This window comes from Balaenoptera musculus, chromosome 1, assembly GCF_009873245.2.
Source record: "Balaenoptera musculus isolate JJ_BM4_2016_0621 chromosome 1, mBalMus1.pri.v3, whole genome shotgun sequence".
NCBI classification, from domain to species: Eukaryota; Metazoa; Chordata; class Mammalia; order Artiodactyla; family Balaenopteridae; genus Balaenoptera; species Balaenoptera musculus.
In genome coordinates, this window is record NC_045785.1 from 109,044,813 (window position 1) to 109,102,236 (window position 57,424).

General features: G+C 44.2%; 3 protein-coding genes across 12 annotated transcripts; 2 read left to right on the forward strand and 1 right to left on the reverse strand.

Annotated features, from left to right (window-relative positions):
- The first annotated feature begins 3,841 nt into the window (after positions 1-3,841).
- CTXND2 (cortexin domain containing 2) lies at positions 3,842-4,009 on the forward strand. Its single transcript, XM_036847751.1, has one exon. The coding sequence runs from the start codon at positions 3,842-3,844 to the stop codon at positions 4,007-4,009; it is 168 nt and encodes a 55-aa protein (XP_036703646.1).
- A 9,148-nt stretch (positions 4,010-13,157) lies between these two features.
- SETDB1 (SET domain bifurcated histone lysine methyltransferase 1) lies at positions 13,158-43,763 on the forward strand. Of its 9 annotated transcripts, none has more exons than XM_036856804.1 (22): positions 13,158-13,277; positions 14,412-14,682; positions 15,378-15,529; positions 26,576-26,610; positions 27,557-27,656; positions 28,417-28,542; positions 28,710-28,911; positions 29,592-29,665; positions 30,602-30,792; positions 31,581-31,710; positions 32,390-32,555; positions 32,639-32,797; positions 33,430-34,053; positions 34,510-34,626; positions 38,975-39,144; positions 39,708-40,336; positions 41,145-41,173; positions 41,287-41,419; positions 41,694-41,859; positions 42,206-42,417; positions 42,665-42,753; positions 42,943-43,060. In XM_036856804.1, the coding sequence occupies exons 2-22, from the start codon at positions 14,423-14,425 to the stop codon at positions 43,058-43,060; spliced, it is 3,882 nt and encodes a 1,293-aa protein (XP_036712699.1). In that variant the 5' UTR covers positions 13,158-13,277; positions 14,412-14,422. The 9 variants fall into 9 exon arrangements, with proteins under 9 accessions (XP_036712699.1, XP_036712683.1, XP_036712731.1 ...); XM_036856788.1 differs by lacking the exon at positions 13,158-13,277 and adding an exon at positions 13,333-13,491 and having other exon boundaries at positions 42,943-43,763; XM_036856836.1 differs by lacking the exon at positions 13,158-13,277 and adding an exon at positions 13,333-13,491 and having other exon boundaries at positions 32,642-32,797; positions 42,943-43,582.
- Positions 43,712-52,458, reverse strand: CERS2 (ceramide synthase 2). Of its 2 annotated transcripts, XM_036856863.1 has the most exons (11): positions 52,345-52,458; positions 47,459-47,632; positions 46,913-47,030; positions 46,602-46,720; positions 46,315-46,372; positions 46,159-46,209; positions 45,830-45,922; positions 45,516-45,644; positions 45,183-45,289; positions 44,892-45,045; positions 43,712-44,712 (listed from the first exon to the last, which is right to left on the reverse strand). In XM_036856863.1, exons 2-11 carry the CDS (start codon positions 47,629-47,631, stop codon positions 44,572-44,574), a joined length of 1,143 nt encoding a protein of 380 aa, XP_036712758.1. In that variant the 5' UTR covers position 47,632; positions 52,345-52,458; the 3' UTR covers positions 43,712-44,571. The 2 variants fall into 2 exon arrangements, with proteins under 2 accessions (XP_036712758.1, XP_036712767.1); XM_036856872.1 differs by lacking the exon at positions 46,159-46,209 and having other exon boundaries at positions 44,523-44,712.
- Positions 52,459-57,424: the final 4,966 nt, after the last annotated feature.

Genomic DNA, 57,424 nt, shown 5'->3' on the forward strand with positions numbered 1-57,424 from the left:
GCAACAGCAGTGTCCAGTGGTGGTAGTATCCAGTGCCGACAGTGCCCTAACCAGACTTTTCCTGTGCTGACCTTGGCTGTGGTTCTCAATGCCTGGCCTCTCTTGGTTTCTGCTTGTTTTATAGGACCAGTTCTCCTTCTGCTTGATTCTGGAAGTCACCTGATCTCTTTATAATAAATACCCTTTTTTGCTTAAGTAAAGGAAACCCTGTTTCTACCGCTTGCAAACAAAAATCCTGACTGATATAAAAGTGTTCTTTCTTCCTCTGGAATTGATGAAGAGGAGATAATATGAAAGGGGAATATGTGAGGTCTGGATTTTCTGGAGCCATTCTTGTTACAACAGGAAAGCCAGCCTTGGTATAAAATCAACATAGAAGAAAGGTAGACATAAAAAGGCAGAACCCTGATAACGCCTTGAATCTCTGGATCCAACCACACCTAAAGTTATCCTTACTCTGGACTTCAGTCTTATAAGTCAATAAATTTCATGTATTATTTAATCTCACTTAAGTGGACTTTTCTGTGTCTTGCAACCAAACACATCCTACCTGATACCTTTCCATTCTGCCTTTGAAAAGGAATCCCTCGTTTGATTCTGCAATCGGCTTTTAGCTGCTATTCTTTCTTTCCTAGTTGAACTCCTCATAAACTATTTAAAATCGTGGTGTCTTCATTTCCTCACTGCCCTTTCCTGCTTAATCCACTGAAGTCTGGATTCCTTCTTTACCACTCAGCTAACACTATCCTTTTACATCAGCAACAGTCTTCTCCTTCCTTAATTCAATGCCACATTCTCAAAGTCATTCATTCATTCAATGAGCATCTTTACATGCTCACTTTTGCAAAGTGTAGTGTTACGGTCATTCATTGAACAGATACTTATTGAACATCTAATGTATGCCAGACTTTTAGATAAAAAAACAAATTATATAGGGTCTTTAGTCTCATGTAGGATTACTATTTTATGAGACTAGACAGAAACTAACGATAATAAACTATAGTGAATGTTACTAGAATATCTCCCTAGGAAATTAACATTTAAGCTAAGGCCTAAAAGTTGAATATAGAAGGATGGGAGTAATGCAAAGATAATGTTAATAGAAAAGGCATGGAGGCAAACGAGGATCATGCAAAACTCATGGAACTGTGAGAAGCCCAGCACTGCTGGGTAAAAAAGTACAAAGAAGAGAGAGGCAAGAAACAAGATGAGACCAAATCGTGGACAGCCTTGAAACCCCATCAAGAAGTTTGAAGACAGTGGGAAGCTGCTGAAGGATTTTAATCAGAAGACTGATTGATTTACATTTGTTAAAGATTGCTTTGTGGTTTGGAGGAGAATAAGAGTGTTTTCAGGAGATCAGAGAGTATTTGCAGGTGTCTGGCATTTGGTGGCCTAGAGCACAGGGGTGGCCATAGGGATAAAGAAAAGGGAATTGATCTGAGACATATTTGGAAAGTAGGCCCAAAAGGATATTAACAGAGGTAGAGCGTGATAAGCCACTGAAATGTGGAACGCAAAAATACACATGACCCTGCCCTGAAAGAGCACTGTAGAAAGGATAAGGCACATAAAGAATGTAATACGTACATAAATGAGATACATATCTTAAAGACGGTACAAATATCTACCAATCTTCCCCCATTTTCCAGCTACCAGACTAGTTTTTCTCTCATCTTCAGTTTAGGAACACTTCCTTACAATTCTCTGCCAGGGTACAACTCTGCCCATTATGAACGCAATTCTTGATATTCTTTCACAGAGCAATTTAGTTCCTCACCATCCCAATTAATCTTTTATAAAACAATATTTTAGCTTTCTCTATGTGTCACCAAAAGTCCCATTAAACCAGTTTTCACAACAAATCTATCGGCATTTTTTCTCTCTAGGCTTGGATAATGTTCAGGGCTCTTTCTCTCATGATGTGCTTTTCATGAGCTCACTAGGGTTATCTAACTGCAGATCCCTCCAGGTCAATGTTTCTCCTCTGACTGGTCTTTACAATGCTGAATCCGAGTTTACCTCCAGCCATTTTCTATTAAGGTAACCATCATCTTAGCAGGAAGCTCTGTTGGGCTAGATCCTCTTTTATGTGACCCCCAGGCTGGTCCCTCTCTGTGGTCCATATCTGGTCCTCAAGAAAAAAAAAATTCCCCTTGATCAATTCAATCTCAACACTGCCTTCTTCTCTACTGCCACAGGCTTCTTCAGCCAACCTCTTTTCTTTCTTTCTTTTTTCAAATTTTGTTTTACTATGGTAAGAACACCTAACATGAGATATACCTTCTTAACAAATTTTTAAGTGTATGATACATTATCATTAACTACACGTACAATGTCATACAGCAGATCTCTAGAGTTTATCCATCTTGCTTCACTGAAACTTTATGCCTCTTGATTAGTAATTCCCCATGACTAATGATGTTGAGCATTTTTTCATGTACTTATCGGCCATTTGTATATCTTCCTTACAGAAATATCTGTTCACATCCTTTGCCCAATTTTTAATTGGGTTGTCTTATTATTTAGTTGTAAGAATACTTTAGATATTCTAGATACAAATCTCTTATCAGATATAAGATTTGCGAACATTTTCTTCCATTGTGTGGGTTTTTTCACTTTCGTGATAGTGTCTTTTGAAGCTCAAAAGTTTTAAATTTTGAAGAAGTCCAATTTATCTATTTTTTTTCTTTTGTTGCCTGTGATTTTGATGTCATATCTAAAAATTCTTTGCCAAATCCAAAGTTATGAAAATTTACTCCTTTCTTTTCTTCTGAGTTTTATAGTTTTAGTTCTTACATTTGGGTCTTTGATCTATTTTGAGTTAATATTTATATATGGTGTGAAGAAAGGATCCAACTTCATTCTTTTGCATATGGCTATTCAGTTGTCCAAGCACCATTTGTTTTCTTTCCTCATTGAATGGTATTGGCACCCTTCTCAAAAATCAGTTGACAATACATATATGAGTTTATTTCTGTACTCTCAATTCTATTCCATTGATCTATATGTCTATCCTTATGCCAATACAACACTATCTCAATAACTGTAGCTTTATGGTGAGTTTTGAAATTGAGAAGAGGGAGTCCTCTGACTTTGTTCTTTTCAGTATTGTTTTGGTGGATTAAGCTGTCTTTTGTTTTTTGTTTTTTGGGGTTTTTTTGCTGCACCACATGGCATGTAGGATCTTAGTTCCCTGACCAGGGATTGAACCCACACCACGTGCATTGGAAGCTCAGGTTCTTAACCCCTGGACCACCAGGGAAGTCCGATTAAGTTTTAATAACTGAACCTGATCACTTCTGCAACATACCTGATTTTTAATTAAGACATGGGAATGACAGCACAAACATAGTGATTAGAAAAAATAAAACAATTTTATGTTCATACCTAATAAGTTAAGACTCTACAAGAAATTACCTAGAGTAAGTACTCAGAATTTGAATAAATATTAGAGAACGATTTGGACTTCACACAGAATTGGGGTGTTCAAGACAATTTTACCTGGATTTAACAGAGCAAGGAAGCCCCAGTTGATTTCTGAGATACACATAATTGCTCATGTTTTGCCTTGGAGTATTTCTTCCGATCTTGCATGTGTGTATTTCTTGAAGGTCACCTATACTAATGTTATCAGTTTCACAAGTGCCTCAAATAAATCTTGCTAATTTTTTTTTTGAAAACCCTCTGGTTTCAACATAGCATTATTAAGAAAATACATATATACATATACAAACCAGTAAACTTGTTTTATCCTTTTTTGCCTAGGAATATGACAAATCTGAAGACATTCCTGAGGAAGTAGCTACAGCTGGACAAGGGTAAAGAAGTGTGTGTTCTCATGGATGATTCAAGCCTGTCCAGCAGTGTTGATGTAGACAAAGGCTTTGCCATTGCCTTTGTTCTTCTTCTTTTTTTGTTCCTAATGGTGATGATTTTTCGGTGTGCCAAGTTGGTGAAGAATCCCTATAAGGTCAGCTCTACAACCACAGAACCATGTCTGAGCTGAACTATGAAAAAGCCTGGTAGACCTCCCTTCACAGGAGATTTGAAATCTTTTATACAGACATTTATGAAACAGACTTTTTATTATTTCACCTCCCTATTTCTCAGCCTTCTCACTCTTGCATTCCACAATAGGCACATGAGGTTAAGTTGAGAATAATAACAAGGATGAAACACAAGCCAGTCTGTGTTGTTCCTATTCAGGAAAATAGTTACCAAAGTGGGACAGAGACAGGTTGAACTTATTGATTAAAATAAGGCCATGGGTTTCAATCCTCCAGTATCTAATATTCTTAAGATAAGAAAGTTGGCCATAATTTTATGAGGTAATGTAATATAATATCATGATGCTTGGTAAGGTGCATCTAAAACTAGAAGCCCTCCTAGAGGTGGCCCTAGGAAGTCCCTTTAGTTATGCAAATATAAGGCCAGCAGGAACCTTATAAGATAAGAGTCTTACAGGACCTTTTTAGTGTGTGAGGTTTTATAAAAGGTGATGCCCTGGGGCTTCCCTGGTGGCACAGTGGTTGAGAATCTGCCTGCCAGTGCAGGGGTCGCGGGTTCAAGCCCTGGTCCGGGAAGATCCCACGTGCCGTGGAACAACTAAGCCATGCGCCACAACTACTGAGCCCGCGCACCTAGAGCCCGCGAGCCACAGCTACTGAAGCCCATGCGCCTAGACTCCGAGCTCCTCAACAAGAGAAGCCACCGCAATGAAAAGACCACGCACCATAACGGAGAGTAGCCCCCACTCGCTGCAACTAGAGAAAGCCCGTGCGCAGCAACGAAGACCCAACGCAGCCAAAAAAAAAAAAAAAAAAAAGCTGATGCCCTTCTCAAGCAGGCAGAGCTCTGTGGTAGAGGGGAACAAATTTGCCTTGGGTGAGCCCCTTAATCTCCCTCAGCCTACATTTCCTCATTTGCTCATTTATAAAATAACATCTAGTGGGTTGAAAAGAGGCCCTCAAAATGATATGTCCATGTCCTTACCCCTGAAATCTATGAATGTGACCTTATTTGGATAAAGGGTCTTTGCAGATGGAAAGTTAAGGATCTCAAGATGAACTCAACCTGGATTAGTGGGGTGAGCCCTAAATCCAATGACAAGTGTCTTTATAAAAGACAGAAGAGAAGACACAGAGAGAGAGAGAGAGAGATGAAAAGGTCATGTGAAGATGAGAGCAGAGATTGGAGTTCTGCAACCACAGCTAAAGAATCCTTGGTGGGAGCCATCAGAAGCTGGAAGAGGCAAGGAAGTATTCTCCCCAGAGCCTTTGGAGGGAGTGCAGCCCTGCCAACACCTTGATTTTGGACTTCCAGGCTCCAGAACTCTGAGACAAAATTCTATTGTTTTAAGCCACCTAGTTTGTGATAATTTGTTACGGCAGTCACAGGAAGTTAATATATAATACATGATGATGATGATGATGATGAGTGTCACAATCAGCATCCCAGGGACCTTTTAAGAGAAAAGAGAAGGAAATCATAATGCCTACTCTCCAAAGTCTGAAGTTACGGAAATTTGGTAGAGTGAACTAGGGCTAACCGGCAGGAAAGTCTATAAGACAATTCACTAGAAGGAAAGGAGGCATCTAGGCCACTGACCAAGGCTCAACACAGGTTTGGCTGAAGAGAATTGGTTCTAGCACAGTAAGTAATAGAGACTAAAGCTCTCAAGTCCAGCCAGGCTGGCCAAATGTTCTAGGCAACAGTGACCTCGCACAGGAATGTGAACTAAGAGAGTCATAACCTTGGAATCTAAGTGTGGGGCATCACTTGGGCTGTGCAGGGACTTGTACCAGCATGCAGTCACTTCAGAGGAGACTTGTATCCTTGGGACCATGCTGAACCAGGCTTTAGCAGCAATATGAAATGGTATGGAGACATAACTCTAGCCATGCACTGTTAGCAGAGACTTGATAATTGTCTGTGTTCCTGATTCCTGGAAGCAGGGCTGCCCCCCTGCTTGGCCTGAGTAAATGCTCAGGATTATTTGAAAATGGAGGCAGGGAAACTGGAGCCTTCCACTGGAGATACTAGACTTTGCCTTCACCAGAACAGATGGTGCTGTATTGGTTAAATTGGAGAAAGAGAGAAAGAGATGATTGTACCCTTATTGGATGAAAAGAAATTCAGGGCAAGGTGCAGGTCAGGGTAAAATGAAAGCAGATTAAGATTGAAGCAGTACTTGAGGGTTACATGTGTTCCCCTCCAGAAGCTCAGAAATTAACCTTTTCTCTGCCTTCTAAAATAAAATGCAAGACAAACACATGGTTAATGAGAGCATCCATATATAGTCACTAGAGAGTGACAGGTTTGACTGTTATCCTACTTTCTCCAGTAACCTATCCAAGGGGGAAAAAAAAATGCATCAGTCAGAAGAAATGGATCATATGTGGAAGCAGAAAAAGAGGAGCAACCCAAGGCAAACTCACACAGGGCCAGTGTGAATGCTGTTCAGGAAAGAAGGCAATTAGCCATTGGACAGCTGAGTATTTCTAGGCTCAGTAGCCAGATAGTCCTTGGTGTGGACATTCAGGGAGCTGCAGCCCACAGACCTTGGGTCTGTCTGGTTTTATTGCCCACATTACCTCTGTTAATCTGGTGTCCTTAAACATTCCTTTCACTTACCTTAAACTGGCGGCTTAGAAATCCAGTGGGTCTGCAAAGAAGTTTTATTGGGCCAGACCCCCTCCAGTGTAATCTACAAAGTGTGTGTGGTTGTGTGTTGGGTTTTATATTTGCTTTTTGAGTTGACATTTTAAAATTATTATTGTAAAAGTAACAAATGCACATAATAAAAAAATTTTTTTTCAATCGTTACCTAAGGATAAAAATGCAGAAAGTTCCTAGACATTGCCTTGTTTCCCAATCCTTCTTTCTAGAGGTAACTGCAATTAAAGTAGTTTGTTTTTGCATATATGTGTATCTTTCCAGACATTCTTCTTTTCTTTTTATTTTTAAAGTAATATTTTTGAATAAACTATCTATTTTCATGTTTCAAAAATCAAAAGGTATAAAATGGTGTACTGTAAAAACTCTTACTCTCACTCTTGTCCCCCACCCTTCCATTTGCCCTCTTCAGAGACAACCAGTGTTAATTTCTTAGGTATCCATCCAGTGATATTTTATGTATATGTATAAAAATGTATATTTTTACTATTATTTAACAACTAATAGCGTGGTGTATACCATGTTCTGCACTTGTTTTTCTCATTTAATAAAGTATCTTAAAGATCACTTCATATTAATACACAAAGAGATTCCTTAGCCTTTTTTTAAAAACACAGCTGAAAAGTATGCCCCTGTTTCGGTGTGCCATAGTTTGTTTAACCAACCCTTGCTGATGAAAATTTATTTTGTTTCTAAATATTTTGTTATTTCAAACAATGTTGCAGAAGATAATTTAGCACTGTATGTCATTTCAAAGGTATGTATTTTAATTCCTAGAATTTGAATGCTGATTCAGAGTATTGCAGAATTTACAAAATTTTTGAATTAGTTGTCAATATTCAAAACTCAGAAGCTTTCATTAAAAAAAAATATGGGTTTTTAAGTTCACTTGAAAAATTGGAGATCTGGCAGCATTGTATGTGTCACACAGGACAAAAATTAGCTAGAGCTAAATATCATCAACTGCTCCCTGTAGGTGAGACACGTATTTCCCAGGTGACCACAGTCCTCACTCACCCCATTTTGCTCCTTTACAATACTTTCCTGATGCCTGAAACCCTCTGAGTTTTTAATCCCTATGTTCCTTTGTTTTGATTCTGAGATCACACAGTAACCTTCAGATTATGATCTAATTTCCCCCAAGTCTGTCTCCAAGGAAAGGATCATTTGGCATTCCAAGGTTCTGGCCCCCATACTATGATTTCTCATGATCAAGTACTAAGTAGCATATGGTTGTGATTTTTCAACATATCACAATAGATTACAGGAGTGAATATGCTGAGCACACCAACATGAGCATTCCAATTGGTGTATCAGTTATTTATTACTTCATATTATTAAGCTGACAATAAACTGTCTACTTCAATAATTTGTAAATTTTAATAATGTGAGTCATTTATATCAGGGCCTCATCATCTCTGACAAGAGTTAGTCTTCAATACTTAACAAAAATGAAGCCAGAGCTTGGCTCCCTAAATATTGCCCTGGAAAGGATTATACAGCTCAAACCTGCCTTTCCTATAGTGCTTCTCAAATTTTAGTGAGCAAACAAATTACTTGGAGGTCTTATTAAAATTCAGATTCTGATTCAGTACATCCGGAGTGGGGCCAGAGATTTAGGTTCTCTAGCAGGCTCCATGATTGCATGTTTAGCAACAAGTCCTTAGAAGACACTTCCCTGAGTCCCACTGCTGATCTACTGAACTGATCACTTCACCTCCTCAGGGCAATGAAGAAATCAGACTGGAATGTGATGCTCCAAATAGCCCCTGTTTCTCTTCAACATCCCCATTCCTCATTTCCACCCCCAGCCCACCCACACACACATCAGAAAGCTGAAGGAATCTAACTAATAGAAACATAATCAGGGCAGAGCAAAGATTTCCCTTTAATCATCACACATTACAGAGCACCGCATGTACGGGGCAATAGGTCAGTTGCTAGGGGAAACAAAGATGATTAAGATAGGAACTCAGCCTTGAGATGATCTCAAACCAGCAGAGGAAACACACATACACAGATAACAGACAAGTGGAAAGGAACTAAGGTAACAGAAGAACAGAGGCAAGAGTTAATTCTGCAGGGGGTAAATGATGGTCTAGAACAATGATTTTTTTTTTTTTTTTTTTTTTTTTGGCTGTGTTGGGGCTTTGTTGCTGTGCATGGGCTTTCTCTAATTGCAGTGATCAGGGCGTGCTCTTCCTTGTGGTGCGTGCACTTTTCATTGCGGTGGCTTCTCTTGTTGCAGAGTATGGGCTCCAGGCACGCGGGCTTCAGTAGTTGTGGCTCGCAGGCTCAGTAGTTGTGGCATGCAGGCTCTAGAGCGCAGGCTCAGTAGTTGCGGGGCAGGGGCTTAGTTGCTCTGCGGCATGTGGGATCTTCCCAGACCAGGGATTGAACCCGTGTCTCCTGCATTGGCAGGCAGATTCTTAACCACTGTGCCACCAGGGAAGTCCCTAGAACAATGATTCTTAAACTCTGGTCCCAGTACCAATGGCATGGGCATCAACTGGGAAAATCTTAGACATGCAAATTCTCAGACTCCACCCAGACCTACTCCAAGTGTGGTGTGGGGACAGCAATCTGTGGTTTAACAAGCCCTCCGGGTGATTCTGATACATGCTAAAGTTTGACAACTGCTGGTCTATGAAAACTTCACAGAGAAGACATTTGAATTGGACCTTAGAGAATTAATATTTCACCAACAGAAAGGGAAGAGTCATTCCAGGATATAGATCACAGTAAACAAAAGTATGAAGATATATAAGTGAAATGCATAAACTTGTTGGGTAAATAGCACATAATCAGGAGTGTGAAAGGAGAAATGGGAAACACGGCCTGAGAGGTAAATTGGGGCCAAATTATGAAGAGCCTCAAATTTTATACTGTAAAGTTTAAACATAAAGAAAACAGTTTTAAAGCAGAGGAGTGACATGATCAGAGCTACTGATAGAACTGATCTACAATAAGGCCTATCAATTAGGAGACTATTTTGTCCTGGCAAGAAATAAGATCTAGGGGACTTCCCTGGTGGTCCAGTGGTTAAGACTCTAGGCTTTCAATGCAAGGGGCGCGGGTTCAATCCCTGGTTGGGGAACTAAGATCCCACATGCTGCGTGGTGTGTCCAAAAAAAAATAGAAAGAAAGAAGAACAAAATAAAGGCAGTAGAATAGGAAAAGAAAGGAGGAAAAGATATAAAAAGCATTCATAAGCTAGGATAAACAAGCTGTATTGTATAAAGGTTTAAAACCACAAGCTGTAAGGCCAAACTGCCGTGCTCTGACACTTTTTAACTTTGTGGCTTTGGGAAATTTATTTAATTCTGTGCCTCAGTTTTCTCATCCATAAAAAAAGAGACAATAATATATACAATGGAATGTTATTCACCCATAAAAATGGATGAAATCTTGCCATTTGAGACAATATGAATGGACCTGAGGGCATAATGCTAAGTGAAGTAATTCAGACAGAGAAAGATAAATGCTGTATAATCTCATTTATATGTGGAATCATAAAAAAAAAAAAGACCACCAAAACCAATTTGTACAGAGAACAAATTGATGGTTTCCAGACATGGTGGGGGTCAGGGGTGGGGGGGGTTAGGTGAAATGGGTGAAGGGAGTTGAAAGGTACAAACTTCTAGTTATAAAATAAAGAAGTCATGGTGATGTAATATACAGCATGGCTACTATAGTTAATAATACTGTATTGCATATTTGAAAGTTGTTAAGAAAAAAAATCATAAAATTTCTCATCACAAGAAAAAATTATGTATGGTAGCATGTTAACTAGAATTATTGTGGTGATCATTTTGCAATATACACAAATATCAAAAAATTATTTGATACACCTGGAACTAACATAACGTTGTAAGTCAATTATACCTCAGTTTTAAAAATTTAATTTAAAAAAAGGAGACAATAATAATAGTTCCTACCTCATAGGATTATTATGAGCATTAAATTAATGACTGTAAAGTGCTTAGAACAGTGCCTGGTATGAAGTAAACACTCAATAGATATCGTGTGTGTGTGTGTGTGTGTGTGTGTGTGTTTTATAAGGAGTAATATGTCTAAAATTTCTAGCTCAGGTTAGAAAATAATACGATCATGAGGGGAGTCTGGAATATTCTGAATTTCAAATATCTAGAGGAGACATTTATTTCTCTGTACCTCAATTCCTGGTGTCTTAACAATTAGAAATAGGCACTTAGCGTGGTCCCAGGAAACTGGTGGGCAGGTGATATGAGCATAGGTGAAAGTGTGGTTACCAGGAGAGGATTTTAAAAACTCTGATGATCCTGGCTGCTCAGGGCCTATTTCCAGTCTTACAGAGCAGGTTCTGGGGACTTCCCTGGTGGTCCAGTTGTTAACACTCCAGGCTTCCAATGCTGGGGGCACGGGTTCTATCCCTAGTTGGGAAACTAAGATCCCACATGCATGCGGCACGGCCAAAAAAAAAAAAGGAAGGAGGTTCTGTTTTATACTTTTTAAATGAAGTTAGATGCAGTTAGTGTAAATATAGCTGAACAAATTAAAGCAATAATGAGAGTCTGTGGTAGTCAATAGTGCTGATTCATCAAATACATCTGCTTCTCCCTCCTTCCAGAGATGAGACGTGACTGTTCTTCCTGGCCCCCTTGTGTTTGGGTAGGGCCTTATGACTCATTCAAGCCAATGAGTTGAAAATTAAAGTGTCCTGAGTCACTGTAATTGCCAACGTGAGACCCTCTAGTGTTCTCTCCTTTTGGCAGGACAGCTCATCAGCCTGGGTTTCTGAGTAGCTATCATGAGCAGAGCTCCACTGTCAACTTTCTAGAGATGATTATGCGGTGTGAGCAAGTAATATGTGTTTTTGTTTTAAGCTTTTGGAGTTGTTTCTGCACGTAGCATAGTCTATCCTGATACACATACTATTTAAACACATATCAAATTCTTAAAAACTAAACAGTTACCAGGGACTTCCCTGGTGACGCAGTGGATAGGACTCCGTGCTCCCAATGCAGGGAGCCTGGGTTCAATCTCTGGTCAGGGAGCTAGATCCCACATGCATGCAGCAACTAAGAGTTCGCATGCCACAACTAAGGAGCCCACCTGCTGCAACTAAGACCTGGTGCAACCAAATAAATATATTTTTTTAATTTATTTATTTATTTTTGGCTGTGTTGGGTCTTCGTTTCTGTGCGAGGGCTTCCTCTAGTTGCGGCGAGTGGGGGCCACTCTTCATCGCGGTGCGTGGACCTCTCACCGTCGCGGCCTCTCTTGTTGCGGAGCACAGGCTCCAGACACACAGGCTCAGTAGTTGTGGCTCACGGGCCCAGTTGCTCCGCGGCATGTGGGATCCTCCCAGACCAGGGCTCGAACCCGTGTACCCTGCATTGGCAGGCAGGTTCCCAACCACTGCGCCACCAGGGAAGCCCCTAAATAAATTTTTTTTTAAATTATTTATTTATTTATTTATTTATTTATGGCTGTGTTGGGTCTTCGTTTCTGTGCGAGGGCTTTCTCTAGTTGCTGCAAGTGAGGGCCACTCTTCATCGCGGCGTGCGGGCCTCTCACTATCGCGGCCTCTCTTGTTGCGGAGCACAGGCTCCAGATGCGCAGGCTCAGTAATTGTGGCTCACGGGCCTAGTTGCTCCACAGCATGTGGGATCTTCCCAGACCAGGGCTCGAACCCGTGTCCCCTGCATTGGCAGGCAGACTCTCAACCACTGCGCCACCAGGGAAGCCCCCTAAATAAATATTTTTAATAAATAGTTAACAAATAGTCCTAATGAGGGTGTGGGGGAAGAGATACTTTCACAGATTTGCTAGTGGAAGTAAAAATTGTTTCAACCTTTTGAAAAGTAATTTGACAGCAGATCCTAATAAAAATGGGAGAAAGTACATTATTTTTTTACTCAGATTCCATTTTGGGGAATCTCTTTCACAGAAATTAAAGTACTACTGCAAACGGATGTTAATGTTTATTGTTGAGTTATTTGTAGTGCCTAAAAATTGAAAACAATCTAAATTCCTAAATATGGTTTAGCCATATTATGAAATATTATGCAACTGTTAAAAAGACAACTTTTATCCTTTTTATTGACTTCATGTGATGTCCACATGTTAAATGAAAACAAAACATAACAAAAAAATCCACATGTTTGACCTTGTACACCCAAGCCTAGAAAAGTAAGCTGTTTTATCTCAAAGGAGCAAGGGATGGTTAAGTGATGGGGTGGAGAGGAAATTTTCATATTTTTCTTATTACATCTTAATATTCGACTTGTTACAATTTGTACAACTTACGTAATAAAACAAACTCAAGTAAAAGTGAGAAACAATTCTAAACCTAAGAGTGTTTGCCAACTGAGCCTTCACACAATAAACTTAGTATTGCTGCCACCAGTTGGGGGTGGTGGAAGAGGCGGAGCTTCTGTAATATACTCTAGGCCACGCCCACTTTACCCGGCCAGCCGTTTCTCACGTGTGCCCTGGAAGGCTCTGCCTCGACGCATGCGTACTCGCCTGAGTTTGCCCAGCCTTTGAGGGGCGCCCTGCACCTTTGGGTTTGACCCCGTCAGGCTACCGTCGCGACAACCGGAACGGCACCTCAGGTTTGCTTCCGGCGTCTTTTTTTTTTTTTTTTTTTTTTTTTTTTGCTTCCCCTTCCCTCCCTCACGCTTCTTCCCCTCCCCCTGCTCCCTTTTCCCTTTGGTTTCGTTCTTTCCTACCGAGGCCGACCCCTGAGTCGTGAGTCTGGGCTCTGGTTGGTGAGAAAGAGCCATCATAGCTGGAAGCTGGGAGGTGTGGGAAATACTGTTAATTGAGGTATTTGGAGACCAAGGGCTTGTATGGAATGTTTTGTTTGTGGTAGGAGGTCGGGCGAGGGTGGGAAGGAGGTCTTCCCCGGGAGACTAGCGGGGGCGGGGTTGAGCTGGCTTTGCGGGTGGGTGGGACGCACCCCTAAAATGGATAGCGCGGGGGTGGGGCGGTGTGTGGGCCAAAGAAAAATGGAGGCAGTGAGAACTGGCGCTGGGGTCGCACGGCGTTACGCCTTCAGTTTTGCTTTAACCGTTTGATCGAAAAAGCAGTTAACACCAATGTGAGTTGTATGTGGGAGTATTTGAATTGTCGATTTTAGGTAGCCACGTTTTTATTCCCAAATTGCTTTATTTCCTTTTACTTTGGGGAAACCTCTTTGCTGCAAGCTTTTGTGTCCTTAAGTATTATAGACTTTTCAAACAGGAAATTTCCACACAAAAGCAAAGTAATGTAAGGGGAAAAGTAATTAAAGAGAAAACAACGAATTAGGGAGTTGTAGACCAAACCCTCCCCTCCAGGTGGGGAGTATTTGTTCAAATTAGGCAGAGCGTGCAAACAAAGATTTATCTCATTAGTCAGTTAAAGAACACAGACCACAGAAATATCTTCCTCAATAAATTGGTTCTCTTCAGTTTCCTAAAACATTATTTTCGGTAGCTCCCTGTTGCATAATATATGTCTTCCGTGCCCTCTCAAACTTTTACATTTTATTCAGGCCGATAGTCTATAGCCTACAGGAGATGAGAACTCTACAAAATCTCAGCTTCAGATACTGGAGAATGGGGAAAGAGAACATAGAATTAAACCTAACTACGTATATTTGAGTAACAAGTAGCGGAGTAGGAATGAGTTTTATTAGGGGACTGAAATTCTCTATTGCAGTCATAATAACTCCAAAAGTAATTCTAGTTTCCTGCTCCATGTAGAGGACAACAGTATGTCCTCCCTCCCTGGGTGCATTGGTTTGGATGCAGCAACAGCTGCAGTGGAGTCTGAAGAGATTGCAGAGCTGCAACAAGCAGTGGTTGAGGAGCTGGGTATCTCTATGGAGGAACTTCGGCAGTTCATTGATGACGAACTGGAAAAGATGGACTGTATACAGCAGCGCAAGAAGCAGCTAGCAGAGTTGGAGACGTGGGTAATACAGAAGGAATCCGAGGTGGCCCATGTTGACCAGCTCTTTGATGATGCATCCAGGTAAGAACCACGTAGGAAATAGGAGGAAATCTACCTATTGGCAGACATTTTTAAAGTAGTATAATCGTTCATGACATTGTGCACTTTGTACTTTAGAAGGTACAGATATGTAGAACCTTACTCTTCCTCAAGGGTTAAGGACCATAATCTGACCTCACAACCACCCATATAATATAATATTCATCTATCAGAGGCTAATATGCTCAACAGTAGGGGAGTCCAAGTCTTGACTCCCTTCCCCTTCTTTATACTTCACTCTACTTCAGAGCAATTGTTTTGTTTTCTTAGTAGAATCATCTAGGGAGTGCATATTATAAAGACTTGCTGTTTTATGTAACTGAGAAGCTTTAATAAGTTCCTAGAGCCCTGTTTCTACTCCTAAACCCCCAGAAGATTTGTTTCTCCTGCCCTAGTTGTCACTTAGAACATATTTCCAAATAACAACAAGGTAAATAATGAGGTAAGGTTGAAAGGACCGTGCTTTGGGCTTATTTTGGATTTTTGAAGAACTAGTCTGGAAACCACTATTTAAACATTTTTCTATGGGATAAGCATTTAAAATTCAAAACAGAAACTCTTTGGAATATGGCCTGTTTAAATAGAGGTCAGTGTATACTGAAATATATATAAATTCTAATAGCTTTTACACCTGCTTCTGCTGGCTTTGACCTTTTCTATGTGTGTTCCAATATTAGGGCAGTGACTAATTGTGAGTCTTTGGTGAAGGACTTTTACTCCAAACTGGGACTACAGTACCGGGACAGTAGCTCTGAAGATGAAGCTTCCCGGCCTACAGAAATAATTGAGATTCCTGATGAAGATGATGATGTCCTCAGTATTGATTCAGGTAAGAGATGAGGCTATGGACAGGAAAGTCTCAGGATTAAAATTGAAACGTGGGAAGATGAGCAAATAGAAGATAAAAGAGAGGAGAAACCATTCTCACTAACTCCATATTCCTAACTGTTGGACTTGTCTGTTACAGAAAAAAAAAATAGAAGATTGTTAGTATTGATATCATAGATTTTCACTTCTTGCTACTTCCTGATTGAATTATTCTCCTTTCCCCATTCTATGTAACCTGTATTCTGAATTCCCTTGCTTTTCTTTATAGGTGGCATTAGCACCTATGTATATATCTCAAAACAGATTATTTGGTTTTGTCTATTCTTTAACAGTTTTTTGTTTGTTTGTTTTTAGTTTATTAATTTATTTTTGGCTGTGTTGGGTCTTCATTGCTGCGCACAGGCTTTCTCTAGTTGCGGCGAGCGGGAGCTACTCTTTGTTGCAGTATGCGGGCTTCTCATTGTGGTGGCTCTTCTGTGTTGTGGAGCACAGGCTCTCTAGGCACACGGGCTTCAGTAGTTGTGACACACAGGCTCAGTAGTTGTGGCTCGCAGGCTGTAGAGCGCAGGCTCAGTAGTTGTGGCGCATGGGCTTGGTTGCCCCGTGCGACTTGGGATCTTCCCGGACCAGGGATCAAACCCGTGCCTCCTGCATTGGCAGGTGGATTCTTAACCACTGCGCCACCAGGGAAGTCCCTAGCGTGTAAGTCTTAATGTCCACGTTATGTTTCATGTCTGTTGGATACTCCACCTAGGAGTGGAATTGCTAAGTCTTAGGTAAGTGTATGTTTGAGTTTTTAAGAAACCGCTATTGTGTTTTCCAAAGTGGCCATATCATTTTACATTCCCACTAGCAAAGTGGGATTGTAGCTTTTTTTTTTTTTGGCGATGCTGCATGGCTTGTGGGATCTCTGTTCTCCAACCAGGGACTGAACCCAGGCCACAGCAGTGGAAGCCGGAATCCTAACCATTAGGCCACTAGGGGACTCCCTCACATTGTGATTGTAGTTTGCATGTTCCTAAAGACATTGAGCATCTTTTCACATACTTATTTGCCATTTATGTATGTTCTTTGAGGAAATATCTATTCAAATCGTTTTGCCTTTTTTAAAAAATTGGGTTGTTTTTTTATTATTGACTTTTCTAAATCAATATATAAGTCTTCTGACTTATTATACTTTAGGTACAATTCATTTATCAGATCTATTTTACAAACATTTTCCCAGATGTGGTCTTTTCATTTTCTTAATGGTGTCTTTTGAAGAATAAAAATTCTTAACGTAAGAGTTGAGGGTAGTTGGTTGGTTTGTTTTGCTTATGGCTATCCAGTTGTTCCACCACCATTTGTTGAAAAGACTATTCTTTTGGTATCCTTGTCAAAAATCAGCTGGCCATATGTTGTATTTGAGGGTCACATTGAACTAAATGTTTATTTTTATACCAGCACCACACTGTCTTAATTACTGTAGCTTTACAGTAAGTATTAAAATCACTTAGTGAAAGTCCTCCAAATTCATTTGTATTTCATATATAATCCAAATAAATTTTAGCATCAGCTTAACAGTTTCCTAGAAGTTTTTTGTGGCTCCCTTAGGATTTTCTATGTATTAGACCATGCTGTCTGCAAATAGTCATTTTTCTTCTTCCTTTCTAATCTAGATGTCTTGTGTTTTTCCCTTGCCTTATTATGCTTGCTAGAACCTCCAGTATGATGTTGAAAAAAGAGCAGACATCCTTTCCTTGTTCCTGATTTTATCAGGGAAGCATTTTATGTTTAGGCATTAATTATGATGTGAGCTGTAGGTATCCTTTATCGGGTTGAGAGAAGTTGCTTCTATTCCTAGTTTGCTGAGGGTTTTTATAATAGCTGGATTCGATTTCAGATTTTGTCAGCTACTTTTTCTCTGTTGTCCTCAGGTGATCATATGGCTTTTGTCCTTTATCCTATTAATAGGATGTATTACAATAATTATTTTTTAAATGTTAAACCAATCTTTTGTTCCTGGAATAACTCTCGCATCCCCACCCCCCACTTTGTCTTAGTGTATAATCCTTTTTATATGTTGCTGTATTGGATTTGCAGATGTTTTAACAATTTTTGCACATATGTTTGAGGGCTATTGGTTTGTAGTTTTATTGTGATATCTTTGGCTTTGGTAGCAGGTAATATGGGCCTTATAAGATGAGTTGGGAGGTGTTCCTTCCACTGAGTTGTGTGGAATGGTATTATTTCTTCCTTAAATGTTTGATAAATTAAGCAATGAGACCATCTTGGCCTGGACTTTTCTTTGTGGAAAGATTTTTTTAAAATAAGCTTTTTAGTTTGGAATCATTTTAGATTTATGGAAAAATTGCAAAGGTAATAGAGAGTTCCTGCATACCTTTCACCAGTTTCTTCTAATGTTAATGTTACCATGGTATATATTGGTCAAAACTAAGAAACAAACATTGGTACATTACTTTTATCTAAACTCCAGACTTTATTCAATTTGTGGACTTTTTCTGTTCCAGGATCCAATCCAGGATATCACATTGAATTTATCGTGGGGAGATAAATCACTAATCCATTTTCTTTACCTGATATATCTATTTTAATATAATCACTAATCCATTTTCTTTACCTGATATATCTATTTAGATTTTCTATTTCTTCTCAAGTTGATTTTGTTCATTTGTGTCTTTCTAGGAATTTGTTCACTTTATCAAAGTTGTCTAAATTATTGCCATAAAGTTGTTCATAGTATTCCCTTATGATCCTTTTTAATTTCTATAGGTTCTGTAGTGATGTCCCGTTCATTCCTGATATTGGTTATTTAGATCTCCTCTTTTTTTTCTTGATTAGTCTAGATACAGGTTTATCAATTTTTGTTCTTTTACAAGGAACCAGTATTGGGGATTCATTGATTTATTTTTGCTACTGTTTCTCTTTTCTATTTCATTGATTTCTACTCTGATCTCTATTTTCTTCCTTCCACTTTTTTTGGGTTTCATTTGCTCTTCTTTTTCTAGTTTCTTAAAGTCAAAGCTGAGACTGTTGACTTTAGACCTTTCTTCCTTTCTAATATAAACATTTAAAGCTATAAATTTCCCTCTGAGCATTGCTTTGCTGCATCTCATAAATTTTTATATGTTGAATTTTCATTTTCATGTAACTCATAAATTTTAATTTCCTTTGTGATTTTTTTCTTTGACCTTGGGTTTCATTTTTAACCAGGCACTCTTGGGTCCTCTTTGCATATGCATATTTTAGCAGTTACCCAAAAATGTATAGAGAATTTATCTAAGCCTGTCTGTGGCTCTCTCATTTTCAGAATCTCCTCGTTAAATTTACTGGTTTGCTGCTTACCCTAAACAAGAGCTACAACCTCAAATTAGCAAAGCTGCTTGTTACGGCTAGCACCTCAGTGATAAAGCTACAGTTTTTGCCCACCAAGCTAGAGGTGGAGCAGGGATGGGAGCTGCCCCAGGCAAGAGATCCATAGACTCCCACCTTTGTTACCAGAAGCTTTAGCAGTTTTTCAGGAATACTTATCAATCTATTGTTTGCCTTTGGTCAAATTTCCAGTGTCCTAAAATGATTTTTTTTTTAATTTTTTGGCTACATTGGGTCTTCGTTGCTGCACACAGACTTCCTCTAGTTGCAGCGAGCAGGGGCTACTCTTCATTGCAGTGCATGGGCTTCTCACTGTGGTGGCTTCTCTTGTTGCAGAGCACGGGCGCTAGGCGCACAGGCTTCAGTAGTTGCGGTGCGTGGGCTCAGTAGTTGTGGCTCGCGGGCTCTAGAGCTCAGGCTCAGTAGTTGTGGTGCACGGGCTTAGTTGCTCTGCGGCGTGTGGGATCTTCCCGGACCAAGGATCAATCCCATGCATTGGCAAGGGGATTCTTAACCACTGCACCACCAGGGATATCCTGAAATGATTGCTTTTGACAATTTTGTCTGGTTTTATACTTGTTTTCTGCATAGGGGGATTGTCCAATCTTGTCACATCACTATTACCAGAAGTGCTGTAGTTTTGCCTATTTTTGAACTGTATAAATGGAATCTTAGACACTGTATGCATTCTTCAATGACTTCTTCAACATCATGCTGATGTGTGGTGCTTGGTTCAGTTGCTACTGCAGTATGGTGTTCCATTATGTGAATATGCCACAGTTTATCTAGTCTCTGAAGAGTTGACATTTCATTTGTTTTCAGTTTTTTTGCAATTGTAAATAATGCCCTAAATATTCTTGTAAATGATTCTTTTTTTTTCTTTTTTTTTTTTTAATTAATAGCTACTCTATTTATTTATTTATTTATTTTTAGCTGTGTTGGGTCTTCGTTTCGTGCGAGGGCTTTCTCTAGTTGCGGCAAGCGGGAGCCACTCTTCATCGCGGTGCGCGGGCCTCTCACTATCACGGCCCCTCCCGTTGCAGGGCACAGGCTCCAGACGCGCAGGCTCAGTAGTTGTGGCTCACGGGCCCAGTTGCTCCGCGGCATGTGGGATCTTCCCAGACCAGGGCTCGAACCCGTGTCCCCTGCATTAGCAGGCAGATTCTCAACCACTGCGCCACCAGGGAAGCCCCATTGTAAATGATTCTTGATGCACATGTGCAAGAATCTTTTTAGGATATCCTAGGGTACTGTAAGATAGGATATGGAATTTTCAACCTTACTGGATAATTAGTGACCAAACAGCTTTCCAAAGTGGTTGTGCCAATTTATATTTATACCACCAGTGGCTGAGAGTGGCCTGTGTTCCACATCCTTGACAACACTTAGCACTGTCATTTTAAAATTTGATTTCCCTGTCTACAGATGAACTTGGGAATCTTTTCATGTGTTTGTGAGTCATCTGTAGGTTTTCTTTTTTATGTCTGTTCATGTATCTTGCTCATTTGCTCAACTTTTTTTTAATTCATAGGAAGTCTACCTATTATTCCTATAATTATAATTACTAATCCTTTGCAGTTATAAAATGCACATATCACTCCAAGCTTATGTTTTGTCTTTACTTTTTATGTTATTTGTTAATAAACAGAAGTTCTAACATTAACATTTTCTTTTATGGTCATTGCTTTTTATATCCTTACTGCCCTGAGTCTATAAAGGTCTTACATTGCCTTTGAAAGTTTCATAGTTTTGTCTTTCACATTTAAGTCTTAATTCCAAATGGAATTTATTTTTTGTGTAATATTCAAGGTATTTTCTTTTTTTATGTTGTTCTTAAACAGTTTTCCAGCACCATTATTGAAATGCGTCCCCTCCTATTGATTTACATTGCCTACTCTATCATAAATTATTTCCATATATTTGTGTGGGTTTGTTTCTGGACTTTCTGTTCTGTTTCACTGGTCTGTCATTTCCTCCTGTTTCTATAGAGCCTATCACTGTGGCTTTATAATATCTTTTAACTCTAGTAACCTCAGTTTCTTGTTCTTTTTCACAGATGTCTTGGTTCTTTTTCACTGTTGTGCTTATATTTATATTTGAGAGTTAGCTTGTCATGTTCCCCATTTCCCCCCCCCACCAATAAAAACTCCCAAACCATTGACATTATCACAAGATCAATTTAGGAATAGTTGATAAATTCATAGTATTTGACTCTCCTATACAAAGATCATTTATGTAGTCCTTAACATTTTTCAGGAGAGTTGATTAATTTTCTCCACGGAAAGCTTGCACGTCTTTTGTCAGATTTATTCCCAACTACCATTTTCAGTAGCCACAAAAAATATCTTTTTTAAGAAAATACATTTCCAACTAGTTGCTGCTGGTATATAGACATGCAGTTGACTTTTGCATATAGATTTTTGTATCTGGCAATCTTACTAAATTTTTATTTCTATGATTTCATTTAAGTTTTCTATGTAGACTGTCATCTGAAAATAATTGCAGTTTTTCCTCCTTTCCTATACTTATGGCAGATAAGTCTTGTTTTTCTTGTCATATTTCACCAGCTAAGACCTTTATTATAATGTTAAATGGGAGTGATGATGATGACAAGGACTTCCTTGTCTTGTGGCTTGTTTGGTGGTTTTTTTTGGTTGTTTTGTTTTTGATAGGTAAGAAGTGGATTTATTTAGAGAGAAACACAGTCCACAGACAGAGTGTGGGCCATCTCAGAAGGCGAGAGCGGCCCTTGTGGCTTGTTTTAAAGGGCATGTTTTCATCTTATACTATTAAGGCTGATAGCTTGTTACAGGTTTTCGAAGATGTCATTTGTCAGGTAATAGAACTTGTCCCGTATTCTTAGTTTGCTGGGAGTTTTTATCATGAGTAGATGTTGATTTTATTGAACATACCTTATATATCTAGTAAAATTATTATGTGGATATTTTTCTTTAAATCACTAAGTTTTCCAACCTTATAGTCCTTGGATGACTCCAACTAAATATATCTTTTTTAAACATTTCTGGATTTGTTGTGCTGATATTTAGGATTTTTGCATCTTCACTTTTATAACAGAGATAGGCCTATAATTTTTTTTTTTTTTTTGCTACTGCCCTTCTGTGATTTCAATATTGAGATTTTGGTGGCCTTGTAGAATGGAATAGGCAGTATTTCTCCTTTTAGTTTTTGGGAAGTGTTTGCAAAATTGGAATTATGTATCCCTTGAGTGTTTGATAGAATTTGCCTGTGAAGCCATCTAGGAATCTATTTACTTTGCGCAAAGCTTTTCTATTTCTTTGAGTCAGATTTGGTAACTTGTAATTTTCTAGTAATTTATATTTTTTCTTAAGTATTTAATTTATTGGTGTAAAGTTTCTGCTTATATTTAGCAAAGCTGGCCATTTAATTCAGACCTTTCATGCAGATGACTATACTCCCTCATGCTCCCTCTGTCCTGTTCCTCATGTCTTAACTTGGTGACTTAGAGTTCTGGAGATGACTGATGGTAATAGTTGCACAGTGACATGAATGTACTTAATACCACTGAACTGTGCACTTAAAAATGGTTAAGGTGGTAAATTCTGTGTTATGTGTATTTTGCCACAATAAAAAAAATTGGGGGAAAAAAGAATCAGATTTGTAGGTCCTGATAGGGAATACTTTCCTAGTTATTTTAAGGGTGGAGATAAAAAGCAACATAAAAACTGCATGAAGGGGACTTCCCTGGTGGTCCAGTGGTTAAGAATACGCCTTCCAATGCAGGGGATGCAGGTTCAATCCCTGGTTGGGGAACTAAGATCCCACATGCCGTGGGGCAGCTAAGCCTGTGCGCCTCAACCAGAGAGCCCGCGTGCCGCAAACTACAAAGCCCACGAGCTCTAGAGCATGCACGCTCTGGAGCCTGTGCACCACAACTAGAGAATCCCGTGTGCCACAACGAAGAGCCCACGCACCGTAACGAAAGATCCTGCATGCCACAACAAAGATCCTGCATGCTGCAGCTAAGACCCGATGCAGCCAAAAATAAAAACAAAAAAACTGCATGTTGGGACTTCCCTGGTGGCACAGTGGTTAAGAATCTGCCTGTTGGGCTTCCCTGGTGGTGCAGTGGTTGAGAATCTGCCTGCCAATGCAGGGGACACGGGTTCGAGCCCTGGTCTGGGAAGATTCCACATGCCGCGGAGCAACTAAGCCCGTGAGCCACAATTACTGAGCCTGCGTGTCTGGAGCCTGTGCTCCGCAACAAGAGAGGCCGCGATAGTGAGAAGCCCGCGCACCGCGATGAAGAGTGGCCCCCGCTTGCCGCAACTGGAGAAAGCCCTCGCACAGAAACGAAGACCCAACACAGCCATAAATAAATAAATAAATAAAGAATCTGCCTGCCAATGCAGAGGACACGGGTTCGAGCCCTTGTCTGGGAAGATCCCACATGCCATGGAGCAACTAAGCCCATGCGCCACAACTCCTGAGCCTGTGCTCTAGAGCCCGCGAGCCACAACTACTGAGCCTGTGTGCCACAACTACTGAAGCCCACGCACCTAGAGCCCATGCTCCACAACAAGAGAAGTCATTGCAATGAGAAACCCGCGCACTGCAACAAAGAGTAACCCCCGCTTGCCACAAATAGAGAAAGCCTGCGCGCAGCAACAAAGACCCGGTGCAGACAGACATACATACATACATACATACATAAATAAATAAATTTATTTAAAAAAAAACTGCATGTTGAGTGTGAGTAAAAGGATGAAGGCAGGCTAGAATACATATGTAACTTTGCAGAATATCTTTGGCTGCAAAAGATACTGTTAATATTGGTTATTTCTGAGGCAAGTAACGAGAAGCAGGGGTGGGAGGGAGACTTATTTTTGATTGTGTGTCCTTTTATAATGTTTGAATTTTTTACCACATGAATGTATCTAAATACATTTTAAAGGTAAAAATCCCTGCAAGATTAATAACCGTTCTTCCTTAATTTGTCCTCAAATATAGAACATGTGTTTTGAAGCCTTTTACAGTTGTGGAGTTCTAAGATAACAGGTATTAATCATATGCCATAGTCACAGTTCTTTGAGGAATGTGTGCACATGCACAGGTGTGTCTGTGTATTCTCTCCAAGGTTGAGTTCATATCAAATAATTTCGTATCCTAACTTTTAAAACTTAATATATATCATTAGCATTGCCTCGCGTTATTGAAGATTCTTTATGAACCTCATTTAGATATGTTGTAGTTTATTTAACTATTTTTGTTATTTTCAGAAATTTACATTGCTTTCCATTTTTGTTTTTATTTATTTATTTATTTTTGCTACTCCCCCCCCCAGTTTTATTGAGATATAATTGACAAATAATACAGTATTAGTTTAAGGTATAAGACATAATGATTTGATATGTATGTTTATTGCAAAATAATTACCACCATTGCCTTCCTTTTTTTTTTTAATTTATTATTTGGCTGCGTCAGGTCTTAGTTGTGGCTCATGGGATCTTCACTGCAGCATGCAGGATCTTTCGTCACAGTGTGCGGGCTTCTCTCTAGTTGTGGTGTGTGGGCTACAGAGCGCACAGGCTCAGTAGTTGAAGTGTGCAGGTTTAGTTGCTCCACAGCATGTGGGATCTTAGTTCCCCGACCAGGATCAAACCTGCGTCCCCTGCGTTGGAAGGCGGATTCTTAACCATTGGACCACCAAGGAAGTCCCCCCATTTTTAAATATATGTTATAAATATCTAAAATTTCACTGTACAATACAGTAGCCACTATCCACATGTGGCTATTTAAATTATGTGAAATGTGGGAATTCCCTGGCAGTCCAGTGGTTAGAACTCCACACTTTCACTGCCAAGGGCCCAGGTTCAATCCCTGGTCAGGGAACTAAGATCCCGCAAGCCACGTGGTGTGGCCAAAAATAAAAAAATAAATTATGTGAAATGTGAAGCCTAGTATTTTCCAGAATGTATAAAGAACTCTTACAACTCAAGAGTAAAACGACAAATGACCCAATTAAAAATGGGCAAAAGATTTGAATAGATATTTCTTCAAAGAAGATGTGAAAATGACCAATAAGTATATGAAAAGATGTTCAACATCATTAGTTGTTAAGGAAAGGCAAGTCAAAACTACTTTATACTTATTAGGATAGCTGTAGTTAAAAAGATAGACAGTAATAAGTGTTGACAAGGTTGTGGAGAAATTGGAACCCTCTAAATTGCTTGTGGGAATGTAAAATGGTACAGCCAGTTTGGACAAATCTTTCAGTTCCCCAAAAGGTTAAACCTTATGGCCTAGCAATTCCACTCCTAGCCATATACCCAAGAGAAATGAGAACATATGCCCACATAAAAACTGATATTCAAGTGTGCCTATCAACATTATTCATAACAGCCAAAAAGCGGAAACAACCCAAATGTCCATCAACTGATGAATGGATAAATAAAATATGGCATAGCCATATAATGGAATATTATTCAATCATATAAAGGAATGAAGTGCTGATAAATGTTGCAACATAGATGAATCTGATATGATGCACCACATATAATATGACTCCGTTTATATGAAATATCCAGAATAGGCAAATCCATAGAGACACAAAGTAGATTAATGGTTGCTGGGGGTTGTGGGAAGGGTGGAATGGGGAGTGAGTGCTAATGGGTATTTTCATCACTCCGAAAAGAAACCCCATACTCGTTAGTGGGGTTTCTTTTCAGGGTGATGAAAATGTTCTAGAATTAGATAGTGGTGGTGGTTGTACAACCTTGTGAATACACTAAAAACCACTGAATTAAACATTTTAAATGGGTAAATTTCTTGGTATGTGAATTATACCTGATTTTTAAAAATTTTTTAGTAAAATTTAAAATTCATTTCACGTGCTTAGTAGCCAAATTTTAACATATTGGACAGTGTAGATACAGAACATGTTTATCATGGCAGGAAGTTCTGTTGGACAGCACTACTCAAGAAGAAACATTTTTGCTTAATTCACTGACTATATTTCATTTTTCAAATCATTCAAATAACCCATAAATAAATTATTGTTATAAGAATTCAAATATTTGGGCTTCCCTGGTGGCGCAGTGGTTAAGAATCCACCTGCCAATGCAGGGGACACGGGTTCGAGCCCTGGTCTGGGAAGATCCCACATGCCGTGGAGCAACTAAGCCCATGTGCCACAACTGCTGAGCCTGTGCTCTAGAGCCCGCGAGCCACAACTCCTGAGCCCGTGTGCCACAACTACTGAAGCCCAAGTGCCTAGAGCCTGTACTCCTCAACAAGAGAAGCCACCACAATGAGAAGCCCATGCACCGCAACGAAGAGTAGCCCCCGCTCGCCGCAACTAGAGAAAGGCCGCGCATAGCAACGAAGACCCAACACAGCCAAAAAATAAAAATAAACAAATAAATTTTTAAGAAAAGAATTCAAATATTTGAAAACCCCAAATCCCACAGAATATCACCTGTCCCAGTACTTTATCCCCAGGTAAGCACTGTTACCTATTTGCTGTGTATCTTTCTGAATGCTTTTGGTACTTTCACATAGATATGTATATCTATATCTAGTTTTCAGTTGTTATCAATAATGTTTCCATGGTAATCCTGTTAAGTAGCTTAGTTCTTGATTTCTTGGAAATTCTTATGTGTAAGTCCCTTACACTCAGAGTTTTTCTCATCTGTAGGTGATGCTGGGAGCAGAACTCCAAAAGACCAGAAGGTAAGTTGGGATGGGTAAGAGAAGGGTGAGAGATAAGACTATGAAAATGGGAGAAACTTTTGGCCTGACCATTCAGTCAGTTCAGCCATCAGCATATTATCATTCACCCTTCATAATCAGCCCTATGGGTTGCAGTTCTCTAATAGGTGTTAAAAGAATGCAAAAGTTTCTTATAGATGCATGCACTGAGTGCTATATGAATGTAGAATTTGGCAGTTAAATTAATCAAGGATAGCTTCCTAAAGCTGATTTCTGAACCAGATTTGTAAGAAAGGGCAGGTTTTGCCTGATAAAGTAACTATAAGCTTCTAAACATAACTCATTCTATTTTGCTTTTTAAAAGACAAGTTCTTATTCTCGAGAACTGGTGCTACATATATACAATGGAATATTACTCAGCCATAAAAAGAAACGAAATTGAGTTATTTGTAGTGAGGTGGGTGGACCTAGAGTCTGTCATACAGAGTGAAGTAAATCAGAAAGAGAAAAACAAATACTGTATGCCAACACATATATATGGAATCTAAAAAAAAAAAAAAAATGGTTCTGATGAACCTAGGGTCAGGACAGGAGTAAAGACGCAGACGTAGAGAATGGACGTGAGGACACAGGGAGGGGGAAGGGTAAACTGGGATGAAGTGAGAGAGTGGCATTGACATACATACCCTACCAAATGTAAAATAGATAGCTAGTGGGAAGCAGCTGCACTGCACAGGGAGATCAGCTTGGTGCTTTGTGACCACCTGGTGGGGGGGGGATAGGGAGGGTGGGAGGGAGACGCAAGAGGGAGGGGATATGGCGATATATGTATACATACAACTGATTCACTTTGTTGTACAGCAGAAACTAACACAACATTGTAAAGCAATTATATTCCAATAAAGATGTTAAAAAAGAACCGGTGCTACTATTTTAAAACTTGTTTCCCTCATCCCCTTCCTTACAGCTCCGTGAAGCTATGGCTGCCTTAAGAAAGTCAGCTCAAGATGTCCAGAAGTTCATGGATGCTGTCAACAAGAAGAGCAGTTCCCAGGATCTACACAAAGGTTAGAGTCAGGAGGCACCTTGGTATAGGTGCGGGCGTGAAATCCTACACAGAGATTTCATGGATAACTGGCTTTGTTTTAGCATTTCAGAATCCTTCTCCACCTCTGTTTGGTTCTTTTAACACCACAGATTTTCCTTGCTGTCTGCTTGTCTTTTCTCCCCCCGCTGAATAGCTTACGGGATCTTAGTTCCCCAACCAGGTATTGAACCTAGGCCCACGGCAGTGAAAGTGCGGAGTCCTAACCACTGGACCACCGGGGAAGTCCCTTGGCTTAAGTCTTTTGTCTGCTGGTTTTCTACTGTGTGATGGCTTTGTCCAAATACCTTTTTAGCTCCATGCTCCTGATTTCTTCTTCCAGATGAAGGTTAAAGAGAAGAGAGTAACTCAAACCCTTAAAAAGAGGTCTGAGGGAAGCTTTGTTTGTAGAGTGTGGCTGTTAAGAGATCCCTCCCAGGAAAATGTTTTATAAAATGCTACGTGGCATTTAATGAGTGGTAATTAATGTTATTAATAAGGAGTTGGAAATATTTGGTTAAAGTGAGATGGTCTTGAGTTACATGTGAATTTCAATTCAAGTTTTTCGTGTTAGCATAAACAGTTGATTCGGCTGTGTCTTACATTTCTGCCCTTGGCCAAGAGAGCAGTAAAAGTGGCTAAGGATCAAAAGATTACCCCACTTGCCCCAATAACCCAGTACTCTCTTTATTTTTCCATTCTTTCCCCAGTCTATGCCATATCTCTTTATGCTTTCTTCCTAGGAACCTTGAGTCAAATGTCTGGAGAATTGAGTAAAGATGGTGACCTGGTAGTTAGCATGCGCATTCTGGGCAAGAAGAGAACTAAGACGTGGCACAAAGGCACCCTTATTGCCATCCAGACGGTTGGTATGTTCAAGCTAGAGGAAGAACTAATGAAAGACAACCTGCAGGTCTCCAATGCTGATTGTTTCTTTTCCCCATAGCCTTGCCTTTTGTCTCTCACGTAGCAACCAGGATTCACACAGAAACTGATGGTTTTTAAAATTTTTTGTTTATCTTTCCCTTTTACTCAGGGCCAGGAAAGAAGTACAAGGTGAAATTTGACAACAAAGGAAAGAGTCTTCTGTCAGGGAACCATATTGCCTATGATTACCACCCTCCTGCTGACAAGCTGTATGTGGGCAGTCGAGTAGTGGCCAAATACAAAGATGGGAATCAGGTCTGGCTCTACGCTGGCATTGTAGCTGAGACACCAAACGTCAAAAACAAGCTCAGGTACCTGGACAGAGGATTGTAAAGAGAGTGGGAGCCGGGAGCATAGCACCTGCCCTGTTCAAGCCACAGTCCAGATCTCACAATTAGCTTTTGTGTTCTTAGTCCCCAGTGGCCAGAAACGCTTTCTTTGCCATGGAGTCATGTGGATGATTCTTTCTCGCTTCCCCCCCCCACCCCTTTTTTCTCCTTTTCTCAAGGAGAAAACTAGGTAGGGGAGAATAATTCAGATTGATTAATGGTTAGGGGGAATAGAGAATACATATAGAAGGAAGAAATGGAGACTAAATGTTTTTCAGCAGTGTAGGAATCCGACAGTGTAATGAGAATAAATAGCTTTTGGGAAAGTGGGGATATGTTGGTTAGATTAAGGGAGAATTCTAATATTCTTTTCCATTATGGTTTATCACAAGATATTAAATATAGTTCCCTGTGCCATACAGTAGGACCTTATTGTTTATCCATTCTATATGTAATAGTTTGCATCTGCTAACCTAAGGGAGAATTCTTAACTCTTGGGGTGGGAAGAGAGAATAGTAGGAAGAAAGTAGTGCCCCAAACATCTTCCCTGGAGTGTGTCCTGTTTGTGATCCAGAGGCGTGGAAGCTATGATAAGATAATTTCTGTCGGTCATGTTAAATATCATAACCCCCAATCTTTCTACCATCACTCTTTCCTTATAGGTTTCTCATTTTCTTTGATGATGGCTACGCTTCCTATGTTACACAGTCTGAACTGTATCCCATTTGCCGGCCACGTGAGTGTCCCTCCTTTCTTCCTTAGTTCTATCCATTTCATCCTTTACCTTGTATTTCTTAAGACAACCAATTAAAAGGCCCTAATGTTTTTGGTGCTTTAGTCTCAAAGAGGATAAGTTTGATTAATGTCCTTTGAGAGTTGCAGTTTTATTTGCTCATCTCTAGTGCTGGGTCTTTGCAGCCAAAGAGTCAGACACTAGAAGATCATGACTGACCTTGAGTGGATGCTCATATTGTAGATGTCTTTTGATTTCATTTCTGAGTGATTTAGGTTTGAGAAGATATTACTTCTTTCCTAGTCTCATGGTTAATCTAACATTTGTATAAATCTGTAGTCTGCATAGTGCTTTCATAGCACTTTCTCATGGTGCTTTCTATAGAAGCTGTATTAGATGGGGGCTTCATAGTGTCCTCTATACTTGTGACTCTGGCTTGGGAGAGACTCTTAACAGAAGCGACTGTTTTTAAGTGCAGAAGAGTCAACTAACATGGCTGTGTTTCCACATAACATGGCAGTAAATACATTCAGGGTCCCTTAAAAGCCTGATAGAGCATGAGAAGGAAGGACAGGTTTTTTTAAATCAATTTCATGGTGCCACCTGATTCTTTTTGATTTACCTTTAGACTTACCAAGTTAGCAAGAATTTCCACTTGACTTTTCCTAAGAAGAAACATCCATTTTTATGAAATTAGTGCCTCACCTATGTTTTCATATTGCTTATCTAGTATTTACTTGATTTGAGTGTATATCTACACATTAGGTTCAATACTTTTAGGTGATCTTGGTTTTGCTTCCCTTGAGGTTATGATTTCTTCGTTTATTTTTTCTCTCCCTCCCAACCTGAAAAATACCAAACGTCTCCTTGCCAACCATTTTCCCCTATCAAGACATGCCCTACCTGCCCTCTCTCAGCCCTACTTCTTCCTTGGGACAGTGAAAAAGACTTGGGAGGACATAGAAGACATCTCCTGCCGAGACTTCATAGAGGAGTATATCACTGCTTACCCCAACCGCCCCATGGTTTTGCTCAAGAGTGGACAGCTTATCAAGACTGAGTGGGAAGGCACGTGGTGGAAGTCCCGAGTTGAGGAGGTGGACGGCAGCCTAGTCAGGATCCTCTTCCTGGTACTCTTCTTCCCTAGAGTTTTAGAGGCAGGGATATGGGTGAGATGGGGGAGCATAAGAGGCAATAATGATGATGATTTTGTAGAAATGCCATAGTTTTCCTCTTTCTTACCCACTTACCTGTTCTTGCTGTTTCGGGTCAAATTTTACTTTATCTCTTTTTTGGTTCCTGTATGAGTGGTTATTAAAAATAATTTCCCTGAATTTAATTATGACACTAATCTGCATGACAGTGTTTTTGTTTTTCTCCAGGAGTATCCACAATGCATGTAGGTACAGAGAAGGCGGCTAGTTCTGTTTGCCAGGGTTAGGGCTTTGATAGCATAGTGGGACAAAAAAGAAGGATCAGTGAATTCAAGATCTTAATGATCTTTCAAGGCCCAGTTTAACTCTTAGATCTTCTATACCTATCCTTTTCTTCTGTCTCATGCCTTTCTTAGAACTATATTTCTTGTCTGAACTATTTCAGCCCTTTGATCCTAAGGCCTTATGATCCTTGTTACACTTCTTATACTCATATAAACATCTATCCCTCTTATAATTTTTTACACAAGGAATGTATGTGTTTTTGTTTTGGGGTTTTTTTTTTGTTTTTTGTTGTTGTTGAATTCCTGATGCCTGTCATGGAGCCTGGCACATAAGTTTATTGAATAGATAGGGAATTCAGGGCTCATCAGGGAGATTTCGCCCAAGGGAGGCACATAGTATATATTCTTCACAAGCAGCGGTGTAGATTCTAGCCTTTAACCCATTCCCCCCGCCACCTTTCCTTCCTCCCAATCCCCCAGGATGACAAAAGATGTGAATGGATCTATCGAGGCTCCACACGGCTGGAGCCCATGTTCAGCATGAAGACATCCTCAGCCTCTGCACTAGAGAAGAAGCAAGGCGGACAGCTCAGGACACGTCCAAATATGGGTATGTCCTGAAAGATACCCTGGGAGAAGGAAGAAATGGACAGACCAGCAAAGGGGTGTATGTACAATGGCTATATCCTTTGTTTGCCAGGATGACACTACTGACTCACTGAAAGCAGGACATGTGCCCTGAATTGTTTCCAGTAGTGGTGATGGATTTGTGATGCTGCCTCCACATGCTATGGCTCTGATTTTTTCTAAAAAACACATAAAAATCTGAAACAACTGGCTTAGGTTAGGGGTATTGTTGGTAGTAATTACCTCTGTTATCCACGTGAAGATTATATGCTTTGTGTGTTATCTGTGGTCAATTTTTTTAAAGCCCAAACCAGTTTTGTTTTTGTTTTTATATATTCCTGGCATACTTTCTGGTTAATTTTTCCTGACAACATTAGTTGATCGAAGAATGCGTTTTTGAAAAATTTTACCAAAGTATAACATAATTACTAATGTAAATCGTCTGAGGCAGGAAGATAAAATCTTGTTATTTAAGTAAAAGTCAGCCTGTGCCAATATTCCCACTCATTGGTGTAAATAGTGAGATCCGACAGTCTTAGCACTTAGTCAAAATGTTTCCATTGTTGCTTTTTTAGATTATATAAATTGAGGATTAGATGTGTGCATGAATATAAATGACACAGCTTTCATCTTCTCAATGGTCAATTTCCTTTTTCCTATAGGTGCTGTGAGGAGCAAAGGTCCCGTGGTCCAGTACACTCAGGATCTGACCAGTACTGGCACCCAGTTCAAGCCAGTGGAGCCCCCTCAGCCTACAGCTCCACCTGCCCCACCTGCCCCACCTGCCCCACCTGGTCCACCTCTGTCTCCCCAGGCAGGTGACAGTGAGTGAGTGCTATTCCTTCTTTTTCGCCGGTTTCTTTCGTATTGTATTTTCTGTATCCCTTACTATATGATCTCTAATCTCCTAGAAGCTTGGAAAGCCAGCTTGCCCAATCTCGGAAGCAGGTAGCCAAAAAAAGCACATCCTTCCGGCCAGGATCTGTGGGCTCTGGTCATTCCTCCCCTACATCCCCTGCACTCAGTGAAAATGCCCCTGGTGGGAAACCTGGGATCAGTCAGACACATAGGTGAGAAAATCTCAGGCTCTCTGTTGGGGGTGTTGGCAGTGTGGACTGAGTGGTCACTGTATAGGGAGGTTCCTTGGCCACAAGGGGTCTAGTTAAGATTATGATGGTGAGAAGTTTGAACTTGAAAAGGAAGCTTTAACCTTGGACGTTTCCAGGAAACAGAATGTAAAAATAATTGAATTAGAAACTAGGTGCCTAAAAATACAATCACCAGAAAGTCATTTGTTAAGATTGCTTATTGAATATGGTGTCATCATTGATACAATAGAAAGGGAACTCTGTAGCCTCTTTCCTTGAATCATGGGAGTCAGGGCATTTATAGGACACATAGCAGGAAAAACTAGCATTAGTAGAAGACTGGACTCTACTTCCATAAGTCACAGGCAAAAAAAATTTTAGGAAAATGTATGCTGTTGAAATAGAGATATTATCAGTCCCTGAAGAGTAACCAGAGCGTGTCATTGTCCAGGTTTAGTAAGGCAAGGGGAAATTTGACTTTCTTGTATCATCTTTAGCTTTAAGAGGACAGCTATTTGAAAGGTTAGAGAAGTGGTTGAGCCAGCTGATGGGCTAAGTGTACACCAGAGAGGTGCTATTGCTTTCTTATCTGAATTCTTGCATCTCATTTGCAGATCACCTTTAGGATCCACAACCTCTGCCCCAGCACCCCCAGCTCCCCCAGCACCCCCAGCCTTCCATGGCATGCTGGAGCGGGCCCCGGCAGAGCCCTCCTACCGCGCCCCCATGGAGAAGCTTTTCTACTTACCTCATGTCTGCAGCTATACTTGTCTGTCTCGAGTCAGACCTATGAGAAATGAGCAGTATCGGGGCAAGAACCCTCTCCTAGTCCCACTACTATATGACTTCCGGCGGATGACAGCCCGGCGCCGAGTTAACCGCAAGATGGGCTTTCATGTTATCTATAAGACACCCTGTGGCCTCTGCCTTCGGACAATGCAAGAGATTGAGCGCTACCTTTTTGAGACTGGCTGTGACTTCCTCTTTCTGGAGATGTTCTGTTTGGATCCATATGTTCTTGTGGACCGAAAGTTTCAGCCCTATAAGCCTTTTTACTATATTTTGGACATCACCTATGGGAAGGAAGATGTTCCTCTGTCCTGTGTCAATGAGATTGACACAACTCCCCCACCTCAGGTGGCCTACAGCAAGGAACGAATCCCGGGCAAGGGTGTTTTCATTAACACAGGCCCTGAATTTCTGGTTGGCTGTGACTGCAAAGATGGGTGCCGGGACAAGTGAGTTGGTTAAGGAATTGCTGGCCATGCCTCCAACTTTGTTGTGATTGTCTTTCTTTCCACTTCTTTGCCTTATACTGCACTCCTCCTTTCCTCACCTCCCTTTACCTCCTTAGCTGGAGCTCCTGCCATAAGGCCTCCATGAAAACTATGAGACTGAGAGGCTGGGGCCCCACAGCTTAACCTTGGGTGCATGTGTCTTATGTTCGTTTCTCTGATTCTCCTTTTCTTTTGCTTCCCTCCATTATGCTTTTGGTTGCCACTTGTTTTGTTCTCTGTCTCTTTATCTTATTCTCACTCTGTCATATTCTTACTGTCTTTTCCTTTCTCATTTACATGTATGCAAGAAGAAAAAGAAATTTCACTACTTTATCACCATCCTTTTATCAGTAGTAACTTCCTGCCTCTAAAGAAAGTCTCACAGCTGTAGCTGTTGTACCCTTCTATTTTATACAGGTCTAAGTGTGCCTGCCATCAGCTAACTATCCAGGCTACAGCCTGCACCCCAGGCGGCCAAATCAACCCTAACTCTGGCTACCAGTACAAGAGACTAGAAGAGTGTCTGCCCACAGGGTAAGTAGTCAGGGGAAAGTGAAGCACCTCAGAGACTGAATTCTTGTTTTTCTGTGCTTGTAACAATCATCAGAATTCTAAAAATTGGAGCCAAAAATAGGATAACTGATACAGACATTTTATCAATTAAGCCTTAGTTACTGAATTCCCAGCACATGTTTCTTCCTTGAGCTTTCCTCTAAATGAATACATATAATGATTGAATAGTATCTAGCAATTTTTTGTTGCAGTAAAAGATCACCTTGATTTGAGAGCTGTACGATTATTCTAACAGATTGTGGTTTACTCTGGCAAGCAAGATGTGTTCAGAGAGGAGACCTGATTATATAGGACTTTGTAAATCAGAATAAAAATTAGAGTCAAATTCATGATGTGATGGGAAGCTGTTAGAGAATTTTAAGCAGGCAAATGATGTGATCTGCCTTTCAAAGATTACTCTGACTTCTCTATGAAAAATAAGTCTTTAGGGCAGCAAAAGTAGAATTTGGTAGACCAATTAGATACTTTCAGGAACATAGGTAAGAAGTGGTGGTTGCTGGGGCTTGTACTAGAATGAAGGTGGCAGTAGAGATGAAAGCGGTTACACTTGGGGATGCACTTGGAGGTAGAGCTGCAGAACTTCATAGATTGCGGAATGGGAGGGAAAGAACAGAATCAAGGACAAGTCCTAAATTTTATACTTGAGCAACTAAGTGGGTGCTGGTGCTTTTTACCGAGATGGAAGACTAGAGCTAGAGTGTCAGGTCTGAGTAAAATTCAGCTTCTGTTCTGGCCATGTTAAGTCTGAGATGCCCGTCAGGCAACCCAAGTGGAAATGTCAAGAAGGCATTGAGGACTTCCCTGGTGGCGCAGTGGTTAAGAATCCGGCTGCCAGTGCAGGGGACACAGGTTCGAGCCCTGCCCCGGGAAGATCCCACATGCCGCAGAGCAACTAAGCCCGTGCGCCACAACTACTGAGCTGGCACTCTAGAGCCTGTGAGCCACAACTACTGAGACCATGTGCCACAACTACTGAAACCCACGAGCCTAGAGCCCGTGCTCAGCAACAAGAAAAGCCACCACAATGAGAAGCCCGCACACCGCAACAAAGAGTAGCCCCCACTTGCTGCAACTAGAGAAAGCCTGCGTGCAGCAACAAAGACCCAACGCAGCCAAATAAATTTATTTATTTAATTTTTTTTTTTTTAAGAAAAAAAGGCATTGAGACTTCTGAAGAGAAGTGTAAGGATTGGGCATAAAGAATTAGGAGTCATCAGCTCAGGAGTGGTAGTTAAAGCCTGGACGAGTTCATCTAGAGAGAATATTGATAATAGAAAAGAGAAGGGGCACAGAGTAAGCCCTGGGCTCTCCAACTAGAAATTGAGCAGAGGAGGTGGAGCCAGCATGTGAGATTGAGAAGGACAGGTCAGGGAAAGAGGAGGACAGTGAAAAAAGTGGGATATAATGTGGTAAGCTGGGTCTATATGAATATGTGAACTAATTAGCCTAGTGCTCAAGATACATAATTAACAGAGAGGACAGAAAAGGAAAGAATCATCAGTGAAATAATTCAGATGTTTTCCCATAATGGAAGGGACTGTGTTTCCAAAGTGAAAAGGCCAATCAGGTCCTAGCATAACGGATGAAAATAGATCCCCACTAAAACACATGATGATAAAATGTGATCATTGTGTCCACAGAACACTGAGGACAAAAAGAAAATACTAAAACCTTCTAGAGAAGAGAAAGAGACCACAAAAGAAACAAGAATTCAAAAAAAAAAAGAAAAGAATTCAAAGTGACTTCGGCCTTCTCAAAATAACATTGGAAGCTAGATGGCAATTAAGGAATCTGTTCAGAATTCTAAGGAAAATTATTTCTAACCTAGAGTTCTAAACCCAAGAAAGCTATCAGTTGTTGGTTAAAGTAGGCTAAAGCCTTTTTTTTTTTTTTTTTTAATTTCTTTGGTTTTGGCTGCGTTGGGTCTTCGTTGCTGCACACAGGCTTTCTCTAGTTGTGGCGAGCGGGGGCTACTCTTCATTGTGTTGCGCAGGCTTCTTTTGTTGCGGAGCGCAGACTCTACACACGCGGGCTTCAATTGTTGCAGCACGCAGGCTCAGTAGTTGTGGCACGTGGGCCTTAGAGCGCGTAGGCTTCGGTAGTTGGGGTGCGCGGGCTCTAGGGCTCGTGGGCTTCAGTAGTTGTGGCGCGCAGGCTCAATAGTTGTGGCTTGTGGGCTCTAGAGCACAGGCTCAGTAGTTGTGGCACATGGGCTTAGTTGCTCCGTGGCATGTGGGATCTTCCCGGACCAGGGATCAAACCTTTGTCTCCTGCATTGGCAGGCAGATTGTTAACCACTGCGCCACCAGGGGAGTCCCTAAAGACATTTTTTAGACATGAAATACCTCAAAATTTTCCATTATTTTCCCTCTCAGAAAATTACTGGAAATGTTTACTAAAATGGGGGAAAAAGACAAGAGAGAAGAAGGCATATACTGATCCAGGAAACAGAGGCTCCAGCTCAAAAGAGGAGTGAGGGGAATCCCACGTGATAGGGAAGTCAGGGGGGCTTCCAGGCTGACAGCTGTGCACCAGATGTAGAGAACAGCCAGTGTCAGAGCAGGTCAGATTTGGCTGCAGGAGAGACTTCTGGGAAAGGGGGTTTGTTAGAAAACCTGATGGGTTTGAGTATCTTCAGAGGAGATTGAGACTACTGGGAAAATCAGGACATAAATTTGAGCTGAGTGCATATTGAAAACTAAACAAAGGAAAAGACACCTGTTAGCTTTAGCTGCATTGTATCATTTATGTTTTAATTATAAACAAAGAAAATTGAATCTTTTAACAACATTTAGATTTGATAATGCTGAGTAGTAGGTGCCTGTTCATTATATCTTTTTTACATGTTTGAAATGTTTCATAAGAATATTTTCAAATAACCACAAATATGTCACTCCCCTGCTTAAAACTCTTTAAAAGCTTTCCACTGCACTTTGGATATTATTCTAACTCTTAATCTTGGATCACAAGACAATGTACTATCTGGCCCCTTCCTATCTCTCTACTTCGAAAACTGTTCCAACCACACTGATATTCTTCAGTGCCTGGATCCAGTTCACCCAGTGTTTGCCAGCCTACCTCAAGAGGCTTTGTACGTACTGTGCCCTCTTCTGGGCATCCTTCCACTGTTGTTTGCATGATTATCTTCTTTAACCTTGAGTTCTCAGCTTTAATCTCACCTCCTCAGAGAAGCCTTTCCTGGTCACTCTAAAACTAGGTCATTTTCACTCCCTTAATTCTCTCATTGAGAGTGTGTCCTGTAGTATCTGTGACAACTTTATTTTATTTGTTGACTTGTTTTTGTTCTCTTTTCTGCTAGAAGGTAATCTCCATGAGGGCAGGAACCTTGTCTCTCTTGCTCACCATTGTATCACCAGCAGCTAATTTACCCAGTGTATGGCATATAGTAACCATTCAAATTTTGTTGAATGAATGAATGAATGATACTCAGTATAGCTACTCTGAAAATCTCATGTGGTGGTTAGACCTGAGTTCAAATTCTGGCCTTGTTGCTTCCAAGCTGATCCTGTTTTATCAGCTCTAAACAGAGGATATGAGCGCTAATACCTTCCCAACCCCGGTGGGGTTTTAAGGGACCTAACAAAGATGTTTTGTTTCTTTTTTTTTTAAGATTTATTTATTTTCATTTATTTTTGGCTGCATCGGGTCTTAGTTGCAGCGCATGGGCTCTTTGTAGCAGCACATAGACTTCTCTCCAGTTGTGGCGTGCAGGGTTTTTTTCTTTCTCTAGTTGTGGCACACAGGCTCCAGGGCGCGTGGGCTCTGTAGTTGGTGGCACATGAGCTCTAGTTGAGGTGCGCGAGCTCAGTAGTTGTGGTGCGCAGGCTTAGTTGCCCCGCAGCATGTGGGATCTTAGTTCCCTAACCAGGGATTGAACCTGCGTTCCCTGCCTTGTAAGGTGGATTCTTAACCACTGGACCACCAGGGAAGTCCCTTAAATGTGTTTATTTTATGTATCTATTTCTACAAATTGACTTATTTTAATGGCTCTGAATCCATATTCACCTCATAGTTTGCTTAGCTTTTCTCCAGTTGTTAGGCATTCTGTCATTCACTGTTACTATCTGTAGTGCTATAAATATCTGTATCAGTCACTTTTCCCCCTTCTGAGTTATTTCTTTGGGCTATATTCCCAAATGAATCAAAGAGCATAGACAGTTCAGTAAGTCTGCTCATTTAGATCATTACCTGATAAATGATGACACCTTAAAAATTATAAAAGTTCTGTGGATGTAATGGATGCTCTAGTGATCGTGTTATGATTGATTTTATTGTGACCTCCTCCCAGAGTTTATGAGTGTAACAAACGCTGCAAATGTGACCCAAACATGTGCACAAACCGGTTGGTTCAGCATGGACTGCAGGTTCGACTGCAGCTCTTCAAGACCCAGAACAAGGGCTGGGGTATCCGCTGCTTGGATGACATTGCCAAAGGCTCCTTTGTCTGTATTTATGCAGGTTGGTGATGAAATGAAAGGGTTGCTTTCTGGGGTTAGGACATGGTGGGACATTGAATCATAGACAAGTTGAACTTAAGAATGCTTAACATGTGAACTGGGGGAGGGGAAGCCAGGATTTTCTTCTATAAAGAACATGAGCGATGTGCCTGTCTGGGTGGATCAAGAAGGGACAAAAGTGCTTCAGGAGGATGAGAACAAAAAGGGATGAAATTGTGGACATGATGTTTCAGCAGAGAGACATGATAGTAGAGTCCAGTGTGTCATTTTTTCCCACATCACTCCACTCCACCCAGAGATTTAGCATAACTGAAGAACTCTCTTTTGGTAAACAAAGTAAAGAGGAAGAATGGGATGGCAGAAAGGGCAAGATTTAAAACTATAGTAAGTTCCCTTTACTCTCATAGTTAAGACACTAAGAAGGAGGTATCATCAAAGAGAAATGAGACACCATAATGGAGGCGATTTGACTCTCTTTGCTGGTGGGCTGGATATTGATGGAATGAACTTTATTCTTTCTAAAAGCACCTCATAACCCTAGAAGGTCTTTCTCTTCGTTCCCAGGCAAAATCCTGACAGATGACTTTGCCGACAAGGAGGGCCTGGAAATGGGTGATGAGTATTTTGCCAATCTGGACCATATCGAGAGCGTGGAGAACTTCAAGGAAGGATATGAGAGTGATGCCCCCTGTTCCTCTGACAGCAGTGGTGTAGACTTGAAGGACCAGGAAGATGGCAACAGCGGTACAGAGGACCCCGAAGAGTCCAATGACGATAGCTCAGATGATAACTTCTGTAAGGATGAGGACTTCAGCACCAGCTCGGTGTGGCGCAGCTATGCTACCCGGCGGCAGACCCGGGGCCAGAAGGAGAATGGATTGTCTGAGATGCCTTCCAAGGACTCTCGCCCCCCAGACCTTGGGCCCCCACGTGTTCCTGTCCCTCCATCGATCCCTGTAGGTGGCTGCAATCCACCTTCCTCTGAAGAGACACCCAAGAACAAAGTGGCCTCGTGGTTGAGCTGCAATAGTGTCAGTGAAGGTGGCTTTGCTGACTCTGATAGCCGTTCATCCTTCAAAACTAGTGAAGGTGGGGAAGGTCACGCTGGGGGAGGCAGAGGGGAGGCTGAGAAGGCTTCCACCTCAGGGCTGGGCTTCAAGGATGAGGGAGACATCAAGCAGCCCAAGAAAGAGGTAAGCAGTGGCAGGAAACTCTTGAGAATTGTGGCTTTTGTATAACTTTTTTGTGGTAACAATGTAGTCTCACCATGGGTCTTTTTTTTTTTTGGCCGTGCCCCGCGGCTTGCGGGATCTTCGTTCCCTGACCAGATATCAAACCTGTGCCCCCTGCAGTGGAAGCGTGGAGTTCTAACCACTGGACCGCCAGGGAATTCCCTCATGAGTCTTCACATGCAGATTATTTACTTGATGGATATTTCTGTGGCAAATCTGATTAACCTACCCCTAATACATTCCTAGTGTTGGTTTAAAGAACCAAATTATTTTAAAATCAGCCTGCTGGGGGGAAAGTATCTGATTTATTCCAAAGTGAAGGGTTTATAAGTAATTTTTTTAATTGCTATTTCAAGTTATCTACATCATTGCTTTCTTTTATTACAGTAGAATGATCTTACGTGAATTGTATAGTAGAATGATCTTACAAGAATTGATCGTACGTGTATTTTTAATGATGTTGAAATTTAGCACATTACAGGTGGTGAACTGTCCCTTGTCCTCGTAAGATTCTGCCCATGGTGTTTTCCGTGTACATTAATGCCCTATTGTTGGGAAGGGTTAAAGACCCCTCCCAGGGGGGCTTTCTGATGAGAATGATTGTTACTCTTAACTTGCAGAGTAATTTCTTCACACACACCCCACTTTAGATAGTGTACCTCTTACTGGCTAATGTCTTTGGAGGTCATTTGAGGTGAAGTCTGTCATCGTTGGGTTTGTTATCCAGGACCATGAAAACATTTAACCCTTCACTTGCTCTCTTTTCCAGGACCCTGATGACCGAAACAAGATGTCAATGTAAGTGCCTCTCTCTTTGACCTTTTTCCAAGTCTACCTTCTCTAAAGCCTACAGAAGTAGCCTAAGAAACAGCCAGTAACCTGACCCCTCTCATGTCTTCCTCTCCCATCAGAGTTACTGAAAGCTCTCGAAATTATGGTTACAATCCTTGTCCCGTGAAGGCTGAAGGACTTCGCCGCCCACCAAGTAAGACTAGCATGCATCAGAGCCGACGACTCATGGCCTCTGCTCAGTCAAACCCTGACGTAAGTGACCTTTCTCAAGCTGTACCTTACCCAGCCTTCTGTTTTATTCAGAGTCTGAGTAAAGGAACATTCTCACCTCATCAAGTCTGTCACCATAATTACTGTTACATATCTTATTTCTCTGCCTTGACTTCCTGCCTCATTTTCCTTCACCCAGCATCTAATCTTGCTGTAGTCTGAGCCCCTTTCTGCGTAACCATAGGTAAAAGCAGGGATTCAAAAGGGCCCTCTCCATTTACCCTTATTCCTTCTTTTCACCCTTCCACTTCCCCAGGACATCCTGACACTGTCCAGCAGCACAGAAAGTGAGGGGGAAAGTGGGACCAGCCGAAAGCCCACTGCTGGTCAGACTTCAGCCACCGCCGTTGACAGTGATGATATCCAGACCATCTCCTCTGGCTCTGAAGGCGATGACTTTGAGGACAAGAAGAACATGTCTGGTAGTCTGGAAGAATTTGGGGGGTAGTAGGAAAGAACCAGTTGGAGGGAAAATTCAGATCCTGAGAGTTGAAGCATCTCTGGGAGGACTCCCTGACTCCCACCTAAACTGTTAATATCAATGTTTGACACATCCCTTCCCTCTCTTCTTCCCAGTTCCCTACTCTTTTCCCTCAGCTCCTTTATCCAGCAGATCTAATCCTGCTTGAAAAAAATGCCACCTAGGCTCTTTGCCTCAGAGTCCCAGCTTATTGGTATTCCTGAGCTGCCCTGGGTGGGATAAAAATGGAAGTAGAATGTCCAGTCATGAGGCAGGACAGGCCTAACCCCATTCTCCTTCCTGTCCAGGTCCAATGAAGCGCCAAGTGGCAGTAAAATCAACCCGGGGTTTTGCTCTTAAATCAACCCATGGGATTGCCATTAAATCAACCAACATGGCATCCGTGGAAAAGGGGGAGAGTGCACCTGTTCGTAAGAACACACGCCAGTTCTACGATGGGGAGGAGTCTTGCTACATCATCGATGCCAAGCTTGAAGGCAACCTGGGCCGCTACCTCAACGTGAGACCCCTTTCCCTCACCTGTATGTGCTGATAATCCCATGGTCCTCACATTTCTAGTTCTTCTAACACAACTATATAAACCCACCTTTTCTTGTTATAAATTCTTGATCTCAAAGGATCTTTCAAAACTTCTCTGTTGTGATGGGGAGGATCAAATGGCATTGTTTTCATCCAACTCTCACTCACCCCACAAAGCCAGATTCTGTTTCCTTAGTTCTTATTTGAATCTGTCCTTAACCCTATAGCACAGCTGCAGCCCCAACCTGTTTGTCCAGAATGTCTTCGTGGATACTCATGATCTTCGCTTCCCGTGGGTGGCCTTCTTTGCCAGCAAGTAAGAGGGAGTCAGGGAAGGGGATGGTTGGGTAGGAAAAGAAGCCCAAGGTTGGGGAGGGGCAAGGACTATAGAAATTTGAAGGGCCGCTCCTCCATCTGTGATCCAGCGCCACCTGCATGCTCAGTCACCCCAGGTGCCTGGGTTATCTGCTGTTTCACCACACTCCTTCCTTTTCTTCCTCTTCAGGAGAATCCGGGCTGGGACAGAACTCACCTGGGACTACAACTACGAGGTGGGCAGCGTGGAGGGCAAGGAGCTGCTTTGCTGCTGTGGGGCCATCGAATGCAGAGGGCGTCTTCTTTAGAGGACAGCCTTCTTCCTAACCTTCCCAACCCTTCCTGAACTGCCCTTTCCTCAGGAACTGGGTCTTCCTGCCTGATGAATTCTGACCCCCAAGTCTCTAGTCTGGCTACTCCCCCAGCTCCTAGTAGATAGAAATGGGGGTTCTGGATCAGGAGACCCCTTCCACTGTGGTGCTAGCAGGCAGGGCCCCTCCCCACCTCCTGAGGCATAGAGGTGGGAGACGTCACCACTCTAACCTGGGCCTGACATCCCTTCAGTCCTCCTGTTGCTCACCCCTCCCATTCCTACGTTTGTTCACGTGTTCATGCTTCTAACAGACTTTATTCCTAGAATGAGGGCTGTGTATTTTATTATCCCTGGTTTGTATTGTTTCTTGAAAGTCTTTTAACAAGATGTTAAAACTAAGATTGTGATTTGATTTCTCTCCCTCAGCTCCCAATTCTGGGTCTTTTGATGAAAGATCTGTTTTGCCCCCATCCTTCCCAGTGGGCAGCTGTCATTAATCTTGACCTTTCTCTACTTTTGCTTTTTCTTACTTGCCATCTGAAATTTTTAAATGTTACATAACTGTGAGGAAGGCATGAGGAAGACTACCTTAGTTTATTTAGTTGATCCCTCTTCTCAGTTCTTAAGAGTCTCAAACACTTGTTGCCATGTTTTACTTAATCTTTAATATATTTTAATTAAAAAAACCATTAACAGTACATTTTGGTCTGAAGTGGTCCCTCTGCTGAAATGCCAGGCGCTAGCTGTAATTCTGGCTTTAAAACCAAAACCCCAAATGTTTAATAAATAAAAATTAGAACTAGTTGCCATTCTATTCCAAACCAGCTAGCCTAGGGAAAGAGGCCAGAGAAAGGAGGCAGTAAGGTCTTGGACCTGTGACTACAGGGACAGCTGGCAGAGAAGTAACAAAAGACTGTCTGAACAGTCCCCATTGTGGCCCCCACTTTTTGGCAGAGGTAGGATAAGGGTCATGTGCACCCTCCTACGCTCAGTTCATTTGTATCTTAGGAGGGAAAAAGTTAAAAGCTCAGCTTTGGTTTCTGGTCCAAGTTAGGGAGATTAGAAAGGTAAGCCTTGGTCCAACTTTGGCAGAATGAGGCCCACGGGTGGGACAGTAAGGCACGACCCTGGCTTTGGAGGTCCGGGAGTCAAAGGCAGACAGCTAGGGCCAGATTCTGAAGAATAAGGAATGTGAGTTGTGACACCCACCCCCGGAGCTGAGGAAAGGTCTCGAAAGCAATAGAAAGGACAACTTGGAAAGTAGAGAGGAAAATAAGACCATCCCCCCCTCTAACAAGGATATAACCAGCCTCCCCTTCCCTGGGGATAGGCTGGTTAGCATTTGGTTTAAAGGCAACTGGGTGAAAAAGCAGCAGGGGTGGGGGCACAGAGAACACCCTCCTCTTGCTTTCTCCTTTCTCCCCAGAACTTCAGGCGACCCTGTGGGGAGAGTGGGGTAGTTCCTTGGCTTTATGCTTTAATCTGAGGGGCAGCAGGGACAACGGTTCAGTCATTCTTACGATGGTTGTTATTGAGGATGGGGTGGCCGTTGGCTAGGGGCCGGCTCTTTGCTCCTCCCCCAGCTGCAGCCTCCTCCCCCTCTGAGCTCTCTGTTTCTTCCCGGTCACTGCGTTCATCTTCTACCAGCTGTGGAAAGGGATGGGAAGGGTTACAAACCCCTAAGGACTGCCTCTCTCCGTAGGCTTTTTCCAGCTACACCCAGGGCCCCACAGTAGTTTTTAGAGGGTTGCTGATACGGGAAGGGAATTTGGGCAGTACTAGAGTTGAGGGGAGTAGGGCCTACACAATGGGGACAGAAGCTTCACCTTTCCAGTTATGAACTTGTGGGCCATGCGCAAAATGAGGTAGGCCCAGAAGATATGCAGCAGCTGTAGCACTCCCATCATGAAATTGAAGAAGTAATAGCCAAAGAAGGCAGGATAGAGCTCCAGTGGGTACACCAGGGTGCAGTGCAGGATCCTTGGGATGAAAAGGGAGAGACAAGAACCGTGAACACAGAAACGAAGGGATTAAGATGGAGGATTGAAAATGTGGGTGCGGAGCAGGGAGACTCCTGATTTCTTGAAAACAGGACTATAGTGTGGCCTCCTACTCACCAGAAGGGCAGGATGACCAGTCGGGTGATGATGAAGACAATGGCGAAGACGATGAAGATGTTGTTGCAGGTGTTTTTCCATCCCGCATAGTTAAACATCTTGGCTGACTGTGTAGATAGCCCCCATCCATCATGAGCTCCCGACTCTCCCGTATACGTTCATATGTACGCCCCAGTTACCACACTGGCTCTGTGCCCCCAGCTTCTTGATCCCAGGAACATCCACCCCCCCCAACCACTAGCCCCCCACCCCCACCCCACCGAAAATGGATAGAGGGACAGAAGAACCTGCACCAGGGTCTCTAGGCTTGAAGAAATGCCCAGAAATCCTGACCTCTAACAGGTAGTCAGAAGAGTCATGCAGAGCCATGATAAGAGTCCCTGCTCGGACGTAACTGGCAAACCAGGAGAAGCTAATGAGGATGATGGTGGCCACGTGGTGGATGATCTGTTCCTTGAAATCCTGTAGAAAAGATGCAGCCTCCAGAGGACCTTTTCCTGGTCCCTAGCCTCCATTCTTCCTCCCCTCACCTTTAATTCTACTTATCCCACAACTCCATCCAAAGCACCCAGAAGTCAAAGGGGAGGCTATTCATCCCAGGGCTTCATTTTGGCTCCTAGGCTTAACGGCACAGCCCCTTGACCCACCTTTCGCTTGACATCAGAAGCAATGCTGAAGAGCAGGGACCAGTAGAAAGACAGTTCAATCATGTAGTACCAATACTGGGAAGGGATGAGGCTCTGGGAGAGGGGAGAGAAAAGAGGAAGGTAAGGGACCCCAGAGCAACTGGACTCAAGGGTCTCACCTCTCCAAACCCAGCCCTCCCAGAACCTGAGGTTATGTTTAGCACCATGACTCCAGTCCTTTCTGTCACATGTTCCGAGATCATCTCTTCACATGAATGTGTATGTCCTAATCCTATCCTACACTGGTTCTCTTAATCACCCCGTGTAAGGAATCAGGACCCATCTCGTACCTGTATGGGATATCCCTCCCAAACTTTCCTCATGTCATAGAACCAGGGTTTCTGCAGAGAGATGGTGAGAGGTTAAAGGAGGAAGGACCCAAATTCTGTGGCCTCATCCCACCTTGCCAGAGAATCTACTCCCACCTCCCAGGAATCCCCACTCACGTCTACAATGACAGCCATGCCGGCAATGAAAGCAATCAGGTAAAACGTAAATCTCCAGCTGGAAGAGGAAGCAGAAATAGCTAGGAGAGAGGGGTGGGAGAATGGCACAGCCCTCCAACCAACCCCCAAGTACCTCCCTCCAGATACCCTCTCACGGATATTAATAACCAAATTTCCCTCCTCAGCCGGGTATAATCTCCCTGCATACAGCTATGACCCACCCCTCCCAGCAAAATACATCAGACCTTCCTCTGCCACCCAGTTTCTCTTGCTCCAACCTCCCCTACCTTGCTTCTCGGAACTTCTTGAGGAGACTGGGCCGGTCCTGGTTGCGGCGGCGGCGGAACCAGCGCTCTACCTGGCGGCCAGAGAGCCCGCTCTGCCGTGACAGAAGCTCTACCTCTGCCTGAGTGTAGTGAAGAAGCCCATTACACTCCGCTTCAGAACTCAGCAGCACCCCACCCTCTGCCAGTAATGACCCAAGTTGCCCCCACTGCCTTCCCATCTCTTCCGCCACCAGAGCTGGCATCCCAACCCTATCTCCTCCTCACTCCCCACCAGAACTCTTAACTCCCAGAACAGGGTCTGCAGCTCATACCTGTTTGGGCTGCTTGCCACTGGTCAGGTAGAAATGCTCCAAAGTGGGGTTGAGAGGTGCCCGCAGCCGAGTTTTCTCTTTTACATTCAGGAGGGCAGCCAGTGGTGTAGCCACGTAACTGGGGAAGGGATATGAGTGAGGACCGTCGGGATCTCTTGAAGCACCTCAGTCTCCTGGTAGCCCCTAAGCTAGGGGGCTGGCGGGGTGGGACTGCAAGCTCAGACAACTTTATCCTGGGCCTCAGTTTCCCGGCAACCCCCTCTCTGGCTGCCTTGGGCTGCCCATAGCTGACAAAGCTGCCTGTGTTCACTAGCGACCAGGCGGGTGGAGGGTGAGAACAAATAACCATTGAAGGAAAGGGCCTGGGGGTGCTGAGCCCTCAGAAAGACAATGCTGCCTTCAGTGGGGGGCACACAGTAGGCAGGGACCTGGGTGGTGAGAACACCAGGGTCCAGGACCAATTAAACAGCAAGAGACAAACTTGAAGTACAAGAAACTGTGTGGCTGGCAGCCAGGGAAGGCATAGGGGTATGTTGGTATGCTCACAGCTCAAAGAAGTATCGAATGATGAGGAAGAGCAAGGCCAGGGGTAGAGTGATATAGAGGTCTGAGGCTTTGGCGTAGACACGTCCATCTCGGTCTTCTAGATCAGCCCAGGTTAAGTTCACAGGGAGCCACAGCCGTTCCCACCAGAAGTAGTCATATAAGGTCTGGAGCATCCTGAGTGAGGAAGGGGAAGGTAGAGGGCGTCAAAGCAGGCAGCAGTGCAGGCAGAGACAGATGAAAATTTCAGTGTTAACAGAAAGAGCAGGGGCAAAGACTCAGGCCCTGGGTTTTGGTCCTGGCCGTGTGGACAACTCAGTTTCCCCATCCGAAATATGGTGGCTTTCCAGTTCTAACATTTACTATGCACATCAACCAAAGGTGATGCTAACACCCCGTAGAAGTCCTGATTCCCTAGACTTAAGAATCTTGGGGTCTCTCCATCATTTTGCTATCCTCATGTGGAGGACAGGCGGGATCTGGCCCTAGAAGCTGTAGCCAACAATCTTAACTAAAGTCAGAGGCATCCTCCCTTCCCCGCACTCTCCAGCCTCCCCCTAGTGCCCCCAAGCAACCCATAACTGGAAGCTTCCTTGCCAGGGAAGCCCAAGAAAGGATTGCAGGGTTGGGGCAAACCCTTCCTCCTCCTTCCCTATAACCCACTGAGGCAGCAGGTCTTAGGGAAAATTAAGAGGCCTGAGTAAAGCAAAATTATGCTCCCAAAGAATGCTGAGCTCCAGGACAATCAATGGACATCAAAATATTGCACACAAGATTAATACCCCATGCCAAGCCATCCAGTTCCTAAACATAAGGCAGAAGAGCCCTATCTGAAGCCTATCCTCAGAAACAAAATGAAGACAAGGCTTCAGGGAGTCAGGAATTGGGGGACAGAGAGTCGAGACAGCAGACTAAGACAGCTGGTAGAATTAGGAGCTATTTCTTATTAAGGCTCATCTAGAAAATAAAATACTAGTCTGCGTGGGGAACACCCATCACAAATACCCTCAGCTAGGAAAGAGCTGCTGCTTTCCCCCGCCTCCCCCCTTTCCTCCACTGAAAGAGAAAGGATCTACAGGGTGTTAGTGACTACTTGAATACCTGAATGAAGAAGGGAATGATCTGGGGCCCAAGCGGGGACAGCAGCTGCTTGGAGCTGAGAGAAGCAGCTAGATGATCCTGAAGAGACAGTGATGCTGGGACCACACAACACCTGGCAGTCCTGGGACTCAGCAGTGAACCCAGTAGTTTGACAAGGGCAAATCTGCCAGGCTCCCGACCCCTCGTCCTCCCAGGAGGGAGGCTCGGTGGGTGGTATCCAGGCTGGCCTTGAGACTAAAAGCTGACACAGAAGGAAGGTGTCAGGGAGGAAAGAGAGTTGGGAGATTGTTCTCTGCTGTGAACTGGAGACCAATTGGTGCCGCTCTCCAGCTGAAGGCTGATCATATCACAGCTGAGCTGGGCTGTTCCTCTGACGGCTCCGCCCCCACCCACCACAGAAGCACTTGCGAAATCCCTCTCAGCCTGTCACGGGTCTGTATTCCAGCTCAAGGACTTTACCCTCTTGTCCCCACTCCTGGTCACTGCTCTCTCGTAGGTCAGCACCGACAGTAAAGGAGCTTCAGCTCCACCCGCCCCCAGCAACACACACACACACACACACACACACACACATATACTCCAGGCCTCAGCTCCTGAGGGTACTGCCCCTTCCCCCTCCACCTCAGCCAGAAGAAATACTTAATTAAAGAGATGGAAGCCTTTTGAACTGAACAAAATTAAAACACAATTATCCACAGTAGAACTCTCCCCACGCAACCAGGCGTGCGCACACACACCCTTCTCCTGGAGAGAAGTTGTAAAAAATTTAGTCGAGAAGGGACAAGGCAGAATGCCTTGATGTGGTGGCACACCTCTGGCTCTTCTTTTCCAACTTTTTTGCTTAGCTTGATTGGAGGTGAGGAAATAGACCTGCCCCAGTCACCTACCTCACTGCTATATCTCTTGGAGCCCAACTTCTCCTGCACTGAGGTTTAAAGCCAAGGGCACTGTCAGGCCTAGAAATTGGGTCCCATCCCTGACCCGGTTTTCGGTCAGTGGAAACCGGCAGGGAAGTTTCTCTCATCACAGATATTTTGAGGATTAAAGATTCAGAGGGCTGGCTGGGGTCCTGGAGGGTATGAGTGGAGCCCCTCTCACTGATTCCTGGGGTCCAGGAATGTCTTATGCCAGTCTGATCCCTACAAAGAAGGTGAGGAGCTGGGGAAGTAGGCAGAGGGTCAGAGAGAGGTCAAGGGCAAGCGCCTGGACAAGATCTCAACCCCAGCACAAGACAGCACCTGTCCCCTTCCTGCTCCAAGCAAGGAGAGTGGAAGATGGTGTGAGCAGGAGGGCATGATGTGTCAGGAGTTCAGAGAGGCAGATTCTGAACGAGGGCTCTCTCACACGTGGGTTTCAGGCTGTCTGTGACCATAGCCCTCCCTTGCCACCCAGTACTTCCATTAGCAGAGGAGCAACTGCCCCAGCCCTGCCCGTCACCCCCCAGGGCCTAGCCCAGCAGGGAGAGGCACCAGATTCAGCAGGGTCAGGACTTCTGACTCCATGTGAGGGGGAAGGGAAGACAACAGGGGCTCCCAGCCGGCCTCATTTACACTTCCCCACAGAACCAATCAGTCTGCTCCCAGTGGCATCCCTGGCACACCCAGCCAAGTAAAGGGATCCCACAAACAAAAAGCTGGGTCAAGAAAAGGGGATGTTCCCTCAGGATAGGGAGACAACCCTGCTTTTCTGGGTCACGTTACTTAATCTCCTGGTGGAGAAAATCACACCTATAGATATTTTTCCACTTATAGAATTTACTCCCACACACACGACAAGACAATAGGGTGTGTGTGTATCTCTCTGTCTCTCTCTCTCTCACAGACACACATTCTGCCCCAGAGACCCAGACACCACTTTCTGAGGCACAGGCTGGAGAGGGGCCAGCAGAGCGGGGATTTCGTGGGCACTGGATTACCAGCAACTTGAACAGGGCTCCGCCCAGCCCCCAACTTTTGCCCCAACTCTGACTGACCTATCCCAGACCCTCACCAATGGATGAAAAGGGGCAGAAAGTCCCCATGGGGGCTTGTAGACCCAGCTGGCTAGGAGGGCAGAAGTTTGAGTCTGGGACGAAGGGATCTCACAGACTCAATGTGATAACGGTCCCAGCAGCTCTCAGGTTGGAGGAATAATTGAGGAAAATATAACAGGATCAGTAAGTAAGGGAAGAGAGAGTGACAAAGAGAGGGTCCCACAGACTCCCAGCTTCCACTGAAGCCTGAGGGACTACAAAAAAGAAGTGAAAGAGGACCTGAATAGTCCTCCTTGTTGAAAACTTTTTCAGGGAGCGACAGCAGGTCATGAACTAGAAGGCAGTGAGCAATGGATGAAGCCAAGAAGAGGTGTGTCATTGCTCCAGGCTGCAGTATAGGTCCCCAAATTTTCGTTTTTCTGGGCTGCCCCACCAGAGGCCCCAACACACCCAAATACTGCATGAGACTACAGCCCCCAGGGGCAGGTGGAAGAGGAAGACGGGGGGTGGGAGGGGGTGTGTGCAGAAGGCACAGTAAAGGATCAGCCAGCCTGTGGCCAGTGACAGGGGAAAGTGGCCCTCCTTCCCAGGGGGAAAGCTGGCCAGAGGCCCCAGTGAAGGGAGTGGATTGTGGGGTATCACGGCAGACAAGGAACTCTCTCTCTTCAAAACAGAGGGTGTGCAGGTCACTGTATGGTTAGGGCCAGGCCCAGCGGGAGGAGGCTGCAGACAAGCCCTTACCCTTAGGAGTCCCATCACAAGCACTGTCAGCCACCCACATCGGGCCCAGTCACCTCGACTCTGGTACGGGACAGCAACCCTTCCAACACAGATGTGGGAGGGATTGATCGCCTGCTGGAAGCCTTCCCTGATTCAATTCTCTGGAAAGAGGGGCTCAATCCATTGCTCAGGATCCTCAGAACCCCCTGCTTCCTGGACCTGGCTACTCAGGTGACAGACCAGATTTTGATGCCAAGAACCTGGCTTGGGAAGTGAACCCCTAAGCTGAGGCCAAAGACTATAATCACACACATGCAATTAACCTACTCACCAGAGAGCTTCCGGGCCAAAAATTAGCCAGGAGGTGAGGCCCAGAAAACCAGTTTCACCAGCAGCTCCCACCGACCGCAGCCCCACACACCCCATAACGGTATAAGAGCCTTAGCCTTGGGGGGCCGGGATAGACACTCAGAGCCGCACCTTCCTGTTTCCCGTTAAGCACATGGACGCTCTGACCTCCCTCCCGGAGTGGGCACAGTGAACCGGTAAGAAAAAGCAAGACCCTCCACTCTCCTCCCACTCTATAGCCACGGGACCCTCCGGGCCAGGGGCCACGCCGCGGGCCCGCAGCCAGGCAGGGGGCTCTCATGCAAGTGGTCACCGGAGCTGCCTACTCCGCGACAAAGGGGCGCCTGGGGCTCGGCTGTCCGCGAGCAGCCCCGCGTCCCCACCTCCCGGCCCCTACCTGTTGCCCAGGAGGGCTCCTCCGGGCTCGGGGCGGCGCGCCCGGGGACGCCCAGGCGCACGGCCAGCCTGCCCTCGGACGGCGCTGGGGGCCCGGCCGCTCCCGCGAGGCGCTCCGGCCCGCCCTCCCCCAGGCCCGCCGCCATGAGCGCGCCCGGCAGAGGCCCCGAGCCAGCTGCGGCGCCCCGCGCCCGGGCCCCTCTCCCCTCCTCGGCCCGCTGCCTTCCCCGCCGGCCCTGTCCGTGGAGCCGCGTCCTCGCGGGCCCCCAGTTCTCCCAACTTTTTCCGCGCCGCGTCCCGCCCCACCCCTGCGCGCGGCGCCTCGGGGTCCCGGGAGGCCGTCCCGACTCACTCGGCGGCGGCGGCAGCGGCGGCAGCGGCGTCGCGGAGCTGGCCGGGCCGGGAGCCGCTGCTCCGTCTCTCCTCTCGTCCGAGCTCCGGGCCCCCTCCGGCCTGGCTCCGCTCACTCCTCTCCTCCCCCTTCCGCCCGCCCGCCCCCCCGCCTCCCCGCCTGCCAGCTCCCTCCCTCCTCCCCCTTCCGCCCGCCCGCCTGCCCGCTCCCTCCCTCCTCCCTCCTCCCTCCTCCCTCCTCCTCCCCCCGCCCGCCGAGCCTAGCCGAGCTGAGAGCGAGCCCAGGCAGCCCGGGTAAGAAAGGCCGCGAGCAACACAGGAGCCGGGAGACTGGGCGTGGGCCTGCGGCCCGGCGACGAAAGGGGAAAGGAGGGCGGGCGGCGGGACCGGGGCCTCGGCGCGGGACAGCCGCGCCCAGCCCCCGCCGCCTGCCACCGCCCCCTTCCCGGCCCGCGGCCCGGGGCGGGCGGCGGAGCCCGAGGCGCGGACCCGAGCCCTCGCGGCGCCCGGCCGGCGGCCTAGCCCAGTAGAATCACCGCACTGGGGGAGAAGTCCCCGATGAGGGCGGGCAGTGTGGGGACTCTCCCAGTCTCTCCGTTAGAGGTGCGCTGTAGTCCCGGGCACCCTGGGACAGACCCGCGAGGTACCCGGGGATCGGGGCGCGGAGCGGTCGGGCCGCTGCACCACTCCGCCCGCCCCCAACTGAGGTCCTCGACCTCCGCCCGGCTGCGGCCCCCAATTCTCTGCCCGACCGATTGCCACACTTCCCCCCTCCAGCCCCACTGGGCAGCGGAGGGAGGGGGGCTCCCCGGCTCCCGGCCGGCACAGCCTCTGCGAATCCATCCCAAGTGCCGCGCGCCGAGGCCGAGCACCTCTCCAGGGCCGACCCAGGCTGCGGACCCTCGAGAATCGGCTGCCCTTCCCAGCGCAGAGCCTGCGACCCCTAGGGCGTCCCCCACCCAAGACCTGCCTTAAAACTCACAGCGTTTCCACCCAAGTGCTGTAAAACCTACCCCCAGTGGCACACATAACCTACAGTAGCGGACTCTGAAGGAGCCAAACCCCAACTTTTGTTGTGTAAAATGTATTTGAGTTTTAAATCTAGACCACGTTTATCCGTATTCAAAGTCATGTTTTAAAATGTTTTTCCCTTGGACTGGTAAAACTGATGTTTCATGAAGAGGCAACATGTTTATCCTAGAAAACTGGCCTTGATTCCTAATGAGGACAGAGTGTGACTAAGATGTGTTTGAGGGTTTGTTTAGAGAGAGAGCCCGCCTAGTAGAGGTAACTTATTTTTTTACCTTAATGAAATGGCATTTTTATACTGTCACCGTTAGAACCTGTGACAGTAGCTTGTTTCATGGTTTATCTAGACAAGTTCAGGTGCTTTGACAGTTCTCTTAGGAAAGAATGTGACCTCCCACTAATCCAGTTTGAGAGCTTGGCCCTCGCTTAAGACGCTATCTGGAGAGGTAGAGAGGCAGAGGCTGACTGACTTACAAACTTTTCCTTTGCTCTTTGCAGTGGGACCCCCGGCCCAGGCCTACATTGGGGAAATGAGACTTGGTCCACCCCCTGGCCCCTGGCCCCTCGCCCCCTGAACCGGTACCCAGGGGACTCTCCAGCCTTTTTTCAGCCCCAGACGTGCCTGATTTTCCAGTTCCCAGCAACCCCTCCAGCCCTTAATTTCTTTGCCCCAGGCTGAACTTTATTAGCATATCATATCTTTCTACCCCCCCTTCCTTTGCCTTCCAATTCCTAAGTCCCCTCTATCTGTCTTGAGTGCCCTCCCCAGATTCCCTTTTCCAGCAGGGTTCCAGTGTCTCCTCTTAGGGCCCCAGCTAAACTTTGGGTACCCCTCTTCCCCCTCCCCATGTCTGTCCTACTTGGCTCCCCTCCTTTAGTTTCTGAACCCTTTTCTCGGGCGTTTTTCCTAGACTTTCCCAAGTCCTCACCAGACTTTTTAAATGATTCCTCAGAGAACTGAAGACCAGTTAACTTTCTTTCAAGATAGCAGTGGGAGGGGAAGTTTGGGGCAGAAGCTGAATAGACAAGGCCTGAAAAATAAAGATAAGAGGGTGTACCCCTCCCCCAGGAGACAAAGGAGAAGGTGGATGGAGAAAGGGAAACGGCCTCAGGCAGCATTAGAATGATGCTACCAGTTTAGAAACACACACACACACACACACACACACACACACGCACGCGCGCGCGCGCGCGCGCGCGCACGTGCACACACACACACACTCCCTCTCTCCCTCCCTCTCTCTCTCTCTCTCTCTCTCTCTCTCTCTCTCTCTCTCTCTGTCTGCCTGTTTTGGACCAAGAGATTTAGATCACTCTGACCCATCCCCCACCACCCTGGGCTGGCATGGCCACGCCCACAGTGCCCCAAGCTGCCCGCCTTGTTGTGACTCACTTCCTCTGTATGGGCTGCTGAGGTGTCCGGAGGCGAGGCTGAGGACACAACTAGGCCTTTGGCCTGGGATTTAGGTATCTGGGACAGGCAAAGACATGGACCCCAGTTGTGGAAAGTGGATCTTGGTCTTCCCAGGTCAGGCTGGCTCGTGCAACACAGAAACCTATTTGGATAAAAGAGTAGAGCATGGCTAGTACGTGAGCAGAGGGATTGAGGTGCCAGGAATTCTGGGGAGAAAAAGTTTTATAACAAGAGGAAAAATGGCCAGGAGGAGTTTCTATGTATTCTGAAACCATGCAATGCAAAGTATTTGCAGAAAAGCAGTATGGACTTAGAGTTGAACAAGTTTTCATGAGTCAACAGCTAAGACTCTGTATGTTACTTACTGCTTATCCTCCTGCATTCCACTAAGAGGGACCCCAAGTCAGCCATGCCCTTGTGAATGAAAAAATGTTGCCTGCCATATCAGTAAACAAAGGATGTTGCAGCCAGCAAGACATCACATTACAGGGACTTCCCTGGCGGTCCAGTGGCTAAGACTCTGAGCTCCCAATGCAGGCGGCCTGGGTTCGATCCCTGGCCAGGGAACTGGATCCCACGTACCGCAACGAAGATCCCGCATGCCTCAACTAAGACCCGACGCAGCCAAATAAATAAATAAATAATTTTTAAAAAGAGAAAAGGCATCACGTTACAGCTGCCCTGACAGTGAATCCTGAGAGAACTCAGGACGGAAACGGGATGCCCACCATCAAGCTATCAGCCACTGCAGCCACACACACACCCCCAACAATGCACCCTGAGGAGACTCAGGATGGGAAAACACAGGATGCTGGCCCCAGATAGCTGAGATACATATCAGAGGAATGATTTCAGTGAGCCCAGACTTTTGCATCTTTCCATACATAGAAAAGTGCTAAATTCATTAACTTGACATGTCTTATTTTCTTTAATGAACAGTAATCTTTTGATATTCTTTTTTTTAAAAATAAATTTAATTAATTATTTATTTATTTGTCTGCGTTGGGTCTTCGTTGCGGTGCGCAGGCTTCTCATTGTGGTGGCTTCTCTTGTTGCGGAGCACGGGCTCTAGGCACGCGGGCTTCAGTAGTTGCGGCACGCAGGCTCAGTAGCTGTGGCTCGCGGGCTCTAGAGCGCAGCCTCAGTAGTTGTGGCGCATGGGCTTAGTTGCTCCGCAGCATGTGGGATCTTCCCAGACCACGGCTCGAACCTATGTCCCCTGCATTGGCAGGCGGATTCTTAACCACTGCGCCACCAGGGAAGTCCCTCTTTTGATATTCTGACTGCCTGGTTCTTGTTACAAAACTCCTATATATCCTGCTCCTCCCTCACCTCTTCAGAGCAGTCCCCCAGAGCTGTCTGAGAGGCTGCGTCCCAGGCTTAAGCCCTCAGTATTGTCTGCCAAATAAAACATAATTCTCAACTTTTACGTTGTGCGTTTTTTTTCAGTCGACACCCTCATCTGAGTGATGAGGAAAACACTGAAAAGTTAGGAGACCTGGATTCTGGTTCTAACACTACGGGCTCTGGAAGTCACTCAGCCTCCTTGAGTCAGTAACAAGAGGGTGGTAGACCAGGTCATCCCTAAGATCTCCTCCAACTCTGAAATTCTAAAATTTAGAGCACGTGGGTGGAGGGTGATTTAGTAAATCTGAAAACAACCTCAATCTGGCCCTGGAGTTGAACAAAACAAAACCCAGGGACAAAAGGAGTGAGATTCCACCAGCTTCAGGCGAGCATTTGTGAACACATCACACACACACTCCTAGGCAACTGGGACCACTCTTCTGCCTCCAAGTTCAGGATTCAGCCTTGCAGGTCAGCCAGCAGTACCTTGCAGAGGTTTGGACTGCGGAAACAGGAGCCCTCTCTCGCCCTTCATTTCCCCCTAAGCCTACTTGGAACGTGTGCCCAAAAGAGATTCTGAAGGGTACAGAAAACCAAAGGCACAGGGACCCTGGCTGTGGAGCCGCTGTACTACGGTAACCCAGCCTAGAAGTCTCCTGCATGTGTCCTGAGGTCTGTCTCAGCAGGGTTGCTTGCGTAGATGTCTACCTGAGGCTCTTCCCCGACCCTGCCTGCCCACCAAGTTCACCTAGTAACCTGATGTCCTCGGGAGACTGCGCTTCCCAACAAGTGGGCCAAGAGAGCCCCTGGATATCTGTGGGTGGAGCCAGAGCCTCAGAGACCTCAAGTGGCCGCCAGGGGTCTCGAGGCTCTCTCTCAGTGGGTTTCGGTGGCCTCTTGTGGCCAGATTGGGGATTGGCAAGAAAGAAGTTGCAGAAGAGAGCCAAGGTTGGAATTCTTAGGGAGATGCTAATAACAGTTATCTCTATAAAATAACATAACAATATTAATTATTACATATTAGTTAACATTTTGACATGTGTACCTACCATTCTGTGCCCAGCACTCTTCTAAAGTGCTTTACATGTATTAATTTATTTAATTCTCACAATAGCCTATAATATAAACACTGTTATTATCTCCATTTTGACAAGGAGGAAACTGAGCACAGAAAGGTTAAGGTGGTTGCCAAGGTCACACAGCAGACCAGAATTCTAAGTCTAAGGAACCTGGCTTCAGAACCTTTGCTTTTAATCACCATGCTGAAACTGCATCCCATTTTTCAGGTTGC

Excerpts from the sequence above, each read along its gene's own strand:
- CTXND2 (XM_036847751.1), top strand. The coding sequence starts at position 3,842 with ATGGATGATTCAAGCCTGTCCAGCAGTGTTGATGTAGACAAAGGCTTT.
- SETDB1 (XM_036856804.1), top strand. The coding sequence starts at position 14,423 with ATGTCCTCCCTCCCTGGGTGCATTGGTTTGGATGCAGCAACAGCTGCA. Across the intron at positions 28,543-28,709 it reads TATTGCCATCCAGACGGTTG|GGCCAGGAAAGAAGTACAAG; the intron begins GTATGTTCAAGC and ends CCTTTTACTCAG. Across the intron at positions 39,145-39,707 it reads CTTTGTCTGTATTTATGCAG|GCAAAATCCTGACAGATGAC; the intron begins GTTGGTGATGAA and ends CTTCGTTCCCAG.
- CERS2 (XM_036856863.1), bottom strand. The coding sequence starts at position 47,631 with ATGCTCCAGACCTTATATGACTACTTCTGGTGGGAACGGCTGTGGCTC. Across the intron at positions 46,210-46,314 it reads GCATGGCTGTCATTGTAGAC|AAACCCTGGTTCTATGACAT; the intron begins GTGAGTGGGGAT and ends ATCTCTCTGCAG. Across the intron at positions 45,923-46,158 it reads GGGAGGGATATCCCATACAG|AGCCTCATCCCTTCCCAGTA; the intron begins GTACGAGATGGG and ends CCCCTCTCCCAG.